The 72,089-nt window shown below is 44.3% G+C and overlaps 2 protein-coding genes and 1 long non-coding RNA gene across 3 annotated transcripts; 2 read left to right on the top strand and 1 right to left on the bottom strand.

Moving 5' to 3' along the window:
- Positions 1 to 28,433: 28,433 nt before the first annotated feature.
- On the top strand, positions 28,434 to 29,372 carry LOC136475197 (uncharacterized). The gene has a single exon (XM_066472748.1). The coding sequence runs from the start codon at positions 28,434 to 28,436 to the stop codon at positions 29,370 to 29,372; it is 939 nt and encodes a 312-aa protein (XP_066328845.1).
- Positions 29,373 to 33,275: 3,903 nt separating this feature from the next.
- On the bottom strand, positions 33,276 to 34,281 carry LOC136473530 (BTB/POZ and MATH domain-containing protein 3-like). Its single transcript, XM_066471169.1, has one exon. The coding sequence runs from the start codon at positions 34,198 to 34,200 to the stop codon at positions 33,523 to 33,525; it is 678 nt and encodes a 225-aa protein (XP_066327266.1). The 5' UTR covers positions 34,201 to 34,281; the 3' UTR covers positions 33,276 to 33,522.
- A 26,268-nt stretch (positions 34,282 to 60,549) lies between these two features.
- Positions 60,550 to 63,125, top strand: LOC136473529 (uncharacterized). The gene is made up of 3 exons (XR_010762654.1): positions 60,550 to 60,935; positions 61,247 to 61,340; positions 61,724 to 63,125. It is a non-coding gene; the product is annotated as an uncharacterized lncRNA (long non-coding RNA).
- The last annotated feature ends 8,964 nt before the right edge of the window (positions 63,126 to 72,089 follow it).

Below are 72,089 nucleotides of genomic sequence, written 5' to 3'. Positions count from 1 at the left end.
TTGAAGGAAAAAGTGCACTCACTGAGTGTAGCCCCCGAGCCTCTTGCTATTTAGAATAAAAAGTTGGAGGGTCTTGAATCTGAGTTGTTCAAAAGAACTGAAAACCTCTCCTATTGTAGCCCCCGAGCATATATCTGTATTCTTTTGTTCAGAAAGAAAACTCGGATGCAGGGTCTTGGCATATTCTCTGGTAGTCTGCTGTTGTCAGATGTAGTTGTATGGTGGTGGTTGAGTGTAAATGTTGTTTGTTCATGAGTTGTATAGTGTTGGTATATCCTTTCGAATATGCTTGTCCTTGAGTACTATTCCTTCACGCCTGAGTCCTCTTTCATTAAATTCTATCTTTTCACTATGTCCTTTGTTAGGTTTGTTCCGCTGGTGCTCCTGGTCCATGTGCACCGCTCCTTCAGTCTATAAATACCCTCCTAGAGTGCTGTTTTGATTCATTGTGCATTTTGTTGCTTGTTCTAAAGTCTCTGTAGTCATGAATATGGTAGTTTGTGAAGTAGAGCAGCCCCCGGGCGTATTTTGTAGTTCTTATGTGTCTTGCCGTAGCTGGAGGGAGTCTTGTGATAGGGATTAGAGGTAGGCTAATCCCGCAGTAGCAATGTACCAGGATGTACGTGGCGGTAGTTGGAGGAAGTCTTGTGATGTGGGCTTCGTTCCTTCATCTGGCAGTTCTAGGTTGATCCTCGTCGCCTACCCTGAGACTGTCCGGTGTAGATCAACACCATATCCAGCATCACATCGGTCTTGGGTAGACAGATGCCTGCCGGCCTTCTCAGCTCCATGTTGTCCTGCTGTGCTGCTGATTTCTCCCTTGGATGCACTGCGTCCGTCCTTTGAAGAAAACAGTATAGCCGAGGGCGGTTTGTTCTACCGAGTAGCAATTTGGAACACGTAGTCGTTCTAGAGCCTAGCCGTGTCCGGGTTCCTCTTTGCTACTTTGCTTTTCGTGGTACCGAGTTCGTTGGGTCTTGTAAGATGTGTAATCTTCTATTTTTTGAAACCAGTTATAATGGAAAGAATCTTGTATTCTGAGTTGTAATTCTTTATTTTCCTGATGTCCCGGTTGTTGATGAGATTTCCAAGTTCTTTCTGTAAGGACCGGGTTGTTGCGCTCCTTGTGAGATAACCCTTCTTTGCTTTATTGTTGATGAGTTCTTTTTTGTGGTAATATGATAACTCCGCCATGGTGCTGGATGGATAAGTCTGAAATCTGCCCGTTGAACTGTACCGTTGTGTGGATTTGAGCCGTCCGTCATTTTAGCTGCGTCGGTAAATGGACCGTTGCATCCTCATGCCGTGTTAAAACGGGCCTAGTGGGCCGCGTTTTTACGGGTGTAAAATCTATTTAAATGCCTTTCTCCTCCTTTTCTTTGGTACCCTGCTTTTGCCTTGAAACCCTAGCCTTCGCAACTCTGCCGTCGCCATTGCCGCCATCATCTGAGAGCTGCCATCCGAGCCTTCTCTTTCCCTAGTGCCTTTTTGCTTCCGCTAGTACATGGGTAGGAAGAAAGCCGCGATCAAGTCCCAGGCAGCCTTTGTGGACGAGGAGTCATCACTTTCCATGATCAAGAACCAAGAGTTCATGGCCATGAGGGCTGCCCAGAAGGTTTGGCCGGCTCCGACAACGACTGAAGACCAGCTTCGTGAGCTTGTTGGCAATGGTCTGATCCAGAGCAAGGACATTGCTAAATGGAGGGCTCTGGGCGAGCATCGAGTCCCTACTCTAGGTCCTGGTGAGATTATTCTCTTCGTTTCCTTTATCCGTGCTGGACTTTGCCTCCTGGCTTCTGCTTTTCTTCATCGGTTTCTCGGCTATTTTGGGATTAGCCTAAATCACCTTGCCCCTAATGCTGTCCTTCATCTTTCCGTTTTCATTCATCTTTGTAAAACCTTCCTTGGAATTCCTCCTTCTCTTTCCCTCTTTCGCTACTTTTTCTGCCTGAAGCCACAACCCCGCCGCGATGACACCAATGTTCTTGGTGGCTGTGGGATCCAATTTTGCCAGGGTCTTAAGAGCAAATTTTTTGACTATGACCTGGTTGATTCTGTAAGGGATTGGCGTGCTGACTGGTTCTATGCTGCCAACTTGATTCCTCCTCTTTCTGTTCACTCCAGATCTGGTCCCTTGGTTAATGACCGATGGGAGAAGAACCCTGTGACGACTACTGAGCTCCAGACGATCCAGCCTTTTCTTGAGAGGATTAGCACTCTCAAACAGCAAGGCTTGACCGGCTTTGGTATTATTTCAAGTTTTCTTCATTGCCGAGTTCAACCTTTGAAGGAGCGCAAACATTACAATTTCGAGTACTCTGGGGCTGAGGACCCTTCCCGTATGGTCCCTGCCCTTGAGTTAACCGACAAGGAGGTGCTCGAGCGTCTCCAGAAGATGCTGAAAGGAGTAAGCATTGTTCCACTTGCTATCCTTGAGTACAGCGCTAAGAACCCGCCCCCTGCTGTGAGTTGTTCTTTTCTTTATGCGAGTACTTTTGATTCTCTTTCGTTGTATTCACTTTTGCTTAATCTTCCTTGTCTTGTTGTTTTACTCTTTTATAGGAATTGGGGCGTAATTTCACTGATCCAATTCCCCTTGATGATCTCCCTGCAAATGTGGAGGCTGGGGGTAGTCTTGCTGTGGCTTCCTTGACCAGTAAGTTTCAAACTACCATGATGCTTCCTGGTGTTTCTTCTGCATTTTCTGACGTATATGAAGAGTATGTTCCTCGTCTAGTTCCTTGAGCTCCTCGCACTTTCAGAAAGAGGGGGCGAGCAGATAGCTCTTCTTCTGCTCCATCTGCTGCCAAGAAGTCCCGTCAGACGAGTACTCATCCAGGTACTCTAGTTGTAGCTAGCATGCTCTTAGGTGAACATATTAATACGCTCTGTCCTTTTGTTGTTTGCTTATATCTTTGACCGAGTACTTTTGTCCTTTTTCAGCTGGTGCTATGGTGGCCTTGGTCGAGAGTGAGGAAGAAGAGGGTGATGATGCTGCCCTCGTTACTCGTCGGTGAGTTCTTTTCTTGTTTCTCTGTTGTTGAACCCTTCTTTTTGTTCTGACTTTGGTCTTGTTCTCTTATAGTAAGCGGTCATCAGATTCGAGTTCTTCTGGGGCTCCAGTACCGGCTGCACCACTCCTGTCGTAGGGTGGTTTGAGTTATTATGGGGTTCCAGTACCTGCCGCGCCGCTCCTGTCATAGGGTGGCGGTGATGTTTTTGCCGCTGTGGTTCCCCCTGTGAGGTCTTCTTTTGGCTTTATGAAGAAGAAGATAGCTAGGTGAGTGAATTCTGGTTTTATTTCTTTTCTTCTGTTCTCCTTTTTTCTTATTCTTTTTAACGAGTTTCCTTGTCAACTTTTAGGCCTTCATCTTCCCCGAGCCTCTAGTCGACTTCTTGTCAAACCTCTGGCTGAGTCTCAGGACTCGGAACGCACGATCGCCGAGGTGGCTGTGAGGGGGATAGAGTCTGCTGCTGCTGAATTGCCGGCTCCTGAGGTGACCATGGCCATGGTGGCGGGTTCATCTGAGGGGTTGGTCGTTCTGGCTCCTGAGGTGACCGTGGCCATGGCGGCAGGTTCATCAGAGGTATTGGCCATTGCTTCCTAGGAGATTGCCCTGGTCGTGCCTTCTTCACCTCGGTCCTCTTCTCCCTCTCCTCTTCTTGCTTTCAGTGGTCCGCCTTCGGCTGATGACGTGGTGCAGCAGTTTGATGCCACTCATCGATTGTCGAAGCTAACCGCCGCCTGGGGAAGCTTGTCGACCCTTGCGACTTTTTTTGGGGAAAGGCTCCAGGTAAGTTTTTCTGCAATTCTTTTTTTGGATGTTTGTTTTTCTTCTGTCCTTATGTCTTGTTTTTCTTTCTCTCTTTTTGCTTAGTCTTTTTCTCATGATCATACCGGCTTCTTTTTCTTGTCTGAAAATGAGAAAAAGTTGTCTTTTGAGGTGAGTACCCTAAAGGCAGAGCTTGACATATGTCGGGCCGAGTTGGAGACTGAGCGTCAAACGCATCAGAATGAGGAGAAGGCTCTCCGTGCCCGGGTAGTTGAGGCAGAATAGCAGAGGGATGCAGCTGCCCTGGAGGCCTCGAAAAATGTGGAGGTCATGAAGAAGGAGTGCCATGGTATCGCGAGTTCTTTTTTGCTTCCCTTTGTATTCAAATTTGCTTTTCTGCTGACTTGTCTTTTCTTGCCTGGTCTAGCTCTCTGAGTTGAAAAGCAGAAGCTCTCAGAGGGTATCAAGGAGATGAAGACACTCGTTTGAACTAGCCACAATAAGGCTGAGGAGGTAATTACTCAAGCTAAAGAAGAACTCACGCTTGCTAAATTGATTAGGTGTGGAGCTGACAGAGATCTTGTGCAGGCCCAAAAGACCGTTGAGGACTTAACTGGCAAGTTGGCAATGGCTACTGAAAACTGGAAAGCTTTGTGGAAGTCTTTTCAGACAGTAGTCGACCTTCTTTGGACTTCAGTAGACGATGGTCATTCTTGGGCTCAATTCATTCCCCAAGTGCCGACCCGTTTCTAGGAGTTCGTGAAGAGGTGTGCCCATCTTTGCACCAGGAACGTTCTTGCCCAGGTCCGGGTTCTTTCTTTGAATTTTTCTTTGTCCAAGGTTGCCGATGAAGCCGAGAGCCAAGAGTACCTGGATGCTATTGAGAGGTTGGAGCCTAAGGTCGATGACTTAGCCAGGAAGATTGTAGATAATCTTAACATTGATGTTTCTACTCCTGATGACAATGCCTAATGTAATCAACCTTTGTATTCTAGCTTCTGTAACAAAACACTATACTTGAAAACTGAATGGAGAATCTTTATTTTTTGTTCATGTCTTCTTTGTCTGTATTTCTTTGTCTCGTAAACAACTCAGCTTTGGTAAATCATTGTCTTGACAAACTTTCTTGATCTATCGAGTGCTTTTCTGGCTTTCGTTTGTGCCTTGTAAACAACTCGGTATATGTAGATTGATGTCTTGACAGACTTCCTTGACTTGTCGAGTGCTTATCTGGCTTTCGTTTGTGACTTGTAAACAACTCGGTATAGATCGTTGTCTTGACGAACTTTGTGTTCTTGTTAGTACTGAAAAGACTTAGGACGTCTCTAGCTTCTTCCTTTTGGCTTAACTTGGAGTGTGGTCAGCATCTTGTCCTATCTCTGGTTGCAAAAACATCTTAGGACCGGCAAGCCCCCGAGCACTTCATGGTTGAGTTCTAGAAGCCTCATCTTGTTCTTTTAAGTTTTGTCGAGTAGGAACAAGCGTCGTCCGAGTGCTTTCTTGAGCGAAACCGTGTAGTGCTTCTTGGGATCTTCTGATTGTAGCCCTCGAGCCTCTTGCTATTTGGAATAAGGAGCTGGGAGGTCTTGTCTTGAAATTGCTCTAATTTATGTTCAGGCTTAGTTTCAGTCGTTTTCCTTTTTGGTTTGGGTGTTAGCTTATTAGCTACCCTCATCGGCAAGCTCAAGCATCTTTTCAGCTCTTTGCTCTCTGCCGGTACGCTCAGGCATCTTTTCAGCCATTTTGCTTTTTCTTTCGGGTGTTAGCTTGTTAGCTACCCTCACCGGCGGGCTCAAGCATGTTTTTAGCCCTTTTGCTCTCGGCCGGTATGCTCAGGCATCTTTTTAGCCATTTTGCTTTTTGTTTCGGGTGTTAGGTTGTTAGCGACCCTCATCGGCGGGCTCACACATGTTTTCAGCTCTTTTGCTCTCGGCCGGTATGCTCAGGCGTCTTTTCAGCCATTTTGCTTTTTGTTTTGGGTGTTAGCTTGTTAGCTACCCTCATCAGCGGGCTCAAGCATGTTTTCAGCTCTTTTGCTCTCGGTTGGTATGCTCAGGCGTCTTTTTAGCTAATTTGCTTTTTGTTTCGGGTGTTAGCTTGTTAGCTACCCTCATCGGCGGGCTTAAGCATGTTTTCAGCTCTTTTGCTCTCGACCGGTATGCTCAGGCGTCTTTTCAGCCATTTTGCTTTTCGTTTCAGGTGTTAGCTTGTTAGCTACCCTCATCGGCGGGCTCAAGCATGTTTTCAGCTCTTTTGCTCTCGGCCGGTATGCTCAGGCGTCTTTTCAGCCATTTTGCTTTTTTGTTGCTCATTGGAAACAACTCGGGGAAAGCCATAATAAGACATGTGTTTGTCGGGAAAGAACCATCTTTATTGATCATGAATATCGATAGTTCATAATAGTACATATGTTGTTGATGAGCGCTATCTTTGTTGATCATGAACGTTGATCTCTTGTGGCTTGCATATATATTTTCCCTTGAGTTGTTTTCATGCGTAGAATCTTCGTAGCTGGCTGATGTGCCATGTATTGTTGACTTCTTTTCTGTCTTTAGCTATCAATCTTGTTTGTGCCTGGTCCAGTGACTTTTGTGACGATGAAAGGACCTTCCCATGGACTGAGTAGTTTATGGCGTCCGTCGGTTTTTTGTATTCTTCTTAGTACTAGGTCTCCGACTTGTAATGATCGAGACGGGGTATTCTTGTTGTAGTGGCGTCTTAATCCTTGGAGGTATCTTGCTGATTGAAGGGTAGCGTTTACTCTGACTTCTTCTGTACTGTCGAGCTCTAGTCTTCGGGTTTGTTCTGCTTCTCCTTCATCATATTGCTCTATCCTTGGCGACATCCAGATCAAGTCGGCAGGTAGTATGGCTTCTGATCCATAAACTAGGAAAAAAGGTGAGTATCCGGTGGCTCTGCTTATTTGAGTCCGTAGCCCCCATACGACCTTGGGTAATTCTTCTATCCATTTTGATCCATAGTCTACTAGTTCTTCATACAATCTTGGTTTTAATCCGGCTAGTATGAGTCCGTTAGCCCTTTCGACCTGTCCATTGGCCTCTGGATGTGTGACTGATGCGTAGTCTATTCTAAAGCCACAGTCCTATGCCCAACTTTGGAATTCTGTGGCTGTGAAGGGAGAACCCAAATCTGTGATGATTCAATTGGGCATGCTGAAGCGGTGCATAATGTCTTGGATGAACTCGACTGCTTTGGCTGCGTTGTATTTTGCGAGTGGTTTGTATTCAATCCACTTGGTGAACTTGTCAATTGCTACGAAGATGTACTCAAAACCACCTTTTGCTTTTTTGAGAGGTCCTACTTGATCCAGCCCCCAGCAGGAGAAAGGCCAAGCGGGTGGGATGCAGATGAGGTTGTGAGCTAGCACATGAGCATGTCTTGCGAACATTTGACAACCTTTGCATCTTCTGACGAGTTCTTCTGCGTCTTTCAAAGCGGTTGACCAATAGTAACTAGTGCAGAATGCTTTTCCAACTAGTGTTCTTGAAGCGGCGTGATTTCCACAGCAACCTGAGTGTATTTCATCTAGGATCTCTTTGCCCTCTTCAAATGAGACGCATTTTAGGAGTACTCCTGATGATGCGGCTCTTCTATAGAGCTTGTCTCCTACTAGGATGTAATTCTTGCTTCTGCGAACAACTTGGGCAGCTTCCTCTTTTTCTGCTGGCAACTTATTTTCTTTGATGTAATCAATAAAAACCTGGGTCCATGAAGTGGTGATTACCAAGATCTGGGTGCCTTTGGCTGAGATTTCAGGGGTTATCTCACCAGGTTGTTTGATAGAGGGAGCTGATAACTCCTCTATGAATACACCGGGTGGGACCTTCGCCCTGTCTGATCCAAGCTTGGCGAGGACGTCTGCCGCAATATTAGAATCGCCCAGGACGTGTAGAATTTCTAATCCTTCAAAATGTTTTTTGAGCTTTCGTATTTTAGCACAGTAAGCGCCCATGTTTTCTTTGGTGCAGTCCCAATCTTTGTTGACTTGATTGATTACTACTGCTGAATCGCCGTAAATGAGTAAACGCTTGATTTCGAGGGTAACTGCCACTCGTAGCCCATGGATGAGGGCTTCGTATTTTGCTTCATTGTTTGTAGCTTGCCATAATATCTGAAGGACGTACTTCAGTTGCTTTCCGTCTGGAGAAATTAGGAGCATGCCTGCACCGGCTCCGCCTAGCTTGAGTGATCCATCAAAGTACATCTTCCAATGATCAAGGATGGTACTTGACATAGGTTGTTGAATTTCTATCCATTTGGCAACAAAATCAGCTAGGGCTTAAGATTTAATTGCCTTTCGTGGGGTGAAATCGATATTGAGAGCACCAAGTTCAACTGCCCACTTAGATATGTGCCCTATTGTGTCTCTGTTGTGTAAGATGTCTCTGAGTGGGAAATCTGTCACCACGGTAATCTTGTGGCTTTCAAAATAGTGGGGAAGCTTGCGTGAAGTGATTAGGAGGGCGTAGAGTAGTTTTTGCACATGCGGGTACCGGATTTTTGATTCTGTCAGTACTTCGCTGATGTAGTATACGGGGCATTGTACTTTATATACACGTCCTTCTTTTTCTCTTTCTACGACAATTGTAGTGCTGATCATAGTAGAAGTTGCCGCAATGTACAGCATCATGTCTTTGTATTTCTTCGGTGGTGTGAGAACGGGTGAGAAGGTGAGATATGCCTTGAGCTTCTTGAAAGCTTCGTTGGCTTCTTCTGTCCATTCGAACTTGTCTGTCTTCTTTAGCAATTTGAAGAAAGGTAACCCTTTTTCGCCCGGTCTTGATATGAAACGATTGAGGGCCGCCATGCAGCCTGTTTGTTTTTGCACATCTTTGACACTTCGAGGAGGGCCCATCTCTGTTATGGCTCGAATCTGCTTGGCGCTTGCTTCGATTCCGCGATGACTGACCAAGAATCCGAGTAGTTGTCCTGAAGGAACTCCAAATACACACTTGTTTGGGTTTAATTTCCACCTCCATTTTTTTAGGTTTTCGAAGGTTTGCTTTAAGTCTTCAATGAGTGTATCCGGGTTCTTTGTCTTTACTACTACGTCATCCATGTATGCTTCTATGTTTTTGCCGATCTGATCACCGAGGCATGTTTGGATAGCTCTTTGGTAAGTGGCACCAGCATTCTTGAGTCCAAATGACATGGTATTGTAGCAGTAGGCACCGAATGGGGTGATGAAAGATGTCTTGCTCTAGTCTTGTTCCTTTAATGCAATATGGTGATATCCTGAATAGCAATCAAGGAAGGATAATAGGGCAGATCCTGCTATTGAATCAACTATCTGATCAATGCGTGGTAGACTGAACGGATCTTTTGGGCAGTGTTTGTTGAGATCTGTGTAGTCGACACACATGCGCCACTCGTCCGTATTCTTTTTCTGTACCAGAACTGGGTTTGCTAGCCAATCTGGATGGAGAATTTCTGTGATGAATCCGGCTTCCATTAGTTTTGTAATTTCTTTTTTAATTGCTGCCTTCTTGTCGGGTGAGAATCATCGTAGTTGTTGCTTCACAGGCTTGCAGCCTTCATTGATATCAATTCTGTGCTCAGCCAACTCTCTTGGGACCCCTGGCATGTCGGCCGGCTTCCAAGCGAAGATATCTTTGTTGTCCCAAAGAAAGTTGGTGAGCGCAAGTTCCTATTTTCCCGAGAGGTGGGCGCTGATGGTTGCCGTCTTGGAGGGATCACCGGTTCCCAGGTCGATTTGCTTGACGTCGGCTTCTTTTGGAGGTGCTAGGATGCTGGGTTTTTTAGCCGGTATCACTAGCTCTTCTGGGCTTATTTCTACTGTAACAGTGGCTATTTATTTTCTTCCATCGGTGGCCTATGCTTTTGCTGCAATTTGGATTGCTTGAACATCGTAGTCAAAAGCGTGCTTCAAATCACTCCGAAGAGAAAGGACACCGTTAGGCCCTGACATCTTAAGCAACAGGTATGGATAATGCAGTATCGCCATGAATTTTGCTAGTGCTGGGTGCCCGAGGATTATGTGATATGATGAATCGAAGTCTACAACTTCAAACTTGATGAACTCTGTACGGTAGTTCGAGGGAGTCCCAAAAGTAACCGGTAGAGTGATTTGTCCAAGTGGCATTACTGCCTTGCCGGGTACTATGCCATAAAAAGGCGTGCTTGTTGGTGTAATCATCCCGGTGAGTTGTAGTCCCACCTTCCTTAGAGTTTCTAAAAAAATGATGTTGAGTCTGGCTCCTCCATCGATTAGTACTTTCGTAACAGTCATACCGACAATGGTTGGATCTAGAACCAGTGGGTAATGGCATGCGTTTCCTATGTTGGTCCATTGGTCTTCTCTTGAAAATTGGATTGGATACTCTGACCAATTGAGATATCTTGATGTAGCAGGTTCTGTTGCCATGATGGTTCGTAACGCTAGCTTTTCTTGATGTTTGCTTCTGGAATCTAGAACCCCGACAAAGATTACTGCTATTATCCCCCTGGATTTTTGGAATCCCTTATCTTCGTGGTTGTCTTCTTCTTTTTTTTTTATTGCCTTCTTTGGTATTCTCCTTACTATCTTTCCTCATGTATCGATCTTTGAAGGTGTAGCAATCTCCGATGGTGTGATTTCCTTTGGGGTGCAAGGGGCAACGCATGTTTTCAATGTCGTCATATCTTCTGGGCTTTGAAAACTTCCTTGAGTTGTCATTCACTGCTACGGTGTTGTCTGGTCCATGTTTTCTTTCCTGTTGTCTGTTGTTTTGATGATTTTGCCTATCCGGGTTGTCTCGATTTTTTCTATCTGGGAATCTTTCTCGTGTTTTTTCCTCTGCAGGTAATCATCTTTTCCACTGTTCAGTCTGAATTCTTCATTATTTCTTGGGTTTTCTTTGCAGAAGTCTTAAAATTGCCACCTAGCCATGATTCCGTGAGAGAAAGCTTCGATTACTTCTCGTTGGGTGATGTCATGTACTTGAGCTCGTAGTTCGCCAAATCGTCAATAGTAATTTCTAAGACTTTCACCTCCTTTCTGCTTGAGTCCTTTTAACTCTGCGTGGGTGATTGGGTGTGTAATGATACCTGTGAAATTTTCATAGAAAGCTCTTTGCAAGTCTTCCCAATTTCTGATTGATCCTAGATTCAATTTGTCAAACCACTGAAGGGGCATGGTTTCTAGGGCCATGGGAAAGAACAAGGTCTTGATGTCATCGTCCCCTCCGGCCAATTCAATCGATTGTGAATAAATCCTGAGCCACTGCCTTGGTTCGGTCTTGCCATAATACTTGGAGTGGTTGGACAGCTTGAACTTGTGAGGCAGTCGTATTGAAGCAAGTATATTTGCAAAACAGGGGAATCTATCGTGCGTTCTAGCTTCTGTATATTCTGATTCAGCGCCCCCTTCTTGCCAACTGTTGTCTTGGTGAGAGTAGTTTTGCAGTGGCTGTCCAGAGTAGGTGCTTTGCTTCTAGCCTTTCTTGGTTGTTCGACTCAGGTCGTTTTGACTATGATTTCTTCTACTTTCTCTGTTGTGACTTCCACTTGGTCCAAGTCTCTCGAAAGCGGACTTCCTTTGATTTTGATCTTCCTACTCATGAGATGTTGACCTGTTAGGTAGTCTTGAGCGGGCCCTTCCGTCGTGCGTCCTTAGGATTGTTGATCAGGAGGAAGTCCTCGGAGTTGTTCTTGTTTTTCATTAGGATGTGAAGTCGCCTTGAGTTCTTCTAGTGCTTCTCGGATCTTATCATAGGGTGTATTCGCTGCTCGTCCTTCTTCGACCTCTCGCTCTGATTTTCTTCTATTGTACTCGGCTAGGTCTGACTCATATTTCATCCAAGTTTCCTTTCGCTGCTTAGCACGGCATTGACGTCCTTGTTTCAATTTGTTCTTTCTCTCTCTGGCTTGCCTCTGATTCTCAGTCTCACCATCATGCCCCTAGATAAATGGTGATATGTTGGATTCGGATTCATCTGAAGACCTGACGTTGGGTGCTTCTGGGGGGACCAATGGTGATCGAGGATGGTGAATCATGAATACTTCTCTAGCGTGAGTTATTATGTCCTTAGTTGTTGGTTTTCGTACTGCCAGAGTGTTGATAACTTCAGTAGAGGCTTCAAGGTCACAGATCGAGTCTCCTTCTTGGTAGGGCAGAGCTGTTGTTGTCGTGTTGTCGACTAGTTGAGTACTGCTATCCTCAGGAACAGAACCTAGCCAGTAGACGATGTAGTCTTGAGATGTTATAGTTAAGATGAGAACTTCCTAGGCTCCTTTCAGTGGCATTCTAAGCACCAGATTGGTGGATCCTTCGGGCCGTGTCTGATAAGATGTTGCCATGTTGTGGAGTTCGAATGGAAGAGGACCCGACTTCTTTAAAGTACTCTGAGTGTACTCCTGAGTAGTATTCTTGATAGCTTGAACGTCATGTTTCGGAGCTTTGTCGGAAAAGAACTCGGTTTTTCCGAAAGAACTCGGATAAGACTCCAGTCTCGGAAGCGGAACCTGAGTTTGAATCGGATGCATGAAGTCAGTGAAATCTGAGTTGGATTGGACATCACGAGCTGCACGAATCTTCCGGCAAGCTGATCTAGTCGTTGTCGCCAAAATGGAAAAGTCCTGATGATGATCTGCATCTTCGAGGAGACTGGCCTTGGAGCTTGCCATCGTCGCCTGCCTCGCAGATCCACGAACTGAAGGTGAAGGTTGATCCCTTTGAGAAGATCATGTTGTTGAGGTCCATTGAGCTCTCGGATGCAAAGTCATTGAAAGCCCCTACCAGGTACACCAGCTATCGATGTTTGACCACCGATAGCCTACCACGGGGGTCCCTGGGGCAGTATTGTTTGGGCTTCAGCGTATGCGGAACTCGACTGATAAACGCAAGAGACAGTCGGTTTATCCTGGTTCAGGCCCTCGATCTTTGATCGAGTAATAGCCCTACATCCAGTTGGCGTTAGCCTTTGCGTTGGATTGATCGTGAAGTGTTGTGTTGCGTTATGTTCTGTCTATCATCTCTAGGATCCCTGCCCTCCTTTATATAGTTAGGAGGTCAGAATCCTAGTCGGTTTACAATGAGAGTTCCTAGTAGGATTATAGAATAATACTACTACTAAGATTACAGGGGAAGAATCATAGTTAGACTAGATCTTCTCCCTTCCTTGCGGGGTATCCCGTGGGTCCCGCATCGATAGATACTCTAGTGGATTGCTCGTGGCTTGTGTGATCCTCATCTTGTGTTGGTTGTGCGGCACCCTATTGAGGGTTTGGCGTGTGAAGCCAATTAGCGCGTGAACCTCCAAGTGAGTGAATCGCCACAACGAGGACTAGCTTACCAGCAAGCAAGTGAACCTCGGTAAAAATCTTTGTGTTCATCATTGATTCCGAGGTGATTGGTCTTCATTAGTTATTCATCTTTGTGATTGATTGGTTCCTTCATCTACACTGGCGGTATAACCTTCTTGATCACTCTCTTTACATTACCGCAAACTAGTTAGTCAAGCTCTTTAGTGTAGCTAGTTGTGAGAGCTTACTTGCTTGGTTGGTGTGGCTCTTTAGTTAGCCTTTGAGAGCACACTAACATAAGGTAGTGTCATAGCTATTGTGTGAATAGATACTATCTAAACTAGAATTGTGGTAGGTGGCTTGCATTTTGAGTAGGCTAGCGCAACACTTGCTTCGCCTCATAATTGTCTAACCTTTTTGTTAAGTGTTGTTGTAGAAAATTTTATTAGGCTATTCACCCCCCCCCACTAGCCATTAGGACCTTTCAAGTGGTATCAGAGCCTAGGTCACCATGATTTGAGGCTTAACAACCTTCGGTGTAAAAATGGCTCAAATCAACAACACCAAGAAGCCACCCCAATTTGATGGCACAAATTATCCTTATTGGAAGTCAAAGATGACCACACACATCAAGTCAATCAATAGAAAGGTGTGGAAGGTGGTAGAAACCAAAATTGAGATTGGTGATCCAGGAGAATCCCACCAGCGGCCGAAGAAGTGCTTCTCCAAAACAATGGACATTGCTCTAAGTGCTATTCATGATGCAATTGATGAGAGAATATTTGAGCAAATCAAGAATATTGAGATGGCTCATGAGGCTTGGACGAAGTTGGAAGAGTCATTTGAGGGCACTCAAGCCGTGAAGGGTGCAAAGGCTTACATTTTCAAGGAGAAGTTTGCAAGCTTCAAGATGGAGGATGAGAGTGTGCCGGAGATGTTTCATAGGCTTCAAGTGCTTATCAATGATCTCAAAGCACTTGGAGAAGAGGTGAAGGACAAGGACTTCTCCCATAAGTTCTTGAGATGCTTACCTTCAAGATTTGGCACATTGGTCACTATTCTAGTAAGGAGTGGTTTGGACACCATGACACCAAACCAAGTGTTGGGAGACATCATGACCGATGATACATATAGAGATGAAGATAAGAAGGAAGAAAAGAAGGAGAAGAAAGATGAGAAGAAGAAGAGTGTGGCATTCAAGGCCACATCATCCAAGGGCAAAGCTAAGCAAGAAACATCAAGTGAAGAAGATGAATCTTGGGATGATGATGATGATGAGAAGATGGCCCTCTTTGTGAAGAGATTTGGCAAGTTCATGATGAAGAAGGGCTACCATGCTAGAAGAAAGAAGTCCTCATCCAAGAACAAAGTAGAGTCAAGAAGGTGCTTCAAGTGTGGAAGCAAAGATCATCTTGTTGCTCAATGCCCATACAATAGCGACAATGACGATGACAACAAGAAGAACAAGAAGGACAAGAAGGAAAAGAAAGAGAAGAAGGACAAGATGGCATTCAAGAAGAAGGGTGGTTCATATGTAGTCACTTGGGATAGTGATGCTTCCTCAAGTGATGATGATGATGATAGTGATGATAACAAGACCACCAAGAAGAAGGTTCTTGCAAGCATTGCAATCAATGAGAAGCCTTCTCTCTTCGAATCTTCATCATGCTTCATGGCTAAGGCCACTAAGATACAAACTAGTGATGATGAAAGCGATGAAGAACATGATGATGAAAATGAAAATGAAAATAACCATGATAGTGATAGTGATGATGATGAACCCACCAAAGATGAATTATTTGACATGCTAGAGGATGCTAGAGAACACTTTGACATCAAGAGAAGGGAATGCAAAAGCTTGCGTAAGGAACTAAAAGTCCTTAAGCAAGCCTTTGATGAGCTCAATGCATCTCATGAGAGGCTAGAGGAAGCAAATGAGAAGCTTGGCAAAGCTCACAAAAAGCTTGAAAAGGCTCATTCCTCTTTACTTGATGAGCAAGATAAAAAGAAGCATGTTGAAACTTACAATGTAGGTTTAACTTGTGATACAATTGATGAATCACTATCTTTGCCTATCATTGTTGCTCCTACTAACCCTTCTTGTAGCACTTCCACTTCTACCTCATCTAGTAGTGATGGTCTCACTTATGATACCTCACTAGTGGTTGAGAATGAGAACCTCAAGAAGGAGGTCAATAAGCTCACTCACACCTTGGCTAAGGCTTATGGTGGTGAGGACCGCTTGCTTATGTGCTTGGGTAGCCAAAGAGCTTCTCTCTACAAAGAGGGATTGGGCTATACCCCCAAGAAAGGCAAGGCGGCCTTTGCTCCTCACAAGACTAGTTTTGTGAAGAAAAATGGTCGGTTTTGCACTAGTTGCAAGCAAGTTGGTCATAAAGAGCATGAATGCAAAAGCAAGAGCAAAAATGCTAATGTATCATTGCTTACTAAGGGTACAAATAGGTGTAAAGGCTAAGTTCGTTGGTAAACTATGGATGGGCTCAAATAAGAAAGCCATTTGGGTACCAAAGAGCTTAGTGACTAACCTTCAAGGACCCAAGCAAGTTTGGCTACCTAAAAAGAATTGATCTTCTTTTGTAGGTAAATTACAAAGCCGGAGGAAGGCATTGGGTTCTTGATAGTGGGTGCACTCAACACATGATCGGTGATGCAAGAATGTTCAACTCAATCAACACCAATGGCAATGATGGTTATGATAGTATCACATTTGGTGACAATGTCAAAGGCAAGGTCAAAGGGCTTGGTAAGATTGCAATATCCAATGACATGAGCATATCCAATGTATTGCTAGTAGAGAGCTTGAACTTCAATTTGCTATCCATGGCTCAATTGTGTGATCTTGGATTCAAATGCATATTTGGGGTAGATGATGTAGAAATCATAAGTGTAGATGGCTCTAACTTGATCTTCAAAAGCTTTAGATATGAGAATCTATACTTGGTTGATTTCAATGCTAGTGAAGCTAGATTATCTACATGCTTGTTCACTAAGTCTAGCATGGGTTGGTTATGGCATAGAAGGCTTGGTCATGTTGGAATGAAACAATTAAATAGATTGGTTAAGCATGACTTGGTTAGAGGCTTGAAAGATGTTGTGTTTAAGAAGGATAAACTTTGTAGCTCTTGTCAAGTCGGCAAACAAGTTAGAAACACTCATCCTAAGAAAAGCATGATGAGCACTAGTAAAGCATTTGAGTTATTGCACATGGATTTGTTTGGGCCAACATAATACACTAGTATCGGTGGAAACAAATATAGATTTCTGATAGTGGATGACTACACTAGATACACATGGGTATTCTTTCTAGTGGACAAAAGTGATGTATTTGCAACATTCAAATCATTTGTCAAAGGCATTCACAATGAGTTTGAAACAACCATCAAGAGAGTTAGAAGTGACAATGGTAGTGAGTTCAAGAACACTAGAATTGATGAGTTATGTGATGAATTTGGAATTAGACATCAATTCTCGGCCAAGTACACTCCTCAATCAAATGGCCTTGTTGAGAGGAAAAATAGAACACTCATTGATATGGCAAGGTCTATGCTTAGTGAGTACAATGTGAGTCAATCCTTTTGGGCCAAAGCTATCAACATGGCTTGCTATTGTAGCAACCGCCTCTATTGTCACCGATTGAAAGAGAAGACACCATATGAGCTCTTGAATGGTAGAAAGCCCAATATTGCATATTTTGGGTCTTTGGTTGCAAATGTTATATCTTAAAGAAAGGCACTAGATTGGGCAAGTTTGACAAGAAATATGATGAAGGATTCCTACTTGGTTATTCCACTACAAGCAAAGCATATAGAGTTTGAAATTTGGATAGTGGTACTCTTGAGGAAGTTCATGATGTTGAATTTGATGAAACCAAGGGTTCACAAGTAGAGAATGAGAACTTGGAAGATGTTAGAGGCATTCAACTTTCAAATGCCATGAAGAACATGGATATTGGTGAATTGAGGCCTAGGCAAGTGAATGATGATGAAGATGATCATGTGCAAGTGCTCTCCAACTCAAATGTGCAAGATGATACAAATCAAGCTAGTACAAGTGGTTCTCATGATAATGAACAAGATCAAGTGGCTAGTACATCATCTCAACTCAATGATCAAGCAAGTGCAAGCAATCAAGTTCCAGTCCTCCAACCAACCAATATAGCAAGAGATCATCCATTGGATACTATAATTGGAGATATTTTAAAAGGTGTGCAAACTAGATCAAGATTAGCTTCATTTTGTGAGCATTTCTCATTTGTGTCATCCATTAAACCAAAGAAGATAGATGAAGCATTGAAGGATGTTGATTGGGTGAATGCTATGCATGAAGAGTTAAATAACTTCACAAGAAATCAAGTATGGGAATTAGTAGAGAGACCAAAGGGACACAATGTGATTAGAACCAAATGGGTCTTTAGAAACAAGGAAGATCAAGATGGGATAGTAGTAAGGAATAAAGCAAGATTAGTAGCACAAGGCTATACACAAGTTGAAGGTCTTGACTTTGGAGAAACATATGCCCGGTTGCTAGATTGGAAGCTATTAGAATCTTGCTAGCCTATGCTTATGCCCACAACATCAAGCTCTATCAAATGGATGTCAAGAGTGCATTTCTCAATGGTTACATCAATGAAGAAGTATATGTTGAGCAATCTCCCGGTTTTGAAGATGACAAGAAGCCCGACCATGTGTACGAAGTTGAAGAAGGCATTGTATGGCTTGAAGCAAGCACCTAGAGCATGGTATGAGAGATTGAGGGACTTCCTACTCTCTAAAGGGTTCACAATGGGCAAGGTTGACACCACTCTTTTCATCAAGAAGATTGGAAAAGACTTGTTTGTGTTACAAATCTATGTTGATGACATCATATTTGGATCAACCAATCAAGATTTTTGTGATGAGTTTAGAAAAATGATGGCTAATGAGTTTGAGATGTCCATGATTGGAGAGTTGAGTTACTTCCTTGGTCTTCAAATCAAGCAAATGAAGAATGGTACTTTTGTAAGTCAAGGCAAGTATATCAAGGACATGATCAAGAAGTTTGACATGAGTGATAGCAAAGTCATTAGCACACCAATGGGAACAAATGGTAACTTGGATAGTGATGCAAGTGGCAACATGGTGGATCAAAAATTGTATCAGTCTATGATTGGAAGCCTACTTTATGTGACCGCATCAAGGTCGGATGTCATGTTTAGTATATGCATGTGTGCAAGATTTCAAGCCTCACCAAGAGAAAGTCATTTGAAGGCTACAAAGAGGATATTGAGGTACTTGAAGCATACACCAAATGTTGGTTTGTGGTATCCCAAAGGAGCAAAGTTTGAGCTAGTTGGTTACTCCGACTCAAATTATGCGGGATGCAAGGTTGAAAGGAAGAGCACCTCGGGCACATGTCAATTGTTGGGAAGATCACTTGTTTCATGGTCATCAAAGAAGCAAAATAGTGTTGTATTATCAACCGCCGAAGCCGAATACATATCCACCGGTAGTTGTTGTCCACAAGTACTTTGGATGAAGGCCACTTTGAGTGATTTTGGAATCAAGTTCAAGAAAGTGCCATTGCTATGTGACAATGAGAGTGCAATCAAGTTGACCAACAATCCAGTTCAACATGCAAGAACAAAGGACATTGATGTCCGCCACCATTTCATAAGAGATCACCAACAAAAAGGGAACATTTGCATTGAGAGTGTAGGCACTGAAGATCAACTTACCAATATATTCACCAAGCCATTGAATGAGAAAAGGTTTTGCAAGCTAAGGAATGAGTTGAACATATTGGATTTCTCAAATATGTGTTGATGCACCCCCCACTTATATGACATGCCTCTCCTTCGAGCAATCTAAGGTAAAAGTTGATTGGCATGACATACATCCTTGCTAAGGACATGTTTAGTGCATCTAGTCATCTCTCCATTTTATTAGGCTCATTCATGAAAATCAAATGAAATTGATGTTTATATGGTATCACTATTGCTTCTATGCTTAACTTAATCTAGTGATAGCATATCACATGTTTATGGGCTTATAAACCTAGTGTTTAATCTAGAAAATGAACTCTAAGTGTTTAACTCAACATGGTACAAGATAACCCTTATTTGGAGGTGTGAAGAAGCTTGTCCTTGGATCAAACCGAGTTAAATATCTTTGGTAAATGATCTAGATTGGATCAAATTTAGGAAAATAATCCTCACCCCATTGATTGACATTGATAATCTCTACCTATCTATGTTTTTAAACCTTTGTGGTCATTGATGACAAAGGGGGAGAAATAGTGTATAAAGATAAGTGAAAAGACAACACAAAGGGGAGAGAAATAAAGATACAAGTGATAGGGGGAGAATTTAAGAATTTGACATAGGGGGAGAGATATGACAAAGGGAAGGAATTAATTAAAATTTTGAGCACATAAGTAGAGGGAGCAAGCTTATAAACTTGTATAGTGCATTTCATATGTTTGCTTGCATGGCATAAGTTCTAAATTTTAAAATATCCATGCTTGTGTGGTGTATGCTAGTTGTAAGATTGAATGATGAAATAAAATCATTAGATAACTTTCATTTCCAAGTAAGTGTTTACAAGTAGTATCTTTTCGAAGTATGTTTTCAAGTGGTATAAAGCTAACCATGGTGCTAAGGATGGTATAATGGTGCACTCCGATTGGTATCACGCTTCAAAGGTCCATCTTTTATACCTTAGCATCATTTGGTAGACATTGTCTCCTATATTTTCTATCTAAGCATATGTGCAAGCTACAATCCAAACTTTTAGCACATATGTAGGGGGAGCAATTGCTACCATTTGGGGTTCATGAAACTTGTCCATATTCTTTTACACATGGTAAATATGCTTGGACAAGCAACATGGACTCAATTGAATTTCAATTCATATCTTTGTGAAAGGGTTGTCATCAATTACCAAAAAGGGGGAGATTGAAAGCTCTAGTTTAGTTTTGGTGAATTGATGAAACCCTAAGTGCTAACCTAGTTTATCAAGTGATCATGAGATAGGTAGCACATTCCAAGTGGTGAAGCAAATGAAGATCATAACATGATGATGATGATGCCATGACGATGATCTAGTGCTTGGACTTGGAAAGAAGAAAGAGAAAAACAAAAAGCTCAAGGCAAAGGTATAAACCATAGGAGCTATTTTGTTTTTGGTGATCAAGACACTTAGAGAGTGTGATCACGTTTAGGTTTCATAGCCGTACTATTAAGAGGGGTGAATCTCGTATCGGAATGTGGTTATCAAAGTGCCACTAGATGCTCTAACTCATTGCATATGCATTTAGGATCTAGTGGAATGCTAACACCCTTGAAAATGTTTATGAAAATATGCTAACACATGTGCATAAGGTGATACACTTGGTGGTTGGCACATTTGAGCAAGGGTGAAGAAGTTATAGGTGAAAAGGAGTTAGTCTCGCTGGTCACAAGGTGACCGGACGCTGGTCTTAGGCAGACCGGCGCGTCCGGTCAATTGTAACAGCAGAGACGCTGGCGTCGATCAAACGACCGGACGCTAGGTCGTTCAGCGACCGGATGCTGGAGGCAGGGTTCGGTCCTATTGCCAGGCAGCACACAGAGGCTAGGGTCTCTGACCGGACGCTGGCAGGGTCCGGTCGAGCATGACCGGACACGTCCGGTGGGCAAAATGCGTTTCTAGAACCTTACTGGAAATGACCGGACACTGGTGGCTCAGCGTCCGGTCAGTTATAGCGTAGCATCTGGTCAACTCAAGTGACCGTTGAGATTGGGACACGTGGCTATCGTCGGGCGACCGGACATTGAGGTCCAGCATCTGGTCAACTTGACCGGAGCGTCCGGTCAGCCCGTGTTGTGCCCAGTGATGGGGTACAATGGCTCTATTTCGTGGGGACTTCTATTTAAGCCCCATAGCCGGCTCAAGCTCATACACTTGGCCATTTGCATTGACATAGCAACCTTGTGAGCTTAGACAAAGCCCTCCCACTCATCTTCATCATTGATTAATCATCTTTGTGAGATTGGGAGAGAATCCAAGTACATTGCTTGAGTGTTTGCATCTAGAGGCACTTGGTGTTCGTGTTTCGCTGTGGAATTCGCTTGTTACTCTTGGTGGTTGCCGCCACCTAGATGGCTTGGAGCAGCGAGGATCGTCGAGTGGAGGTTGGTGATTGTCTCCGGCTCCGATCGTGGTGATTGTGAGGGGTTCTTGACCTTTCCCTGGCAGAGAGCCAAAAGGTACTCTAGTGGATTGCTCGTGGCTTATGTGATCCTCATCTTGTGTTGGTTGTGCGGCACCCTATTGAGGGTTTGGCGTGTGAAGCCAATTAGCGCGCGAACCTCCAAGTGAGTGAATCGCCACAACGAGGACTAGCTTGCCGGCAAGCAAGTGAACCTCAGTAAAAATCTTTGTGTTCATTATTGATTCCGAGGTGATTGGTATTTATTGTTATTTGTCTTTGTAATTGATTGGTTCCTTCATCAACACAGCGGTATAACCTTCTTGATCACTCTCTTTATATTACCGCAAACTAGTTGTCAAGCTCTTTAGTATAGCTAGTTGTGAGAGCTTGCTTGCTTGGTTGGTGTGGCTCTTTAGTTAGCCTTTGAGAGCACACTAACATAAGGTAGTGTCATAGCTATTGTGTGAATAGATACTATCTAAACTAGAATTGTGGTAGGTGGCTTGTATTTTGAGTAGGCTAGCGCAACACTTGCTTCGCCTCATAATTGTCCAACCTTTTTGTTAAGTGTTGTTGTAGAAAATTTTATTAGGCTATTCAACCCCCCCTAGCCATTAGGACCTTTCACAGGTACAGTCAGTTTTGGGACCTCTTCACTTTGGCAAGAAGCCGCTGCTCCTAGTCCCTGGTCCTAAGGATGTCGTCCTTGATCAGTACCTCGCTGCCGTGCTCATCCAGCTGGTCAATGCTGATGATGCTTGAACACAACTGCGGGATGTAATATACATCCGTTAGCGTGCGGTGCTCACCGTTCTGGCACCTAAAGATGATGGTGTCGCGCCCTCAGATTTCCACCCTTGAGCCAACACCAAACTTCACCATGCTAGTCACGTTGCCGTCAAGCTCAGAGAAGGCTTCCTTGGAGCCCGTCATGTGGTTGCTGGCGCCAGAGTCCAGGTACCACCGCTGCTCTTGTTCGTCGCCCACACGTCTGAGGTGGACTTGGGCGCGTGGTTTGTCGAGGTTGACAGCCTTCAGAGCCTTGTCGTGCCCTTCCACCGCCATCACCTCTCCCTTCTCCTTGGCCTCAATGTCATGCAGTGCACAGAACATCACCATCAGGAGAGTGGCCTCATCATCCTCATCAGTCTGCGCTAAATGAGCCTCAGCCTTCATCTCCTGCTTGCGATTTGGGCACTCCTTTATCCAATGGCCTATCTTCCCGCAACGCCGGCAGGAGTTGGGGTCGACCTTCTTCTTCTTCTTCTCCAAAGAAGCCTTGCCGTGGCGCTTGTCGTCGTCACCGTGGCTAGAGGAGACTTCCTTGGACTTCTTCTCCTTCATCCGAGCAGCCCACTCCTCCTCTATCAGCAGCAGCTTGCCACTATCTGTTGTTGTTGTGGCCTACTCCATGCGCTCGTCCACCGCCCGCAGATGGACTGTCACATCCTCAATGGTGAGGGTGAACAATTCCAGCATCGTCTCTATGGAGAAAGCAATATGGATGTACTTCACTGGCACGGAGTGAAGGTACTTGGAGACCGCCTCTTCTTTGTCGATGGTGGCGTCGTGGCTCCTCAGCTTGCTGATGAGCGACTGCAGGCGGAGGGAGAAGTCCTCCACCGACTCACCATCCTTGAACTTGAGGGTGGCGTACTTCTATTTCAGCAGTTGGGTCGTCGCCTTCTTTGCACTGTCGGAGCCGATGTGCATCGCTACAATGGCCTCCCACGCCTCCTTAGCAGAGTTCTTCGCCCACAACGGCTCCCTATACTCCGCTGGCACAGCAGCGAGGATAGCCTTCCGATGCTGATAAGTTGTCTTCTTCGTTGTCGGTGCCCTTGTCAATGGTATTCCAGAGCCAGTCGGTCTCTGAGCTTGACCTTCATGGTCACTGCTCACTCGACATAGCTTGGTGTGAGTCAGCGTCAGCCAACTGGTGCCGCTGACCTCTCGCACCATGCGCATGACGACCTCCTCTCATGGCTGGGCTGCCACAATAGCGCCGCTGCTGTCACCCATCTCCAAACCATCTGTCATCGCCAGCGGTTAGTCCAGCGACGGCGCTTGTATGGCTCTGATACTACTTGTTGGTCCCGAGATCTCCCGCATGGGTGAGCCCACCGGTCACCGGTGTTCTCACTCACTATGGCTAGAGGTAGAAGAAGAGAGGAAGAACAGAGCGTACACACACAGAACACAAAGCACCAGCGTTGGCCGGAGTTCTGCAGAGGAGAGGGCAAAACTGAACTTGCTCTCTTTTACTGAGTTATTGTGGGAAGCTATATATACAACTCTACCCATCTAATCCTAGTACATAGACATGTCAGGCTGTCATGCTGCTACAGTGACTAGATGTGACAGCAGGGCTGACTTTGGCGCATGTCCCTACTATGGCTACAGTGCGGTAGGGGAGCCTTTCGGCGCCTATCCCCTGCCGCGGCTACGGTGCAGCAGCAAGGGAGCCCTTTCGGCGCCTACCCCTACCGCACGTATAGGGGAGCAGCAGATTACTTTACAGGTGGTATTCTTAATGATCATGGTCTGTTCTAGTATGAACATGTTGGTTAGATGGTAATTTGGATAGGGCTAACTGTAGTCTTTTGTGGCCTAATTGTATAAGTGAAATGACCCAACTATAGTCTTTTGTGGCCTAGCTAAGTAGCTATAATCTTTTGTGTCCTATTGTACAAATGAACGTGGCATGTATTTGTGCTTTGAACCTAGAACTTCCAAACTGGAAAATGCTAAGTTCTAATGATTATAGTATAGATGTCACTTGAATTATTTATTTGCGCTCTTGAGAGTGAACTGCTGCTGGAAAATTTTGCTGCGATTCTTACTGTTGTTTGAGGCCCTGTTCGTTTGTCTTATAATCTGTATTTTTCAGCTTGTTTTTTTAGCCGGAACAGTGTTTTTCTCTCGTGACAAATCAGGCCGGAACAGTATTTTGGCTTGTTTTTGCAGCGAAGCGAACGGGGCCTGAGCTGCAGCTGTTGTGGATTGGTTGCAGTAGTTTTGGTACCTTGTGCTGTTGTGCAGCTGCTGCTACAGCTACAGCACTGCCTGTACCACGGCCGATCAGGCTGAGAAGCTTTTGTTTGGGAATGCTGGGAGTCATTGGATTTTGGTTAGAGGATGGAGATTGAAGTAAAGTTACGTTGGACTGAGGCCCTGTTTGACCGGGCTCCCGCGTGCTTCGGCTCCTACACTGTAGCGACACTAGAGCCGGAGCCACGGGAGCAAAAAAAAAAACGAGCTTCTTCGGCTCCGGTGGTGTCAGTGAGAGAGGAAAGGAGGAGAGAGAGAAATGACTTTGGTGATTAGTGTAGCTACAGTGATTCGACAGCAGGAGCTGGAGCTGCTCAGAGCCCGGCCCAAACGGGACCTGAATCTGCCTCCAGTAGTGTGGCCGTGTGGGGACCCACCTAGGGGGTCTAGGCATGGGTCATGATGACTGCTGAGTGGCCAAATGAGAGAGAAACTGACAGAGTACAGTGAGAAGCAAAGAAAATGCTATTTTCAGATAATGCAAGCTACTCTCATGGAAGGAAGACGAGAGAGCCATTCAGCCACCGTACAAACTTTGAGCCGTTTGGCGCCACTTGCTAGAACACAGCAGCGTGCTATCTGACATTTTAGATTACTGTAGCATAAGAAAAAAATGGCTCTGGCTTCTGTTAAAAATAAACTATAAACCAGATAAGCCAAAGGAGCTAGAGTTTTAGGCTCTGACTGGCTTCACTATAGTACAGAAGCAAGAGTAGAAGATGCCCTTAGATGGGATCCAGCAAATGATTTCACATCATATATTTTATCAGCCTCAATGTATAGATTTAGATCTAGCTCCAAAAATAGGACCCACAGGGATAAAATGATTAACCTTTATTTCAGCTCGTTGCTTTCGTTTGTCTTTTTTTTCCTTCTATTCTACGGAACCTGGTTCTATTCTTCGGACTGGATCTTCATAGGAGCACCGCTACAGTGTATGGATCCTAGCTCTATAGAAGCATTTAATGCATAAGACCAGCTTCGAACTGCCCACTGTAAGCGCTCTAAGCAGCCACACCTACCGCAGTTCGTCTCGTTCGCTTAGCTTATAAACCGTACTTTTTTTAGTTAATGAATAGAATTTTTCTCTCACAACAAATCAGTCAATAGTACTTTCAGCTATGGCTTATCAGACAAGCGAATATGGACAATTGTTGTAGAAGTGCAGCATTCGAGACGATTAGGGCTCAATCTTAAATTATAAGACATGCTGTATTTTCTAGATACATTGATTTTATCTAAAGATGAAAGTGATGTTCTCGATTGCCAAGACTTTGAGAAGATGGAGACCAATGTACAATCAAGAGCTGGACTTGATGGTAGAGGAAGTGATACTCAAGCTAGAGGTAGTATCAAGCTAGAGGCAAGGACGAACCAGCCGCTGAGGATTGGATGGGACACGTACGAAGGTATGTTCAGGCTCAGGATAGTCGGTTGTTCAGCCTTTGGCCCACGACTATACCTGCGTGGCGATACAAGCAAGTGAGCTAGAGAGTAATCGGAGTAATGCTGCTACTATCAATCTGCTTAAATGTTGCTGTAGTTGGCTGTTAGGCCAGTTTATCCTTACGTTTTGGATTCTGACGAGCGCCCCTAAAATGTTGTGAGCTTAAACTTTTGAACGCTTTATGATCAATACAAAGCGGGGGCAACCTTTTCTCTAGTTGATTTTACCATAAATCTAGAAATGGTATATATTTAAGTGCATAACAAAAACTATATACCTAGAAAAAACCAAAGCGACTTATAATTTGTAATGGATGGAGTATTTTAATTGTTCATTTTCAAAAAAAAAACTCATGTGATAGTGATGTATAAACATCATGTTCGAAGTATCTTTTATAGTCCTATATTTTCATATATTATTATTATTAGCAAATATGCCCGTACGTTACAACATGAAGAGAAAAAACTATTAAACTTTTAATAGAAAATATTACATTTATATATTTTTTATCCTTTTCTAGAAAAAAATAGTAGTTATAAGTTATTCTTTGATCACTATGGCATCCTTGCACGCATTTGGTACGGCTCTGTGCCAAGTGCTTGTTGTCGGAGTTAGAGCCAGAGTGGAAGGCCTTCAAGCAAAACCAACGTTTTGCGCTTTGACTCTTGCAACCAAAACAGTTTTGGCTCCATGTACAGGGAAAGTAGAAGCGTTTCTATCCTACGATCTTGTTTGATGTGGCTTCGCATACCTGGTGCTAGAGCCGCTAATATTGTCAATAATATAATAATATTCTATAAATTAATATTGGCAATAATATGATGATGTCCTATCAAGTCTATATTGAATTAAACTGCAACCTTGATAGATCTTTTTCCCTCATTGTAAGGTACAAAAATATTTACTCGTAAATATATCATCATTTTTTCATGTGTTGGTAGAGTTAGATATCAAGTTACTTCTTTTTAGGATACATAAAAATATGTAATATTAATATCTGATTAAAATAGGCAATGAGTTAGTTGTTGTCAAAGACCTCGATTTCAACGTGGCATCTATAAAAATATGTAACTGTAATATCTGATTAAAATCGGCAAGGAGTTAGTTGTTGTCACGACCTCTCTCGATTAAATTTTCACATAGCAACCCTCGTTGAGGATTGCATTAGTGTATATGTACAACTTGAAGATACATTTATTTTCATTAAGTTGACAAACTACTCAAGATTTCAGTTCATAGTTTGATTAATTAGGCCATCAACCCATCCAGGTTCTAATGATAGTAAGTTTTATTTCTAGTTAAAATTATATCAATAATTTAGTGATGAAAATATTTGTTTATGAGGGATAGGGATAAAGAATGATCAAAGTTTAAAGATCTATAATATTGTATTTATTTTTTATTTTTATATATAATAAAACAGGAGATACTCTAGAAAAGAAAAAAAACAAAAGGAAAATCACGCAATGAGAGAGCTAGATATGCAAGTCAAAGTCACGGGAACAAAACTGTGTTTTTTTTACAAAACAGAAAGAAAAGTTGGACACGGGAAAAGAAAAGACAACAGAAAAAACAGAACCGCAAAACAGAAACGCACACACGGGGATGGTCGGGAAACAGAAATAGAGACGAAAAAGGCCGAACTGAAAAATATATAGATAGGCAGAAAAAATATACATGTAAAAATAAGCGCAGGTGAAATAAAAAACATATTAATCGTGATTTAATAGTAGGATAAAAAGATATAGATACATCATTTTCTATTTCGATTTGGATTCCTATTAAGGTTCAAGATCGAAGAGATCATTCGTTCAAAAAAATAAGATTGACGAGATCTTTTTAGATCAGGAATCATAGCTATTCATGTTACCTCAAGAAAACTCTACATATGTCATATATAAATCTGGAGGGTTGCTATCAACCTGAAGGGCTGCACACAAAGAAACAGATACAATTTTTACATTCAGGAGTTAGTGGAGGGACGGATCAAAAAATGGATGGAGAATATTAGGTGTATATATATATATATATATATTAATATTAGGTATATAGATATAGATAACAATAAATATTATTTGGTCGTGCTTGTACGTAGAGAGGAACGCCGAATTGGAATTGAACTGGCCGATCCGGACTACAAACTTTCCAAACGTGCAGCTACATTTTTGGACGCCGAATTGGAATTGGACTGGCCCCTCCGGCCTACAAACTTTCCAAAACGTGCAGTTACATTTTTGGATGCCTCTGACAGCAAGCTAGTTATTTTAAGACGGCGGCCACCAAACCGCAATCCAACAGTGTCATCATTGACTGGCAACGCTTAATTAAGAAAAGATCCCAGCTAGTGTCCCATGCAATAATCCTGCCTCCTATGTGGAGAGAGTTACTAATTTTCTAATTCATCACATGATCTCCTAGCTTTGACGTTTACGCAATTAAAGCATCTGCTTCTTGCTTCTACTTATGAAGAGATTACGCCGGCCGGCATCAAGATGCCGGATGAAATGAAAGAAAAAAAATGGGAGCTGCTGCTTCCTCTTTATTAGATTCGAATTTCGTGGTCTTGTCGCTCCTGCATGCATGCTGATCGATGCCAAAGTTCCAATTCGGTTTGATATGAAACCGTGTGGTTGTCGTGGTTGCTCCAAGATCGAGCGCGCCGTCGTCGCCGGTGCCAGGAACCGACCTAGGGTTGTTGCCAAGAAGCAATGCAGGCTAGCGTTGCGGTTGCGGAGGCGCTCGATGCCGGGAAGCTCACGGCGCCGCCCGTCGCCGGCGTGGCCGACTTCGCGGTGGCCGGCCTCGCCGTTGCCATCGCGGCGCTCGCCGTCGCAGCGTCGTTCGTGCTCGTCTCCTTCGACGCGCACGCGCACGCGGGGCAGGGCCGGCTGCACCGCATCCTCGACCTCGGGCCATCTCTGTGCGGGCCACGCCTGCTGCTCGCCTTTTTCGTGGGGCTCCTGGCCGCCGCCGAGTTGCTCCGCCTCCCGTTCTTCCGCGGCGCAGCCATGCTGCCGCCGCGCCGCCGCGTCATGCCGTGCCTCGCGTACCCGCTCGTGGCCCACGGCATCGCGGAGCCAGGGCTGCTCGCCAGCCTGCTCCTGCTGCTGCGCGCGTCCGTCGGCGGCGCGCTGCTGCCGGCGGCCGCGCTCGCCGTGCCGCTCGCCTGCCTGCCGTTCCTTACCGCACACGTGGTCGTCCTCGCCACGCCGGCCACCGTCGCGGCCTACCCAGGCCAGCTCGCGCACGCCGCGGACGGCGCCGGGCACTGCGCGTACCCGGCGTACGCCGCCACGCTGCTCCTCGCCCTCGTGGCGGTGTACCTGCCGCTGCTCGCCACCGCGTGCTGGGACGTGGCCGCCGTCGCCATCAACAGGCGGCTGCGCGCGAGGGCGTACGCGCTCTCCGTGCTCATCCTCGTGCCGCTGCCGCTGCAGGTGCTGGCGCTCGCCCTGACCTCGGTGTGGGACATGCACCAGTACACGTCGCCCACCGTCGGCCTCGTTGGGTTCGTCGCCGTGGCGGTGGCCGCCGAGGCAACGCTTGTCATCCTCGTGATGCTGCCGGTTCACGATGCGCTTGTCCTTGTCCAGCAGCTGCCGGCAGCAACCGCCGGCCAGGAGGCGCCTGATGACCTCGGAAGATGAACTGTACATTTTTGTAAATTACCGTGCTTTGTAAATTACCCCTACATGTAAGTATATATTAGTATAGATCTACTGTACATTTTTGTAGTCTGCAATAATAAGTACTCAAATTGAAAGTAGTAGCATTTTCTGCATGGCTGCCTACCTGCTTGGTGCCCAGGTGTGAACTAGAGAATAGTTTTTTTTTCTTTAATGCTGCTTATTTTGTGTGAGATTAAATGGAATGGCAAATATTTGCGACATTGAAAACGCCATGGCGTCGGCATTATTGAGCTGCTGATGAAAGTGTTGGGTTTCTTACTTCCAGGCATTTCTCTAACATTGGAAAATATCTGAATCATATTCATCTCACACATGACACTACTACACAAATGATTTTACAAGATGGTATAATTTTATTAACGGAGGCGGTCACAAAATTCAACCGCCTCGGTTAATACCTACGATTAACGGAGGCGGGCACTTTTTATTTACCGAGGGTGCCTACCTTCAAAAATAGATTTACGGAGGTGGTCATCTTAAGGCAACCGCCTCCAAAAATAGTCTATTTTTTAGGCGGTCGTCTTAAGATACCCGTCTCTGTAAATCTATTTTTGGAGGCGGGCACGCTATAAGGCCCGCCTCTAAAAAGGCCGAGGCCCAATAGCCCAGCGAGGCCCGATTTCCATCTTTAAGTATAAATAGATAGACTTTAGGGTTTCTTCACTCCTCCCTCTTTCTGTCTCACCGCCTCCCTCCCAACGAGCCGGCGCTGCGGCCTCGCCAGACTGAGCCGTGCCTCCCTCTCCCTCTCCACTCCGCCCTCCCACTCCAGCCTCCCTGTCCCTCTCTCGTGGCGCATGGGGGGCGGGTTGGCGGCGACACGCCTCTCATCCCTCCCTCGTCACACAACCGACAGATACGGCTAGGGCGCGGCCACCCGCTCGCGTGCGCCCAGCAACGGCGGCGACAGCGTGGTGGCCCGAGGCGGCCACCAGCTCGCACACCCCGCAACGGCTCCTCTAGATCCGGCGGGCGTGGATCCTTCAAAACGGCGGCGTAGATCCGGCCTCGATCCACTCTTCTACACAGGTAACTGATGGATCCGTTCTTCTCTCCCTCGCTCTCTATCTCTCCTCGCTCCTCTCTCCCTCACTCTCTTTCTCCTAGGGCTGAGGATCCAGTGGCAGCGTGGAGGTGCATGCTCGTGATCCGGCATGGAGGAGGTTGTCCGTGCCTAGATCTGGCGAGGAGGAGGTCGGATGTGCCTAGATCCGACGATGGCGGCGGTTTGGATTATAGTTGGCCATGCAGCACGAGCCCGTCGGCCCGGCCCAAGGCCCGTTTTTTTGGCCTAGCCCAAGCACGGCCCGGCACGGAGGCTAGCGGGCCTGGGCTGGCCTGACCCGGAGGAGCAGGCCGTGCTTGGGCCTTACCCCAGGCACGTGGGCCGGCACGGCACGGCCTGCTACAGTCGAGCTGGCCCGCTAGCGGCCCGACCAGTCGGCCTGCTAAGAGCACTAGGCCACCAGTCAGCCCGCGCAGCGCAGCCCCTCCCCAGTCCCCATGCGGATGTGGCCACGCCCCGAACCCTATCCTCGCCAGTCGCCTCCCCACACGGCCGCCTCCTCCTCGGCTCCTCGCCTCCCCACGCGGCCACCTCCTCCTCGCCTCCCCACCTCCTCTCTCCCTTCCTCGGTGGCCCTCCCTCTCCCTCCAACCACGCCGGTGACCCTCCTCGCTCCCACCATGGCGGCGCCCCTCCTCCCTCTCCCTCCAACCACGGCGGCGCGGCTCGACCAGGGCGGTGAGCGCAGCCCCGTCTCCCTCCAACCACAACGGCGGTGCGGCCAGGAGCAGGCGACGCATCCACCGAACTCGCAGCCCCGACGAGATCCGGATCCGACGGCTTCACAAGAACCGACGCGAGGAGGAGGATGACGACGAGATCCACGCACAAGGAGGCGTATGGCGCTCCCCGGCGGCGGATCCAGGGTGGTGGCGTCCCCGGCGGCGGATCGAGGGCGGGCGCGCTCACCGGTGGCGGATCTAGGGTTCAAGCGCGCGCAGCCGTCTTCTTCCCGCGCGCGGCGTCCCCGCGCGGCCCCACCTCTAGGGCGAGTGCGCCGGGGGGCGACGGCCGCCTCCCGTCGCGCCCTGCCTCCTGCTCTCCCCTTCCCTCTCTCGTGGGCCTCGGGCTAGCACGGCCCGTGAAAATTGTCGTGCCTCGCGGGCCGGCCCAGCACGAAAATCGGGCCATAGGGTCGTGCCTGGGCCGGAATCAAGGCCCGTGGGCCGATGAGGCATGGCCCGGGAGGCACGGCGTGTCGTGCTGGCCCGTTGGCTATCGGGCCATGCTGGCACGGGCCCATGCCGTGTCGGGCCGGGCAGGCCCGTTGGCCATCTATAGTCTGGATCCACGGCGGAGGTCGGCGGGGCCAGATCCAGCTACTAGGCTGGGAACGGGCTCGTCGACAGGCTCGGGAACGGGCTCGCCGGTGGGCTCGTGGATATTTTTTGTTTTTTTATTGATTAACCGAGGCGGGCAAAGCAATCGCCTCCGTAGTTCCTCTATTAACGGTGACCTTTGTTTGGAGGCAGTGTCAATGCCCGCCTCTATTAATCTATTTTGCCCGCCTCCAATAAACTTTTGTGTACTAGTGTGATTTACACACATCACTAGTTCCATATGCTTTATCTGTTCCTTAAGACTGGAGAAGCCAGGAGTCGCTGGCGGGAGCCTCCCCCATGAGGAACAACCAAGTTGGAGTTGGAGTCCCGGTTAACCTTAGCTTGATAGGCTATCTCTAACGGGAGATTCATTGCGGAACCCAAATCCAAAATGAGTCTCCAACACAATACCTATAGCCTTCAACAAAGTATCTATATGAAAGACCCATTTTTTTGTATCGGGAGAGACATAACCTAAATCTGAGTATCCTCTCTCCTGGAGACCCATTTACAGAAAGGGTTGTCTTTTGGGTCTTATTGTTGGAGAAGACCAAAAATAGGTATTAATCCCTTTACCTGTAGCGCTACCCAAAGGACGAATGGGCTTTGTATTTTGGGTCGCGGTTGTTGGAGACAGTCTTAGAGTATCTCCAAGAGGTATCCTAAATTTTTCTCCCAAAAAGTTCATGTTTTCCAACTCCTAAAAATGTATTCGGAGAAAAAATGGTCATCTCCAAATAGTTTCCAATAATTCACTCCTAAAATATAAAAGACAATTTTAAATGAGGAATCATATACTATTTTTAAATTATTTTAACTAATTTTATATATTCTTTCTCTCTTGTACATTTGCATTTGGACCATTTCATACTCTTTATTCTTTTTCCGCCCTTTCACCTATAATTGGCCAACGAATACGCGTGTATCCGCGCGACTGCGACTCCGCACAAAGTTACGCGCGACGGGAGAGGATTTCCCAAGTGCCTAAATTTTAGGGGGAAGGATTAGGAGTTATTGGAGATGGATTTTTTCTCGTCTCGCCAAAAACCAATGATTGGAAAGAAAAATAGGGGTACTCTTGGAGATGCTCTTACTGTTATATAAAGTGTGGTTTTGTGAGAAACATAAATCCATCCTAAACATTTTTGTGCAACCACACCATGGGGCAGTTTGGAAACTAAGAATTTCTGTGAAGATTTTAGAACTACAAATGGGCGCACTTGCGGTAACTGCTGCACGCCATGCATGCTGACCATGCTCAAAGACTGGGAGGCTGTTGTGCATGATCTTGAATTAGACTATGTCATGGGTGGACTGGGGAGTCTGATCTTAGAACTCTATATACAAAAATTCAATCAATGATCATGGTATATATACCGCGAATTTTCTTAGTATATTATTAGTGACCATGGTATATATACTGCGAATTTTCACATTATATTTTTGGTGGGATTATCAATTCACAGCGACACATCATTCAACACTTCTGTTTATTCACTAGTAATAATCATGGGGAAATTCTAATGCATACATAAATAAACTAGCACACTGATCGATCTGAATAAAACTGGGGAACACTTGTCTATTGGAATACTCGAATCGAAATGGATCTGAATAAAGCTGGGGAACACATGTCTATTGAGATACTCGAAATGGTGGTTGTCGAAACACAATAATAAAAATACGATCGGATTCAGACGAGGAACTTATGATCATATCTTCAGACGTGGAAACAGCCCAAGAACAGCTTGAGGAGCGCCTCCCTGAACTTGAAGGAGAAGGATGCGTTCCTGAGGTGATAGCTCTTGCACGCGTCGTCCTTGCAGTCGCAGGCCACGCCCAACCTCTGCAGGTCGTGCGCCTGCGCGGCCTGCTCCTTGACGTCGACGGGGCTGTCGAGGACGGCCATGTCGCAGCGGATGGCGAGGCAGTCGTCCCTGAGGAACCTCGACAGCTCCAGGTCCCTGCGCTTCATGAACTGGGAGTAGCCCAGGGCCTTGTTGCTGTTGCTGTTGCTGAAGGTGGCGGTGAGGGCCCCGCTCTGCGGCTGGTCCCCGGCGGCGGCCGGCCACCCGCCGCGGTGACACACCAGGGAGAAGTTGAACTCGACCAGGACCTTGTCGTCGCGCTTGCCGTTGCCACCGGTGTCGTCGTCGTCGTCGAGCTTGAGGAAGAGGGAGGCGTGGCCCGCGTTCTCCCTGTTGTCCCCGTCGGGGTAGAAGCGGATCCTCCAGGTGCGGTCCGCCGCCTCGAACCTGCAAGAGTCGATGCACTTGCCGGTGCCGTACATGGCCTTGATCCGCTTGTAGCCCTCGATCTTGAACATATGGCACTTGGTGGCGGCGGCAGTGGCCACGGCGGTGGACACGGTCACCTCCGCTGCTGTCGTCGTCGACATAGCTAGCTGCCTACTCGCCGGACGAACTAACGATCGATCGGAAGAGAGGTGCGACTGCGGTGGATGGGATCGATGATTGGGTCGATCAGATGGGAATTTAGATACGGTTTATATAGAGAGAGATACACGTTTAATCTGAGAGTAAGGGTGTGACGGTTGCTGCATGCATGCATGCCATCGCGCGAAACGGACGCGTTGTTACGCTCGTTTGGATCGGATCGGGACTATCAACTTCTCAGATATGCATGGTGACCGGGCTTTGGGATCATCACGATAGTAAAATGCATCTTGTCGATCATGCATTCACCTAGTCATTAGGCTATCTTTAAGGACAACACCCAAAATATAAAACATATTTGTCCTTTGGGTAGCGCTATACGCAAAAGGTTCAATACCTATTCGGCATCTTCTTCGACAACAAGACCCAAAAAAGAATCATTTCTGCAAATTTATTTCCAGGAGTGAGGATGCCCATATTTGGGTTGTTCCTTTCAGTCAATCCAAAATAGGTCTCCCGTATAGGTACTCTGTTGGAGGCTGATTTTAGATCTCTTGCTACCCATTTTAGGTTTTGGTGCCCATATGAGTTCCTTGTTGGAGACAATCTTAGGAGTTTCCTTTTGCCATTAAGCAACTATATAATCTTGCTAGAATGCTTTTAGTAAGTCTTATTCAATACCCAGCCTGTTCGCTGGTTGGTTTCTGGGTTGATAGGCCTGGCTGGTGCTGGTTTGTTGTGAGAGAAAAACATTGTATCATGGTTAATAAGCCCTGACTAAAACCAACAAACGAATAGGCCGACCGTCTCTGCTTAAAAAAAAGCACAACTCACTTTTTAAAAATAAACAATTATCAAATTTAACAAAATATATAAAAACACTAACATTTTAACAAATAAGTATCACTAGCAAAAATGTCCGTGCGTTGCAACCAAACGTACACCTTATTATGCGGTTAAGTGAACAACTTATGGCTCAAAGATTTATATGATAGTCGCGTCATCTGTTCCAAATACATATTAAAATCAGACTCTATATCATTGGGTCTCGAAGATATATGTAATGTTCACATCATCTGCTAGAATTGGATTTTGAAATTTGAAATTAAATTTAAAATTTCAAATAACCTCGGATGTTAACAATAGTCTATACCAAAGTTCTAGTTCTCAATATATACAATCTATAACATTGTAGTTGACAGGCTTTTGTTATTAAGAGTCCCAAATATATGTTTTATAAGTTTTTAGATTTTAAAATTAGAAATTCAGAATTTTCTAATGACCTTGAAAGTTCATATAATTAATAAAAAATGTTGTAGTGGTCATTCCGATCTACAATTTTGCAGGTTATATTTTTTTATTTGAAATGGTCTCAAATATTTATTTTAAGTTCTGATATTCAAATTTTTTAAATTTTCAAACAATCTCTTAGAGACACATTATACTAAAGTTGTTGCAATGTTTGACAAGCGACGGAAGCGAGCTGTGGTGGAAGAAATATGTGTGGTGGAAGGAATACGTGTGAGTGGATGACTAGACATATAGGATGTGTTTGCTTACCTGTCTTAGGCCCTGTTTGTTTCCGCTTCTCCCAGACACGCTTGGATTATAATCTAAGCGAAGATTTTCTCGCTTCTCGCTTTTCGCTTCTCGTAGTTTAAATATCTGAAGCGGCTTACCACATAAGCGAGAATCGGTGAAAATAAGCAAAGCGTTTGGCAGAATTCTCGCTTATTTCCACCAATAAGCCGCTTATAAGCGGAAACAAACAGGGCCTTAGGCTAGCCAGGCTTAAAATATAAGCCAGGCCAGCTCAAGCATGGCTCCAGCGACCCAACCTGGTATTGTTTGGTTCACTTGTATAAGCTAAGGCCTTGTTTAGATTGAGGTTAGGAATTAGTATTTGGCACTGTAGCATTTTCGTTTGTATTTGACAATTATTATCCAATCTTGGCCTAACTAAGCTCAAAAGATTCGTCTCGTAATTTACAATCAAACTGTGTAATTAATTATTTTTTTATCTACATTTAATACTCTATGCATGTGTCTAAAGATTTGATGTGATAAAGAAAGAGTGAAAAAACTTGCAATCTAAACCAGGCCTAAGCCTGTATAGGAAAGTTTTTGTTTGGTTGCCTGGCTGTAGGCTTGTATAGCCAATCTCGACAAGAGGACGCCGGACCTGCCACACCGAAGCAGAGCAGGAATACCACCAGAGCTAAAGTTGACGCCCTTATTTTCTTCTAGCCGAAGCTCGGAGGCTGGTCGCACCGGAGCAGGATTCCACCGGAGCTGAAGTTCACGCTCGGAGGCCAGACGACGCGGAGGTGGGGGCGCGGCAGTGTGCGGACAAGGCGGCGCAGAGGAGCGTGCCGCCGGGTGTGGGGCCGGTGGCGCGGCCCTGCGCACGGCCGGGAGCGTGCTGGGCAGCGCGTCGGCTCACACGGCCAGACAACACGGAGCTGGGGATCTCGGAGATGGGGGGCGCGGCGGTGCGTGCGGCGAGCATGGGGGCGTGAGCGGAGAAGGCGGCGCAGAGGAGCGCGCCGTCGGGTGTGGGGCAGGCGGCGCGGCCCTGCGCACGGGCGGGCGCGTGCTGGGCGGCGCGTCGGCTCGCACGGACAGACAGCACGGAGCTGGGGATCTCGGAGATGGGGGCGCGGTGGTGCGTTCGCGTGGCCGGGCTTGGGGGCGCGGCGGTGCGGATGCTTCTCTTCTCACGGTGCGGCGATGGCGACTCGCGCAGCCGGTCACAGCGACTCGCCCCTCGTGACTGCTAAGCCTAGCCAGGCTTGCTGGAAACGCTCACCCTGCTCGTTTCTGGTAAGCCAGGCTAATAAGGCCCTCTATTTGGCTTGCTGAGCCTGGTTACGGGCCTTTACAGGCAACCAATCAAGCCTAAGCTGTATTACTAGAGCCTGGTTAAGGGGTAAGCCAGACAACCAAACACATTTATAGGTTATTGATGGTGCGGTTGCTACATACGATCGCAAAAAGGACACCGGTTAGAATATTTTCACTGGATCGGAACGTCTATAATCTGGTAACGACCTAACAACCTAATAGTAAAATCTCATTCTCTGTATAAAAAAAATCTCATTTTCTCATCCAAGCATGCATCTAGGCATCAGGAAGAGTACAGTCCATGAGCAGTAACACATTCGCTTGGAGGAATTATAGAGGAATTTGGATGGTTTGGAGGAATGCTGGAGGAATTTGTTTTAGAAAAATACTGTTCCGGATGAAAAAAAAAAGCGGATCAAGCCGGGTTTAAGGGTACGCGAACGGGGCAATGCCAATTAGACTACCCTCAATATGGGCAGAGATCGATGTTGAAAAGAGGAATGAGAAGGTCAGAACATCGATTTGTATATTGTGGGTAGTAATGCCTGAAGAAAAAATACTGGCATCGATGGATTTCACTTCTTGAAGCTCAACTGAGCATAGAGGAGAGTAAAAGGAAATACACGTGTCATTTTGTTTTTCAGTAGACCCACGTCTTAGATAGCCACAGTGGTGTACATCGGTTCCTAGAATAGACTCATCTTTTAGCATCGATCCTGAAAACTGTAGTCTCTAAGCATCGATTATACCCATGCAGCAGGGAGCCCGAGTGACTGCACAAAGTTGTTTGGTCAATAACATTAAATACATTCTATCTAAAAAAATTGATGTTCAGGATTCAAAAAATGTCTAAAAAAACTTGATTAGCTCTTGGACAATAGACTGGCTCATATTACCTTGAGATTGTGGTTTGCATGCCTCCATAAATTCTTTTTAATGAGAGAATTATTCTTTAGTTAGCATGGTTTAACTTCAATAAATAAGAGTACATAGGTAATTTTCATAAAGCACTAATATGTCCTTACCTCCATAAGTTTTTTTTTTTAGACAAATGAGGTAAGTTTACAATATACGAGGAAGGAGTTTCCGGACAAGTTTCTTTGGCCATGAACAACGGATGCGAGTTCTCGTAGGAATATTGAAATGCTGAAAGTCTTATTAAATATAAATACTGACTCCATCTAAAAAAGAATGCACAACTCACATTCCAAAAAAATCAACCATTCTTAACTTTGACATAATCTATAAAATATTACTAACATTTTATGATAAAAAATAAATATAATTAGATTACCATGCATTAGTTTTCATAGTAAACCTATTCGGAGATATAGATGTTGAAACAAATTTTCATGAACTTAGTTAGATTTGAAACTGGTTGACCTTTTGAAAAGTAAGATGTTCTGTCATTATTAAGATTGGGATGGAGGAAATAATACTACACCTAGTTTGATAAAAATGATATTTTGGCTTCTGGACTAAACGAGTAAACGATGCAGGCATTTTTAGTCACCGCCTTAGTAAATGGTTAGACCCGTCTCAAGTAAATGCTTGTCTTTGTTAATCATTTGTAGATGTGGGGACATCCTAATGACACTGTCTTTATTAATCGATTATTTATAGGGGTGGTTTCCTTAGGATGTCCAACTTTGTAAATCGATTAGCAGAGCCAAACTTCTTCAGATGCTTGCCTCTAGAAATCAATTCACTGAAGCAATCTAAGAGACCCATTTCTAGAAATAGTTACGTCAAAAGTAGTTCATAAATGTTTTCATATGAAGTCAAATGAAGATAAACTTCATATAAAAAATTATAGATCTGATGCGATATATAACTTTGTAGTGGATAAGTTTTTTTTTTATTCAAAATAGTTTAGAGTCCCAAAGTTTTATTTTAAATTTCTCAGATTTAAAATTTAAAATTTTAAAAAATTCAAATAACATCGTATGCTTACATAATCTAAGCCAAAGTTGTAGTTTTCAATACAATCTACAATGTCGTTGTAGTTGACAATAAGTTTTTTATTTAAAGTTTTCTATGGTTCCAAATATGTGTTCTAAATTCATATACTTTGAAATTTAAAATTCAGAATTTTCAAATTCCCTTAAACATTCACATGGTTAATATATATCAAAGTTATAGTGGTCGAACCAATCTACAAGTTCGTAGTTGATAAGTTTTTTATTTAAATTGGCTTAGTGGCCCAAATAGATGTTTTAAGTTCTCGTACTTTGATGCTCAAATTTTTCAAAATTTCAAGCAGGCATATCCCAAACGAAGATACAGGTCGTATACAAAAGTTGTAGTGTCTTAAAGATTTAAAACTATGTACTTGAAACTTTTTTATTTAAGATTATTTAGTGACCAAAATGTTCAATATAAACATGAAAGCGAGCCGTGGCGGATAGATCGATGACCGGACATACTGGTGAATTTAGCCAGGATTTATATATGCATGTGATCGCAACAGACGTTGGGTTACGCTCAATATCTTCACTGGATCAGAACGCCTGTAATCCGGTAATGACCTAGGGCCTAGGCTGGTCTTTGATATCACGTCCACATCTTCTCGTGCATGCACCTAATCATCAGGGAAGAGCATAGGAGCAGCAGCATATTATTGACAATAAAAAAAATTGCTAATAAGGAAAATATTTGACGTCAAGGTGACTTCACTAATAAGTCCCAAATTTTTGTTTTCATCTCCCATATTTTCAAATTTAAAATTTAAAAATTCTAAACAACTTTGGATGTTGATGAAGTTTATATCAAAATTCTAGTTCTCAATACAATCTACAACTTTGTAGTTGATAAGTTTTAAATTTGAAGTTGTTTAAAGTCCCAAATATGTATTTTAAGGTCTTAGATTTCGAAATTAAAAATTTACAATTTACAAACAGCGTTCAATGTTCTTGGAAGCATTTTACGGCGTTGAACGCCAGTAAAAGGTGCATGTTGAACATTTGAACTTTTTTAATAAATTAGCAAACGTGTCGTTCATATCACGAATAGTGACACGAAACGTTTCAGCTCAGATGAAGATGGGGCCCGCTCCTCTGGCGTCCTCACCTCATATTTGGCTTGCTGAGGTTGGGCGTCTGGCGTCAGCACACCCTCTGATTCGGCTGAGGAGGTCACGCAGGCTTGGTGCCAAATATGATCGTTTCATACGAGCAGCATCCGATTGTACGATTAAATTGTACTATCGAAATACTATTAGTTTTTTTATTTGTAATAAGTTTAATTTAATATTTGTATAGTATAAAATGCATTTGTACCAATGATAAATATCTATTTTGTATAAGAAAATAGATGAATGAGACACTCGATTTTTTTAACTGATATTTGGAAGCATGAATAGAATCACAGGATTAAACTGACCGTAAGCAGAACAAAATACTGTCATTTGATGACAAGTAAGCCGAAAGATACACAGGTACTGTGATAAATCTATTTACATGGCATCGTTCTTATTCGCTTCTTCTTCCTTTCTGCCCTCCCCACCCCCCCCCCCCTTTTTTTTGAAAATGATGTTCCCCATTCTTTTTTCTCGAGCCTCAAAGACAGGGTGCGCCAGCACCGTCCTATTGGGTTGGTAGCATATTGGTGTCAAGGTAGCAGATCATGAATAGCGAACGCTATTGTGGTCCCAAAGGCATGGGCCCATGCCGTCCGAACATCGCTCGCCCGTGCCTGCGTCTCGCGCACCCACGGGGAGCCCCCGCTGCCGAAATGTCACCTAGCACCGTGCGCTCGGTGGGGACCGTTCACGCCCCCTCCCGCTTCATCCCATATGAAACAACCGATCTACTTTTAAAACATCCAGATGCAACACTTGCAACATACAAAAAAAAGACAGATAAAACAATTGAAACATGCGTCTAAAACACTTGCAAAAACCCTTACGCAGTATCCAAATAAAACAGTTGCAACGCATGTGTGAAACATATGCAACATCAAATCAACACACTTGCAACATACGTCTAAAAAACAGATGAAACATTGGGGACAGACGCTTGCAACATATGCAACATCATGATCTAGTTTTACATCCGTATGAAACAATTGCAACATATTTCTAAAACATCTGAAACATTTGAAATGTGCGCTTGCAACATGCATCGTATCCTGGTGCGGCATTTTCCGTCGTCTGTATCGGGGCGCCGCAGCCGTAGCAGGAAGCGAGGCTGGAGGGCGCTTTCGCGCCAGGGCCCGGTGCTTCTCCTTACGCTGGCAGCGGCTGTTGGCATCATCGGGCGGGGCAGGACAGGCAGAGCATGAGCAGCGGGACGGGCGGCGGAGCAACGGCAAAGCAGTGCGGAGCAGGTGCAAGAGCAGCGACGACGAAGCAGGAGTAGGAGCAGGTGGGGGCGAGCGACAGGAGCAATGTAAGGGACGCGGGGCGCGGAGCAAAGCAGGATGGGGCCGGGTGCGGCGCCGCTACACCAGAGAAGGCCGTAGCGAGCGGACCACGCGATGGAGGCTCCCACGGCGGTAGTATGCGTGCGGCACGATGGAGGAGCTCGCGGTGGTCGCATGCGTGCAACAGTGGGGGATGGATCACATGCGTGCGGCGGTGAAAAAAAAGGAAATGTCGCTGGCCTTTTTTTTTTTTTTTGGGAGAAACCGTGCTGATGGTGGAGCGGAGTAGGCCTATTAAACCTGATCGCTGCACAGGTCTAGGAACAGGGCGTCCGGACGGATGTGCCGTCCTCGTCAAAGCATTATCGGCTTATGGCATCATCAAACATATATTCGGCAGTGCACCATCTTTGCCATCGATGGCAGCTTCTAATCCATGTCCAGGAGCGCTGACAGCTCGTCACATCTCAAAATCGCATAGAAACATATTTGTGTCGTGATTCTAATGATCCTTCTGTACGTATCCTGATCCCACTATGATCTGCCCATAAACGATTCCTAGGCCGACTCGTATTGTCCGGGGCAGGCAGGATCGTAGGATTGTGAGTACGCTATCTCTGTCTTGCCCGTGGAGGTCTCCAAGCGTTAAATGTTTTGACGAAGAATCAGAGTATTCTCGCAATAAAAAAAGCCAGTTGATCGGTTTGATTGTGACTGATGGAATTTGTTTGTGGGTCAAAACCAATCCTGCAATACCCTATATAAGATATGAACAAAGATAAACAAGGATAAGCCTGCTAAAGCAGAGGCACATAGTTATGATTTCATCAAGAAGTATTTATTTGATCAATTCTCTTTTAGCTTGTGCCCCTCCCCGGCAACGGCAACAGAAATGCTTGTTGACATTTCTTAACATCACTTTTACTACTATGTCATCCCTAGCAATGATGCCAGAAATGTTTGTTGGTAATTATTAATGACACTTGTAAATTCAAGAAAGATTATATGTTGAAGTAATCCACAAGCGCACAGATAATATACCATTGTAGCATTTCACCCGAGAGTATACCAGGTATCGTTATTTATATTTTACCATAGGGAGGAGCGGTGGCTAGAGATATTGACAAACATGAATTCTTATGATAAGATCATTAACTACACATTTGCTTTAACAAGGGAAAGCCAAATGATATATAAATGATAAGTGCATGGCATCGATAATAATCCAGAGATAGAAATAGTTACTCATAAATGTAGTATGGCTAGGCAGGAGATTAGTTAAGAGAAAAGATTCATAAGTCATTTCTTATTTACTAAGTCTTTCGTATACCCTACTATATATACTTTCATCTATAGCATAACTAACTCTGTATCTAAGCATAAAGAACATTACTAAGGAAGATCAAGAACAGAGCTTGATTTCCTTCGTAACCATGTCCTACATGTCCTACAAATGGGGAGTGAACTACAAAGGACTCAATGAGAGTGTCACACTCGTGATCTACCACATGGCCCAGAACGTAGGGTGCATCCACAGGTAAATAATATTTAAGCACCACGCTTACATAATGTTGACCACATAACTCACTTGAGTACTGAGCTACGCGCTTTGCGAACTTATGCATAAATTCATTATCAATCATGACTATATCAAGCATACTACTAGAGCAAACTAGGAACATAATAAATAGAAACATAGTATTGAAATAGCGCAAAGTCATGAATAATAGAGAGATACAATGGCTATACCAGTCTCCAGATGATGAATCCAGAATCCTGAGCGATAGCGCAACTCTACTTGAATCTTGCTAGCTAGCCTATACTAGAACTTGAAGAATTGGAGATCTATTCTATTATCTCTCTAGAAACCCTAATTTCTGATCATTCTTGACTTATGCCACTTATGCCATAAGGGGGCTGATATATATAGGGGGTAGCATCAATTTTGGACCCTCGAATCAAACCGACTTAAAAGAACAATGTAGATGCCAACCCTAAGGCGGTGGAGAAATGGCATAGGAAGATGAGGCTGACTGGTGGCCCCCCTGGGCCGATCGGGCTACAAGTGGGGCTGGCTGGCCCCACCTGTCTGTCTCCCATGGTCTGCTTCGATGGATGCCTTCTGATCCTTCTAGAGTTGTTTTCGTCGTGGATAATTATGATTAATTCTACCAATTGGGTCCACCTTGATGGTTTTCTAGATAAACCCTGCTGAAACACGGATTCATCAAAACTCGTGGAATTTGTCAGTTTACACCCCTAGACCTATGTTGGTGATCATTTTCATGCATTTCTACATGTTTTATTGATGGTTTATGATGGTTGATAACTACCGTCAACACCAGATGACCTCAGTTACAGATGGACATTGTGTGAGCAGGACACCGACCCAGCAGCGTCGTAGACTAGAGGTTCCTAAGATAAAGGCTGAGCAGGACGAGGCCATCTGGGCCGCTACAGAGGCTAAACTTAAGAAGCTAGAGGCTCAACAGGACGACTCCTCTAACAGCTCAAACGAGGACTATCGGCCGATTCCACTCCTCGGGCACATGACAGAGAGGCCAGTGGCTCTAGTTTAGCACCACCTCAGCCAACAGATCTAGCTTTGCTGGCTATATTTGATAGGATGCAGCGGGAGTAGCAGAGCCAGGCAGAGGCATAGTCAGTCGCCAATGCTTAGATGTAGCTACGATAGGATCAGCTCCAGCAGCAGTAGCAGTTACTTGGTTTCATGGAGCACATCGTTCAGTTCACTGGTGCTCCTGCATACCGGTCTTCAGTGCAGCCGCTTGGCCTAGCAGTGACTACTCCTCTAGTGACTCCAGCATTACAGTCCAATGGACTTCATAGTTAGACTCAGCAGCTGCCAACATAATTCTCCTCACCCTCCGTTTAGGTCTCTCAGTGGTTCGCTTCTCTAGGGATAGGGTAGGCTTAGGACTTTACTCCGATGGTCACAGTTTTCACTCCTACTCAGTCAAAGGCCATACTAGTGACAGACACTCCAGTTTCATGGAGTTTGGGTGCCACCTTCAGTGAGCTTATAGGGCAGCCCACACCTCTAGAGTTGAAAGCGTCTCTACCTACCTCAATAGCTCCAGTCATAGAGATGATTCCTTCATCAGAGCCGCAACCACAGCCCGTGATTCAGCCACCTCTGATTGTCACTACTACACTTGAGGCCCCAGCAACAATGGCAGACGTGGCTCCTACAGAGATAACTTCTAAGCCACAGGGTCTAGCCATCACTTTAGTTTATGAGTCTCAGTCGGCCGACCCAGTTACCGAGTAGACCCTGACCGCTTCACCTACACTTCTAGTTACTGAGGGTCAGTGTGAGTCTGCTCCAGAGGGTCTGATAGCTCAGAGTTTAGAGTCAAATGATGACGTGACCTAGTTTTAGCTTACCCCGCGTGTCTCTGCACCCGACTTGTTTGCTCCTATCCCACCGACTGACCCTTAGGTTTTGTTGCTTAACGCCAAAGGGGGAGAGGGAGCGAGTATGTTAGACTTAGGGAGAGTGTGTGAGATGGACTTGTCTTTTTGTGTGTGACACTTCATGCATTCACGTATACTTTTATGCATTGTATTATATGTGTGTTTGCATATTGTGATGGATCATGTGAGATGTGTGCTCTCTACTTTGATATATATATGTCATGTTGTTGACATTTCTTAGCATCACTCTTAACTAAGTTGTCATCCCTAGCATGATGCCACAAATGCATTGTTGGTAATTATGAGAACACTTGTAAACTATATATATAAGGTATCCGCAAGCGCACAGATAATTTACCATTGTAGCATTTCATCTGGGAGTATATCGAGTATTGTTATTTATATTTTATCCATAGGGAGGAGCTATGGGGTTGTGTTGGCATAGAGATATTGACAAATATGTATACTTATGATAAAACCACTCTCATGCTATGGCAGGGGGTAAGTCAAGTGATAAATAAATGATAAGTATAAGGTAATAATGGTATTCCAGAGATAGAAATAGATACTCAAAAAATGTAGTAAGGCTAAGCAGGAGATTCGTTAAGAGCAAAAGATTCCTAATTCATTACTTATCTACTAAATCTTTTGTACACCCAAGTATATACACTCTCATCTATAGTATAACTAACTTTGGATCTATGCATAAGGAACATTACTAAGGAAGATTAAGAACAGAAGGAGTGGACTACAAAGGACTCAACGGGAGTGGACTACAAAGGACTCAACGGGAGTGTCACATCCACGATCTATCACATGACACAGAGTGCAAAAGACATCTGCAGGCAAACAATATCTAAGCACGATGCTTACATAATGTTGACCACTTAACTCTCTCGAGAACTGAGCTAAGAGCTTTGTGAACATATGCATATATTCATCATCAATCATAACTATATCAAGCATATTACTAGAGCAAACTAGGAACATAATAAATAGCAATATAATATTGAAGTAGCACAAAGTCATAAATAAAGAGATACAATGGCTATACCAGTCTCTAGATGGCAGATCCGGAATCCTGAGCGATAGCCCAAACTCTACTTGAACCTTACTAGCTAGCCTATACTAGAAACTTGAAGAATTGGAGCACTATTCTCTTCTCTTTCGAAACCCTAATTTCTGGTCTACTCTTGACTTATGGTAGCGTGCTCTAGAGGGGGGCAGGTGCTGGTTATATAGGCCGGAGCATCCAACATGAACCCTTGGATCAAACCAACTTAAAGGATGGCGTAGATGCATCCTAGGAGGCGGTGGAGAACCGACGTATGAAGGAGGCTGATAGGTGGGTCCCCTAGGGTTCGGGTGGCCTGTAGGTGGGGCCAGCTGGCCCCACCTAGTAGTGGCTTGGCCCCCTGCTTTGGTGTGGAGTCCTCTCGAGTCTTGTGGAACCTTCTGATGTCCGTTTCACCATGGATAAGCATGATTTTATTTGATGATTTGATCCTCCTTGACGGTTTTCTAAAATAACCCTGCTGAAAACACAGATTCACCAAAACTCATGGAAATTGTCAGTTAAAACCCCTATGTCTATGTTGGTGATCCTATTTATGCATTTATTCATGTTATGTTGATGGTTTATGTTGGATGGTAACTACCATCAACACATGTCATTTGGTTATGCTCATGCTCATTTGTGTTGCTTCCGCGTTCCACTCCGTTTTAAATGAGCTTTATGTTGTGTACTCTTGCTTCATTCATATTTATTAGAGTACATGTTGTGGACGTAGTATGCGTGGACTTGTTCTAGCCCTTGTGATCTTATTGCCACAAGTTCATGCAGACCAAGCGGTTGAAAACCTCAAATCTCTCTTATACACATACTCGAGGTGGTGTTGTCATCAATCACCAAAAAGGGTGAGATTGAAAGCATCTAGGCCCCTAGTTGGGTTTCGGTGATTAATGATGACATAAGATTACTGTGACTAACGTGTGTTTTACAGAGGCAAATTGAGTTAGGTCATGGTAATGATGATTGATTGGGCAATTGTGGTTTTTATGCCCCTATCGATGGAAATCATTTCAGTTTTTAAAGGATGTACGAGCTGTTGCTACACATGGATGGTGACACAGGAGACTCTATGGCTGCACCTACTGCTGCTGGTCCTTCTTCCTTGCATGTGCTGACTAGTACAGAAATGATTTTTGAACTGGCTTCCATTTCTAATAGAGGCGGACGACAAAAGGAACCACTTGTAAGTATGATGAGGAGTGTGGTAGAACTTCCTAAGAAATCGGGCCCACGTGCACCTATCATTGTCTTAACATACCTCGGATAGCATACTCGAGTTCCCAATAACTCAATAGGTCTGTCGGGTGTCCTCGAGAAACCTGAATCATCCACGATTCTCTTTTCAAATAGGATCCCAATCACAGACATTGCAGATTACAATAGTTTATTCAAATATATACATCAGAGTAAAAGATAGCGAAAGTCTTAATATAACATAGTTTACAAACCAGTTGTTTTCGAACTTACAATACCATAAGTGTCATACAACCATAGTAGCGGGATAATATTACATTAACTTTATTTATCAAACAAACTAGTGCCTTGTCCAAAGGCCATTCATCACTCCTCATCGTCATTGACTTCAAACACAGACATGCAGCAGGGACCAAAACAAGCCTGCGCATGCGACTCACCTGCAACAAGGGTTAACAAACCCTGAGTACAAAAGTACTCAACAAGACTAACCCGACGTAAAGGGGTGTAAGACTTTTAGAGATGCAGGGTTTGGGACAAGGTAAGGATGTAGCAAAATTCAAAGTACTCTGCCAAAAGCTTACTATTCTTATCCTATTTTCAAGTTTTACCCCTAAGTCCTTTTAGTTCATTATCTCAAACTAAATGTACATTTCCCATATTCCATTCCTTCTCATTCCATTCTTTTCTCATATTTTAGTAATTCACCAGTCCTGCATTGCTTCTATAATGAATCAAGTCTCCATATCCGCGGAGCACCGGCAATTCGAATTGATTCAAGTTCCAGCTGGGGATTCCTTATCACACGACATATGTAGAACTTAATCTTGCATATATCAACCTCGCTACCAGATCCTCCTATACTAAGCCGTCTCCACGCCACCCGAGAGTACAACACACCTTAAATCCGGCCACATTCCAGCCACGAGGGTACACGCTACTCCCACCATCTCTCCACTCCTAGTGCGTGGGCATTCGTCTTAGTATCGGATTAGCTGAAGTAGGCTTACCGGAGTATGTGACCAGTACTACAAAGTGTCTCATTCAGAAGATCCACAATGAGTGGCCTTTAAGCGACATAGCCGGCAACATTACCCAACATTCAAGATAAGTCACCCGACTAGTCTCTAGTTCATTCTACTTTCTTTCTTTCTTTGGCCAGTATGCCATCTTTGATTGTATCAAAACTTTTACTTTGAAAGCCTATCATAAAGCATACTAAGCATTCTACGCCTTTGTAAATGAAAACATCTTCAAGGATGGTAAACAATTATCAAGGTAGGCAATGCATCAAATAGGTAACATTTGAATTAATCAACTTAAAGCAATAAATAACATAGGTGATAAACTTTTCAAAGTAACAAGGTAATGGTTTAATGCATAAACCGAGGCTTGCCTTCGTTGATGATCTCAGGTTCCGGATCAGTATCATGATTATCGAATCCCGTGACAACCGGGGATTCTTCCAGAACTTGCTCAACTAGAATCGTCTCACTCTCGGGTTCTACACGAAATGATAACATATGCTTTAACATGATGATAATGTAAACATGATGCTTTCATGGTGCATGAAATATAACAACACCTTGAATACAACTTTCCTTCATGGTACAGTTACAAGCCAAACTACCAAACCATATTCGTAACGGATGTGACCACACCAGCACCGACCACTTCGGCGAGCTCTCCGACCACTTCGGTGAACTCTTCGACCACTATGGCGAATTCTCCGACCACTACAGTGAACTCTTTGACCACTTCGGTGAACTTTTCGACCACTACGGTGAACTCTCCGACCACTTTGGTGAACTCTCCGACCACTACGGTGAATTCTCCGACCACTATGGTGAATTCTCTGACCAAACTGATCTTGAACCCTACTAGTCACCAAACATGGCCAAAACAAGACCAAACACTAATCAAACACTTAGGGTTTGCTTTTATTTATTTTTGAATTAATTTGGAAATAAGCCCAAAAATGAACTTGTTCCAAATGACCTCAAAATTTTATGTAAGCTTCCTTATGTCAAATTAGTGTACCAAAACAAATTTCATAATTTTTGGAATTATACAGTGGCCTACATAAATCATGGAAATAACATTTATCAATTAATTGACTGAATATTTGAACATTAAAAATTTATTCAAATTTCAAGTTTCAAAATTTTAAAGCATACTAGAGCATGTACAGAGGCAACACACAAAATTTCAGAATTTTTGGAGCTATGATAATTTTTCTACAAATTTCCAAAGATCTAGCACTATTCAAAATCAGAAAATAACAAAACTCACTATTCTCTCTCTTGCTCTCACTGACAGCCGGCCCCCACCTGTCATCCCCAACCTCGGGCATTGACTGTGGCTGCGACGGCGCTGACTGGCGCAAACTCGCCGTCGGTGAGTCTAACAGCGACGGCCAAAGCACTGACATGCTCACAAGAGCTAGGCGCATCGATCAGTGGCACTTTGGAGGTCGATTACGACACGGAACAAAGCTAACGCCGACCATGGCGGACGTGGTGGCACGGCAGTGTTACGCCGGCGAAACAAGACCGGTAACGATGAAACAGAGAGTACAGGAAGCATCAGTGGCTCACCCCGATCGCGTTGAAGCAACAGGCGAGACCGGAGAAGCTACGATGACGCGTTTCGACGGTGACCGGGATCACGGCGGAGCGGACCTCGTCGACGACAGTGTTCCAGCGACTGCAGTGGGCAAAACAAGCAGGCAAGGGTGGAATAAGCACTACAGCATCGAGACGAAGCCATAGAGTCAACAAGCAAGGACAATGGCTCACCAGATGAGGCTAGCCACGGTGAATCGGAGTTTCTGTTGAGATCGCCGACCACGAGGAAGATGAACGTGTACAGTGAGCTCTCGACGAAATCAAGCAGTAGCAATAGCTCGGTCAGATGCGCAAGGAGCAGGCGAAACTGGAACACGGCTTTTCTGGGGCTAACTTGCGCTGAGGGGACGAGAGAAGCTCGCCGGAGTTGAGACGGAGGCGTCGGGAAAATAGAGTGAAGGAAGAGAAATGAACGGCGTCATCTGGTTCTTATAGCTCGGCCAGGAGCGCGCGGACTCGACACGCAGCGTGCTCCCTGCACCAGTGCAAAGCCAAGGGTGGTCGCAGGCGCGCCTGGAAGGCCGGAGAAAGGACGCCGGCGATGAGGCGGTGACGCCCTGTAGTTATCTGAATTTTTGAAATAATTACAGATTTGCCACTGCATCTATTTCTCAAATTACTCCCAAATTTTCTAAAGAAGTTGAAAATCTCCAAAAATTAAAGTTGCTCAACTTTTCAAACTCTACAACTTTGCTTCAAGGAACATTTTCAAATTCTGCATACATTTTGAAATTTGAATTTGGGGTGCATTTAAGCATTTGAATCATTTCAAAATTACTCCAAATTTTATATGTAAACTTGAAAAACTTTGAATACCAAAGTTGATCCACATAAAATAATCTCCAACTTTGCTTTTTGCCTCAACCCCAAATTCCACATGGATTTTGAATTAGTCAAAAGGGGCAAAAAGGACTTTTGTGATTTGAATTTGAATTCAAATTTGATTTATCTTCCTTTTACTTAAATTTTGATTTTTGACCAGTAACATGGCCCATTAGGGTTATTTGAGTCAAATGACACATGACCTCACATGATCACATGAATTTTAACCCTTGTAGTCATGATCTTTATTTAGGGTTTTGAATCACATCACATGAAATAACAGCATTATGAAATAAACCTTATTTAGTGAATGCATTCAAAATTTTCTACTTTATGAATGCTTTGCATTGCATATGATGACATGTCAAATTTTAGTGCTAGGTCAAAACACCAGAGGTGTTACAACCCTTCCCCCTTAAAGTAATCTCGTCTCAAGATTTAAAACTTAAGGCTAAGTAATGGAAAAGGAAATGTGTCAAGCTAACACTTCACAACTTTATTCAAAAGGCTAGTGAGGGGGTTTTCCATTCTATTGACAAACGAAACAAGTTACAATATAGACAAGGTATTGCAACTAGATAGAAGCGAAGAAGTCAGGAAAGTGCATATGTTCTACAATTAGGCAATGACAATGACTCTTGCGACTCAGGGCATCGACAACCACATTAGCCTTGCCCGGATGATAGTGCACTTCTAAATCATAATCTTTAATAAGTTCCAACCATCTTCTTTGCCTCATATTCAATTCTGACTGGGTGAAGATGTATTTCAAACTTTTGTGATCCGTATAGATATGACATATATTGCCCAATAAATAATGTCGCCAAATCTTGAGTGAATGAACAACAGCAGCTAATTCAAGGTCATGGGTGGGATAATGTTCTTCATGCTTCTTGAGTTGTCTGGAAGCATACGCTATGGCTCTGCCTTCTTGCATAAGAACACAGCCAATACCAATTCCAGATGCATCACAATAGATATCAAATGGCCTCTCGATATCAGGTTGTGCTAATACTGGTGCAGTTGTCAGCAACTTCTTCAATGTCTAAAAGGCCTCTTCACATTTTGTTGACCATACAAACTTAGTTTGATTTTTCAGCAATCCCGTAATTGGCTTCGCAATTCTGGAGAAGTCAGGGATAAACCGACGGTAATACCCTGCCAACCCTAGGAAACTACGAACTTGATGAATAGTTGTAGGTGCTTTCCAATTAAGGACTTCTTCTACCTTGCTCGGATCAACAGCTATACCTTCAGCAGATAGCACATGACCCAGAAATTGTACTTCCTCCAACCAAAATGCACATTTGCTGAATTTGGCATATAGTTGGTGATCTCTTAATCTTTGTAGAACAATATAGAGATGTTCCGCATGTTCCTCTTTGCTCTTAGAGTAGATAAGAATGTCATCAATAAACACCATGACAAACTTATCCAACTCGGGCATGAAAACTGAGTTCATCAGGTACATGAAATGAGCCGGGGCATTGGTTAGCCCAAAAGACATGACTAGATACTCATATAGACCATATCGGGTAGTAAACGCTGTCTTCGGCACATCTTCACGTCTGATCTTAATCTGGTGGTAGCCTGATCTCAAGTCTATCTTTGAGAACACCTTAGCTCCCACAAGTTGGTCAAAAAGCAAATCAATTCAGGGTAAGGGGTATTTGTTCTTTATGGTGACTTCATTTAATGGCCGATAGTCAACACATAACCTTAAGGTTTGGTCCTTCTTCACGAAGATAACAGGGCATCCCCAAGGTGATGAACTGGGTTGAATGAAACCCTTGTCTAACAACTCTTGTAGTTGCATTTTTAATTCTGCTAGTTCTTTGGGTGGCATCCTATATGCTCTTCTGGACACTGGTGATGTCCCTAGTTTCAGATCAATTCTGAACTCTACGTCTCGGTCTAGTGGCAGACCGTCGGGAAAGACATCCGTAAACACACATACCACTAAAATTTTCTCAGCTCCTTCAACAATAGTTGCACAGACTGTTTCCACTGTACTCTTAGGAAAGGGAAGTTGGATGAGAAGTTGGGTTTTGCTGCCAGGTGCATTTACCCTTATGGTTCTACGCAGGACATCTATGATAGCCCCGTGTTGAGTTAACCAGTTCATACCAAGGATCACATCTATATCCTGATCCTTTAATATCAGCATATTGGTAGGGAACTCATAACCTCCCAAATCAATAGGTACATGCTGAACTACCTTCCTTGTACAGATTCGTCCCCCGGGCTACTGTATATGATAGGGCTCTTTTGTTTCCCCAATAGCTATCCCATGCTTCACAACAAATGTACGATTGATGAATGTATGGGATGCACCAGAATCAAATAAGGTAATTGCAGGATGCTTAGCAATGGAAAACATACCCATCATTACTGGTTCTCCTTCTGGAATAGATTCCACTTGAGTATAGAAGACCCTTCCAGTTTTCTTCTCAGCCTGACCCTTCTAATTGTTCTGAGCATTGCCCTTGTACTGATTCTGAGCTTGAGTAATAGGGGCTTTGGGTGCATCAGGATTGTTCTTCCTAGGATATGGACATTCTCGGGAAAAATGTCCAGGTTTACCACAATTATAGCATGGAAAATTGTGATTCTAGGGAGTAGCATTGCGGTTTGCATTATTTGTATTATTTTGCTGCTGCGGTGCTTGATGAGTATAAGGCGTATTAGTTGCAGGGCGAATGAAGATTTGCTGCCTGCTTTGGCCTTATTGTGGGCGGAATGGCGTACGGCCATGATTCTGAGGATGGTATACTATCTTCTGACGCTTGCCACTTGATGATCCGGAAGTAGATATTTTCTTTTTCTTCGCCTCCTTTTGTCGGTGGTAATTCTCCTCTAAAGCGATAGCAATGTTGATTGTCTCATGGTAAGTTGCGTTACCACAAGTTGCCATCATGGTTTGAAGTTTAGTGTTCAGGCCTCTAAGAAAATGATTCTTCTTCTTCCTGTCAGTATTCACATACTCTATAGCATACTGCAACAGGTGATTGAAGCGCCCAACATAATGCATCACTGTGTGCTCCCCTTGCTTAAGAGCCAAGAACTCTTCTAACTTCATGGTCATCACACCGTCCAGAATATAGTGTGCCCTGAAGGCATCCTTGAACTCCCTCCAGTTGATTTGGTGACCAGCGGGCTGTACTGCTACCAAATTTGCCCACCAGGCACCAGCAGCTCCTCGGAGTTGCTGTGCCGCAAACCTTGGTTTCTGAATCTCAGTACAGTGAATCAGCTCAAACTTTTGCTCTATTGTCCTAAGCCAATCGTCAGCTTCTAAAGGTTCTTCTGCCTTAGAGAACATCGGCGGACGGGTGTCAGTAAAATCAACATAGGTTGACTCATCATTTCCATTATTACGATGACCACGATTAGGGTATGGTGCCTGTTGGTTCTACACCAATTCCCTTAACAGCCTAGCATTCTCTACCGTTGCGTTGACGAGTGCGGCTATGGCATCTGCCATAGTCGAAGGCATTGGTGGAGGATTTGGGCACTCATCATCGTCATGCGAGCCACTAGCACCAGTTCGGGTGATAGGACGAGGCATCTGTTAGAGAAACACGTTTACTTACATTATTCTTTATTGAAAGCATTTAAACGGTTTCTTGCTACAAAGGGTTACTTATTTAAATTACATGTCTTGTATCCCACAAGACAACCCTAGTTTACTAGGAAAGCAGTAAAGGAACTATTACTACTCCCAGCTCTCAGTCTTCGGCATCCATACCCATATCAGACGAAACCTCATCTTTATCTGAGAAGTACACTAACTCCTCAGGATCCTCCTCTTCTTCATTCTCGACTTCTCCTGGATCTACAATCATTTCTTCATCTGTAACTTCACCATCCCCATGAGGAGGATGAAGTTGAGCGTACAACAGGTGGACATTCTCATGAAAAATGGCATTGTCCATCTCTAGGTCTTCTACGTAGAACTCCAACTCATGGACGCGTTCATTGGCCACATCCTCTCGTGTCCAGGCTTCATTCTGTAGCTCCATGGTCATGGTGATGCCCCTTTGCATTTCCGCCAGCTCTTCTTGATCTTTGGCATGAGCCCGACGAAGAGTGTTGAGCTCCTTGGTAAGGTTCTTGATGTTGGCGGGGTTGCTTAAAGATCCTTCATCTCCTAGGTTCTTGGCACTTCCTTCACCAAGCTCCTGGTTTCGCGGTGCCAACTGGTGACGAGGGACTCCATGAGGTCCCGTGGACTTGCGTGCGGTTACCTTGGTCTTTGCCATAGCCTGTAGAATTTAGGGTAGGACTATAAGAATAGCTTGAGGATAATGGAGGTTAGCAAGATTGGGATTGACCTTACTTACCCAACCACTATTAAGGGGAATTATTATGCAAGGTGCTCAAGCATGATGCATGAATCGATCTTACGAATCTAAGTACAAAAGATTTATATAATCATAAGTACTAGATTTTTAATCAATAGGACAAACCTAATCATATTATCCGCCACAAACTTTCAAATAAGATAGGATTGAGTATAGATCAAAGGTAAGAAGAAAGAAATTTGAACTTTAAAATATCAAGTTTACTTTCTTTGATCCAAATCAATTTGAAGGTTTTCCAAAGTAACCTACAATGATCTTAGATGGGAACTGCTCTGATACCAGCTGTGGCAGAACCTCCTAAGAAATCGGGCCCACGTGCACCTATCGTTGTCTTAACAGACCTCGGATAGCGTACTCGAGTTCCCAATAACTCAATAGGTCTGTCGGGTGTCCTTGGGAAACCCAAATCATCCACGATTCTCTTTTCAAACAGGATCCCAATCACAGACATTGCAGATTACAACAGTTTATTCAAATATATACATCAGAGTAAAAGATAGCGAAAGTCTTAATATAACATAGTTTACAAACCAGTTGTTTTTGAACTTACAATACCATAAGTGTCATACAACCATAGTAGCGGGATAATATTACATTAACTTTATTTATCAAACAAACTAGTGCCTTGTCCAAAGGCCACTCATCACTCCTCATCGTCATTGACTTCAAACACAGACATGCAGCAGGGACCAAAACAAGCCTGCGCATGTGACTCACCTGCAACAAGGGTTAACAAACCCTAAGTACAAAAGTACTCAACAAGACTAACCCGACGTAAAGGGGTGTAAGACTTTTAGAGATGCAGGGTTTGGGACAAGATAAGGATGTAGCAAAATTCAAAGTACTCTGCCAAAAGCTTACTATTCTTATCCTATTTTCAAGTTTTACCCCTAAGTCCTTTTAGTTCATTATCTCAAACTAAATGTACATTTCCCATATTCCATTCCTTCTCATTCCATTCTTTTCTCATATTTTAGTAATTCACCAGTCCTGCATTGCTTCTATAATGAATCGAGTCTCCATATCCGTGGAGCGCCGGCAATTCGAATTGATTCAAGTTCCAGCTGGGGATTCCTTATCACACGACATATGTAGAACTTAATCTTGCATATATCAACCTCGCTACCGGATCCTCCTATACTAAGCCGTCTCCACGCCACCCAAGAGTATAGCACACCTCAAATCTGGCCACATTCCAGCCACGAGGGTACACGCTACTCTCGCCATCTCTCCACTCCCAGTGCGTGGGCATTCGTCTTAGTATGGGATTAGCCGAAGTAGGCTTATCGGAGTATGTGACCAGTACTACAAAGTGTCTCGTTCAGAAGATCCACAATGAGTGGCCTTTAAGCGACATAGCCGGCAACATTACTCAACATTCAAGATAAGTCACCTGACTAGTCTCTAGTTCATTCTACTTTCTTTCTTTCTTTGGCCAGTATGCCATATTTGATTGTATCGAAACTTTTACTTTGAAAGCCTATCATAAAGCATACTAAGCATTCTACGCCTTTGTAAATGAAAACATCTTCAAGGATGGTAAACAATTATCAAGGTAGGCAATGCATCAAATAGGTAACATTTGAATTAATCAACTTAATGCAATAAATAACATAGGTGATAAACTTTTCAAAGTAACAAGGCAATGGTTTAATGCATAAACTGAGGCTTGCCTTCGTTGACGATCTCAGGTTCCGGATTAGTATCACAATTATCGAATCCCGTGACAACCGGGGATTCTTCCATAACTTGCTCAACTAGAATCGTCTCACTCTCGGGTTCTACACAAAATGATAACATATGCTTTAACATGATGATAATATAAACATGATGCTTTCATGGTGCATGAAATATAACAACACCTTGAATACAATTTTCCTTCATGGTACAGTTACAAGCGAAACTAACCAAACCATATTCGTAACGGATGTGACCACACCAGCACCGACCACTTCGGCGAGCTCTCCGACCACTTTGGTGAACTCTCCGACCACTATGGCGAATTCTCCGACCACTACGGTGAACTCTCCGACCACTTCGGTGAACTTTCCGACCACTACGGTGAACTCTCCGACCACTTCGGTGAACTCTCCGACCACTACGGTGAATTCTCCGACCACTACGGTGAATTCTCCGACCAAACTGATCTTGAACCCTTCTGGTCACCAAACATGGCCAAAACAAGACCAAACACTAATCAAACACTTAGGGTTTGCTTTTATTTATTTTTGAATTAATTTGGAAATAAGCCCAAAAATGAACTTCTTCCAAATGACCTCAAAATTTTATATAAGCTTTCTTATGTCAAATTAGTGTATCAAAACAAATTTCATAATTTTTGGAATTATACAGTGGCCTACATAAATCATGGAAATATCATTTATCAATTAATTGACTGAATATTTGAACATTAAAAATTTATTCAAATTTCAAGTTTCAAATTTTTAAAGCATACTAGAGCATGTACAGAGGCTACACACAAAATTTCAGAATTTTTGGAGCTATGATAATTTTTCTACAAATTTCCAAAGATCTAGCACTATTCAAAATCAGAAAATAACAAAACTCACTATTCTCTCTCTTGCTCTCACTGACAGCCGGCCCCCACCTGTCATCCCCAACCTCAGGCATTGACTGTGGCTGCGACGGCGCTGACCAGCGCAAACTCGCCGTCGGTGAGACTAACAGCGACGGCCAAAGCACTGACATGCTCACAAGAGCTAGGCGCATCGATCAGTGGCACTTTGGAGGTCGATTACGACACGGAACAAAGCTAACGCCGACCATGGCGGACGCGGTGGCACGGCAGTGTTACGTCGGCGAAACAAGATCGATAACAATGAAACAGAGAGTACAGGAAGCATCAGTGGCTCACCCCGATCGCGTTGAAGCAACAGGCGAGACCGGAGAAGCTACGGTGACGCGTTTCGACGGTGATCGGGATCACGGCGGAGCGGACCTCATCGATGACAGCATTTCGGCGACTGCAGTGGGCAAAACAAGCAGGCAAGGGTGGAATAAGCACTACAGCATCAAGACGAAGCCATAGAGTCAACAAGCAAGGACAACGGCTCACCGGATGAGGCTGGCCACGGTGAATCGGAGTTTCTATTGAGATCGCCGGCCGCGAGGAAGATGAACGTGTACAGCGAGCTCTCGGTGAAATCAGGTAGTAGCAACAGCTCGGTCAGATGCGCAAGGAGCAGGCGAAACTGGAACATGGCTTTTCTGGGGCTAACTTGCGCTGAGGGGACGAGAGAAGCTCGCCAGAGTTGAGACGGCGGCGTCGGGAAAACAGAGTGAAGGAAGAGAAATGAACGGCGTCATCTGGTTCTTATAGCTCGGCGAGGAGCACGCGGACTCAACACGCAGCGTGCTCCCTGCGCCAGCGCAAAGCCAAGGGCGGTCATAGGCGCGCCTGGAAGGCCAGAGAAAGGACGCCGGCGGTGAGGCGGTGACGCCCTGCAGTTATCTGAATTTTTGAAATAATTACAGATTTGCCACTGCGTCTATTTCTCAAATTACTCCCAAATTTTCTAAAGAAGTTGAAAATCTCCAAAAATGAAAGTTGCTCAACTTTTCAAACTCTACAACTTTGCTTCAAGGAACATTTTCAAATTCTGCCTACATTTTGAAATTTGAATTTGGGGTGTATTTAAGCATTTGAATCATTTCAAAATTACTCCAAATTTTATATGTAAACTTGAAAAACTTTGAATACCAAAGTTGATCCACATGAAATAATCTCCAACTTTGCTTTTTGCCTCAACCCCAAATTCTACATGGATTTTGAATTAGTCAAAAGGGGCAAAAAGGACTTTTGTGATTTGAATTTGAATTCAAATTTGATTTGTCTTCCTTTTACTTAAATTTTGATTTTTGACCAGTAACATGGCCCATTAGGGTTATTTGAGTCAAATGACACATGACCTCACATGATCACATGAATTTTGACCCTTGTAGTCATGATCTTTATTTAGGGTTTTGAATCACATCACATGAAATAATAGCATTATGAAATAAACCTTATTTAGTGAATGCATTCAAAATTTTCTACTTTATGAATGCTTTGCAATGCATATGATGACATGTCAAATTTTAGTGCTAGGTCAAAACAAAAAAGTATTGATAACCTTTAACTAAGCAAGATATATATTCAAAGTAAACATAGCCATGTAGATAAGAATATGATAAATTGATAATAAGTCTTACAAGATGTAGAAGTGAAGATACAAGGCTTTGCCAAGCCTCCAAGACTAGATCTGGACCTTGAGCAGGAGCTCAACTCGACCCTCAGTTCTGACCTACTAATCTACTACATTGGAGAGTCTAGACCTAATCCTCCTAGTGTATCTTAATCTCTGAATGAGAGATACGAATTAGGGTTTTCAAGATGGCTCTAGGGAGGGGGTAGGGGCTGCTATATATAGGCCGGGGTAGAGTAGGGGGCAAGGAATCGAGGTGGAGTAGGGGGCAAGGAATCGAGGTGGAGTAGGGGGCAAGGAATTGCCACATCATCAATCCACGTCAACTCCCTCGACCACCGTTGGATAAACCGACCTAAAATCGCCTTAAAATCAACGGTGTAGATTGTAGGAAGGAGTATGAAGCGGTGGAGGGCGAGCGGGCTCCGTAGCAGGCCGGCCGGCCCACTTTCATGGCCGTTTGGCCCAAGCTTCGGTGTGGTGTCTTCTAGAACCTTCTAGAGTTGTTTTTTGCAGTTTTCGCGGGTTGAATAACTTGTCGTCGGTTTGGTTATTTGGAGTGTATGACAGTAGTCTCGGAAGCTATTTTCTAGATAAATCCTCCCGCATACAAATATTTACCAAAACTCATAGAATTCGTTAGTTTAAACCCCTATACATATGTTTGGTGATGGAATTAAGTACATATATAGGATATGTTGACAGTTTATAATTGGTGTTAACGACCGTCAACACCAAGATTAAGGACCTCATTAGTGCATAGGGAGTAGCAAGTGTGCATCCACCTTTCTCATTAAGTTTGTCTTGGTCAAGTAAGAGTTTGTCCTTGTTATTCTTGGTGATCTCAATCACCTAGACGGCTCGGTGGTGATTGGATGCTTGGTGATCATCCGACGGAGCTTGTGGATGACCCAAGTCATGGTGTGAGCAGTTGTGGGCGATTCACCACGACAGAGTGTCGAAGAATCAGGCCGTAGAGAGCACTTGATCCTAGCGCGGGTCAAGGGGGAGCTACACCACACCACAACCAAAAATAGTGTCGGAGGTGGGTCGCTAAAACTACCAAAATATCAATGGACGGTCGGTCGCTAAAAACTTTATAACATACGGTGTGTCACTTTTTCTCATTTCTCCAACCGAACGTCGGCTGCTATTTTTATTTTACTTTCGGTCGTTAAAGTCCAATATTTATATCAACCATCCATCGCTATATATATATATATATATATATATATATATATATATATATATATATATATATATATATATATATAAGGCTTGCGCGTGGTCAGCTAAACCATTTCACACCTAAAGAGCCCACTAGTTAGAACCTATAAAACTTTGCCAACCCCAAATTTTCCCTCTCACGCCGCCACAAACCTCGTGCCTCACACCTGACACCTCCAGTGCGGCGCTCTCTGCCCCTCACCACCGTCTGCGCTCCCTGCTCCTCACGTCCGGCGGCGCGATGTTGATCCCCAACCAAATCCCACGGATGGCGGCGGCGGCAGGCACCTTCCCCTCCTGGATCCGATGCCATGCCGCTCCCCTTCATCACCGATGGCGGCTATGGCGGCTCCGTCCACCGGTGGCGGCGTCCTCTCCACTCCCACGTGGGGTGGCGCCACTCGCGGTGGCGGTAGCCTACTTCATTCGGCGTCCTCTCTCCTCACCCCCACTCCCTCCGCACCGACTGCCGGCTGATGGCAACTCCAACTCCCCTTCACCAGCGAAGTTCCTGATCCATGGATCCATGATGATGAGCCGGTGAAACTCCCGTTCCTTGTATGCCTGCCCCCATCGATAAAGGTTGGTCTCCTTCCCAACTCCTTCCGACTCCTAATCTGCCATCTAATTTGATGAAGAAACGAATTGCTTCTTGCAATGCTAGAAGAGAAACGTTGTCTAGGTCTCCAGGACCATCCTTTCCTGAGAATCGTTGTGAGTAGGGACTGGGAGGCTTCATATTCATTTGCCTACTCATGTTCCCGGCAGATCCAGTGTGTTCACAAGTAGTATATTGTATTCTACTTTATTCTTTCAGCAAGTCTGTATGTAGTATTTGGTTTTCTCATTCAATGCTGTTTACTGGTTACTGATAATTGACTTGTCATTGACAGGTCACCGGCATGGTCCCTGCTGAGTATCTTCTGCTGGAGCACTCTTGAATGCTACAAGCACAATGATGAATCCTGATGGCTCCTAGATCTGTCAGTTCGGTGCTGTTCCAAAATTAATAGTTCGTTTATTGACTAACATATGTTACAAGTTATCTCACACCTTTAACTCAGTTCTTCAGAGTAAACCTTTTAACTCAGCTCTCCAAATTCTTCTCAGATCCATTTTGGGCTAGCCGCAAACGCTTTTTAAGTTAGCAGTAGTTCTGGTTGTATAGTAGTATATATTTGAACATAGTAGACTTACCTCTGACATGTTCTCGCATAATGAATACTACTTTGTATTAGTAGTTTTAGTAGTAACCAAATACTTCATAGGAAAACATGGCAATAGTAGTGTTAGTAGTATCAGACATGGCATTAGTAGTATTCAATGTTTACAAGTCTTGGGCTCATTGAAAAAATTCTCATTTTTGCCAGACCATCTTCATGGCTACCTTAAAATAAGTCAGCCAACACCAGGCAAGTGCTACTCCCTTCCTCGATCCCTTCAAATTAAATTTATTGATCTACAAGTTGAATTTACAAGTACTGGATGTGTGGATTGAATAGAGGATAGCTTATCAACTTGTCTTGTTGAATCATTATCTTTGTTGTCTGCTGCCACATGTTAAGGGATTTCAATTTCACCATCTGCATGCCTCTAATGCCAAGTTCTAACATCAGCATGGAAACATTTTTTTCTTGATTGGAAAGACTGAAAGAGAAAAAAGAGGGCTCATCAACACCTTTGCTAAATCATAGAGACCAAGCCCTCCCTTCTCTTGCTGCACAATTTACTTATCCTATTGTATGCGCAACTGTGCTGGTTTTCACTGATCCAAATGACCTTCCAAGGCTGAACCACACACAAAAAGGAGTGATTAAATAGGCTTCAGGAGGGATTGGATGAGGAAAACAAGGGCTAGCAACATTTAGAGTAATGCAGGTCAAAGCACACAGACCGCAGCCACGTATCTAGTAAAGGACATTGGGTTTGCACATATATGCCTGACAGACACTATCAGGTTCTCTGTATAAAGAGCAATGCATGCCACACTATCACATTATTAATTTTGAGACAACAAACATCCCAATGATCTGCTTAAACTAAGCATATTTAATTCAGTTGCATAGAAACGTATGTCCTCTACAATGCCTGCCCTTTTATCACTGTCTGTGCAGCAATGATATGTTTATGAAATCTGCCATTTAGTACTGGCATTGATCTGGGTTTAGTGATCAAATGTAGCATTTAAGTCTATATTCACAGTGTGGATTTCGATTTATGAGTTTGTTGGAAGCTTATGAATCTCATATAAATCTCATTATCCATTTATATATCTGTTGGAAATTGGAATATGGAACTAGGTTCCTGTATTCTTTTTTTTGTATAAGAATGTTCATAGGTTTAGTCCTTTTTCATCACTCATGAGACAACTTGCGAGATGTTCAGAGCCACCAGACATACCTTTGTTGTTATGCTGGTTATATGTTACATAATTTCTTTATTTGCAACAGCAATGCACACTTTACCTTTATCTAAACCTACTACAATGTTGTTTGATAAATGAATGTGAGATGTTATGCAGTTGTTCTTTCACAGTTACTAATGCAGCTCTTGACTGAAATTGGAGGAGATTACTTGTGCTAGCTTCTTTCCTTGCATGGCAGTTGTAGGCTGGAGTCAGTAACGATGCTCATGGTGAGACCTCGCCGTCATGGAGGCCAGCGTCCAAGCGCAGAACTCATGGTACCTAGGTCCACAACATGTTAGGACACTGGGGCGCGGCGACATCAAGCCGCAGGCAACAACACCCCTATGTCATGTGGCTTGCGTGAATCGCTGGTCGTGCTGATAGACTTGCTAATTGGATGAGATGTGCCTCGTGCTGCATTGAGCCTCGAAGAACAGCTCATTGCCTCAAGTGAGTTGAGCCTTCAAATCTCCCATTGTTTCATGATCTCAGTCATTAGTTTCTCAATGTTATATATGTATTTTGACTTGGGAACTCAAACAAAAAAATAGAGAAAAAAATCTACGTTTTATTTGTGCAGAAAATTGCTACTCTTGAATGGCATAGCTATGTTGTTGAGCATTGTACAGATAAATGTATAAAATCAATAGTTAACCATGGTAGTTATTGCTGTAAAACTTTTCAGAACAGTAATGAAGCAGGACAAGAACCCAAGGCAATTCTTGAGTTGGCAGAAACTTAGAACTGCCTGTGTTTTGACTATGAAGGATTCACTCCTTACCATTTGCTTAACTATTATTGGCACCCATGTGAGCCCCTTAATAAATCATACTATGGATAAGAAGGAAGAAAATTTATGATGACTTTGTGAATTTTCATAGGTCACCATGGGTAACCTATGAATTATTTTTAGGTTAACTAGAACTGTATATTTGAACATATTTTCTTTCATATTTGGCTACTAATGTAATATGCTCACAGAGTAGTCAAACATGCTAGACAATTTGATCCTTAATCAAGTGCTTTTGTATTATGAAAGAAAAGTAGTCATTCTAGTATGTGTATCATGAATTCATGATTCGAGCTGTCCAAAAAAAATTGGGGGAAAGTTTGTGCTCGTAGCATGTAACACCCTAAAATTTGAATTTTGGAAATAGAGCTAAAATGATTTAATTTGGAATTTTGTGCTCATGAAATATAGAAGAATAAAATTTTTCATTAAATTAAATTTCATCATAAGGTTTAGCAACATGTTTGAGCATACATGCCCTTGCATTTGATTTATTTGGTTGAGTAGTTTGATTGAAAATTCAAAATGGGTTAAATTGCTTTTGCAAATGAAATTGAAAATGGTTTTGAAGTAAAAGAAAAGAAAATTTGAAAATAAAAGAATTTAAAAAAGATGTAAAAATAATTTTTGGAAAGATTTACTAAAATTCTTCATTTTTACTTGTGTTGAAAAAGTATATTTGGAACCCCATTTGGATTTGGTTTGGTTTCCATTTGAATTTGGGAAAAAGAACAAGATTTGGAAATTGAAAATTTTTCTTTTTCTTCAATCTAGCCCGAAGGCCTTTTCTTTTTGCTAAAGAGCCCCTCTATTTTTGACAAATTAACCACGGTCCAAAATGTTTTTCCCGATTCCGTTTTCTTCTTTGGAAAGCGTAGTTTCGTCGGTTTAGATCCAAAATACGTTTTCACTTATTTACAGATTTGCCACTGATTTTGTTTTAGCCATAACTTTTTCGTTTTAACTCCGATTTGACCCGTTCAAATTGCGTTAGGTTCGTAGTTTCATAACCCACATGTTAATACTACTGTTAGATATATTTGAAAATTTTAAAATTAGTGATTAGATTTAATCTATTATTTTATTAAAGGAAATCTTGTTTAAATCATATATTCTATGTTTTAACTCCGTTCTAGCCCATTCAAGTTGCGTTAGATTCATAGCAACGAGATCTACGCGTTAGTAATAGTGTTTATCATGTCACTGATACTAGAATTTCATGGTTTGAATCATATCTTAAATAACAATTATGTAACGGGATTTTATAAATAAAATATGATTTGTTTCACTTTAGTTTTATAATTTGAATCTAAATTTGACTTAAATTTTGATCCCTATGAAATATCTTATATATGTTTTTATATAATTAAAACCACATGAAGCTAATAGTTTTATGAGTAGATCTTTCGGTAGTTGTATCTTTTCAATCGTAGCTCCGATTAGCGTGCCTTTCGCATCTATGTGTTCGTAGCGAGACATAGATTCATTTTACACACTTTTCATCTTGGTTTTATGTTTGGTATACTGTTCTAATTTAGGTCTATTGTTTGCTTTGTGTATGATTGTATGGATGCTTATGTGGTGCTTTATGATTACGTCCAGTCGGTGAGATATACGTGGTGATCAAGAAGAAGAAGAAGAAGAAGAAGAAGAAGAAGAAGAACGTTGAAGATTAAAGCTAACCGAAGGATCGGTGTTTAAGGCAAGTATAGCATGGGATCTTTCTTATTGTCCTATACACCTTTAATCATTTAATTCATCCTGCATGTGTCTACCTTGACTACCACTAAGGATTTCCTAGTAATTTGTACTTGTACTTTGATGCCTTTGGGTTATTGCATTGGGTAGCTATGCTAGTGCTTAACTACAACCATGATCTTGTAACTTGACTAATGGTATATGCAATAAACACTAAAAGATGCTTTTTAGCAACATGGAATCAGGGGGCTAGAGCATTGGGCTATTTTTATGGTGCTCTAGATTTCTTTCTCTAAGGACTTATCTATAAGTGATCATCTGGGACTTACAGTACAGCTGTGAGGGCTATATGGCTCTGGTTTTAGCTCAGTATGGGGACTTTTTCTAGCTTGTTAGAGGTTACCTTTATGGCGTGAGAGGGGCTCCGGTTTGTATGATCTTGGCCTGCCAAGAGAGTGCACTTTGGTTTCTTTGTATATTGTTAGTCACTCCTTGGATGGGGGTTCATGCTTATTGATGGGGAAACCTTAGCGGTCCTAACTTGTTAGATGAACCTTTGAAATGCTTCATAGTGAACCCTGCCAACCTTCCTTGGTAGTGGGTTAAGAGGCTCGCGACCTCGGTCAAAAGGGTAAATCACGACTCACAGTGAAAGTGTACAACCTCTGTAGAGTGTAAAACTGGTATATTAGTCGTGCTCACGGTCACGAGCGGCATTGGAACCCTTACGGAATAGAAGATGGACACTGATGATACTGATGATAAATATGCTCATTAATGATTACTGTTTATGCTATTCATTACTCATGTTTACCTGATCATGTGTTTATGGGCTTGTGATAAAATTTGATGCTACTCATTTGCTAAAAGATGACTAATTAAAAGCTAAATGCAGTTAAACCAGTGTCAGCCTTTTAGCCTCATGAACCCCATGTTATATTTGTTGAGTATGACATTGTCGATAGAATATCGTCGGCAGTCCTCCGAGGGGTATCCCACGAAGGTAGATTGATCAGCAGGGAAGCGTGAGATCAAGAACAAGAAGGCAACAGAGACACACGAGTTGGACAGGTTAAGGCCATTAGTATGACGTAATACCTTACTCCTATGGTCTGTTGGTTTGTATTAGCTATTGTATGATATGCCATGATTTTAGAGGGGGTCCCTGCCCACCTTATATAGTCTGGGAGGTAGGGTTACAAGTCTGTTAGATCTGAGAGATAACCGGAAAGTAATAACTGATTACAAGAATCTTAGGATTATACATATCCTAACAGATCTCGTAGTATCTTCAGGATATCTTCCCGATGTCTTGCGGAAGGCGCCGAGCAGAGTTATGCCCCGCAAGGCTTCTTCTTGTGGGCTGGGCCACCTGAAGGGTCGAGATGGCGGACTAGAGGGGGGATGAATAGTCTTTTCTAAAATTAATCGCGTCGGCTAACCGATACAAATGCGGAATTAAAACTATCGGTCTAGCCAAGACTATACCCCACTATATATGTTCACTAGCACCTTGCAAAGATAACAATTATGCAACAAAGGTGCCGGGCTAGCTAGAGCTCTCCTAAACAATTCTAGGAGCAAGGTTACACAAACCTATGCCACTAGTACTTTGAGCAACAAGGGAGCTCCTACACATGCTAGTAAGCAAAAGCACAAAGCTAACTAAGCTCACTAGCAATGCTCAATAACAAGGCAACCAATGCCTAATTAGAGAGCGCAAATACTTAGCTACACAAACTAAGCAATGTGACTAACAAGGTTACTAAAACCAAATTAGCCACGCAATGGAGCTACTTCTATGCTACACAAGCAAGAAGGTAATTAGCAAGCTACACAAGCTATCTAATTACAAGAGCAACTACACAAGCTTAATATGTATAAAAGTAATTGCAAGCTTGTGTAACGGGGATGCAAACCAACGGGAAGAATAAGGTTGACACGATGATTTTTCTCCCGAGGTTCACGTGTTTGCCAACACGCTAGTCCCCGTTGTGTCGACCGCTCACTTGGTGGTTCGGCGGCTAATTAGCATCACCCGCTAAGCCCGCACGTCGGGCGCCGCAAGAACCTACCCCTTGAGTGAGGGTAGCTCAATGACATGCTTTACTAGAGTTGCTCTTCGTGGCTCCCGTGGGGCGAGCACAATGCCCCTCACAAGCACTTCTCCGGAGCACCGCACAAGCTTCTTGCGCGCTTCGACGGAGACCACCACCAAGCCGTCTAGGAGGTGGCAACCTCCAAGAGTAACAAGCATCACTGGCTTGCAACTCGATCACCTAGTGCCACTCGATGCAACCTCACGATGCAATCGCACTAGAATCGCTCACTCACACAATCGGATGATCGCTATCAAGTATGTGTGAGATGGAGGGCTCCTAAGCACTCTTAAGCATGGACACAAAGTCCCCCAAGGTGCTCCACACCAGCCATGGCCGAAGGCCACTTCTATTTATAGCCCCAAGGGCTAAACTAGCTGTTACCCCTTCACTGGGCAACGGTCAGGCCGACCGGACGCTCCGGTCGTGTTGACCGGACGCTGGACCTCAGCGTTCGGTCACCCACAGACGGCCACATGTCCCGGTTCCAACGGTCACTTGACTTGACCAGACACAGCAGCTTTCAACTGACCGGACGCTGAACTCCAAGCGTCCGGTCGTTTCTAGTAAGGTACCGACCTCGACCGGACGTGTCCGGTCACACTTGATCGGACGCAGCCAGCGTCCAGTCACACTCCAGCTTCTATGTCATCGTACGTCAGCCTGACCGGACACAGCCTGCCAGTGTCCGGTGCATTCAGACCCAGCGTCCGGTCAGTTGACCGATGCCAGTGTCTTCGCGACCAACTCGTTTTCACTTCTAACTTCTTCACCCTTGCTCAAATGTGCTAACCACCAAGAATTTGCATCCGGCGTAATAGAAAATAGGCATTCCATTTTCCTGAAAGCGCCGAATGTGCCAACACCACCAAGTGTACACCACCATGTGTATGTGTGTTAGCATTTTCACAATCATTTCCCAAAGGATGTTAGCCACTCAACTTGTCACGCCACTCGATCCTAGCGACAATGCAAAGTTAGATCACTCGAGTGGCACTAGATGACCGATATGCAAACAAGTTTGCCCCTCTTGATAGTACGGCCATCTATCCTAAACCCGGTCATAAACTTCTCTACACACCTATGACCGGTGAAATGAAATGCCCTAGGTTATACCTCTGCCTTGTGCATTCCATTCCATCTCCTTCAATGTTGATGCAACACATGCACCAACACGATCAACAATGATATGATCCACTTCATATCATCACATGATCATATTGGTTCATCGATCTTGACTTTACTTGCTCTTCACCGTTGCCATCGTCCATCGGCGCCAAGTCTTGCTCAAGCTTCACCGCCACACGGTCCATCACTCCAAAGCCTTCGACTTGCCCTTCACGCTTGCAACCGGTCCATCAAGCCAAGTCTTGTCTTGATCTTCTCCACCTTGATCACATGACTCAATGTCATGTTTCATGTGCATTTAAGCTCCTTCATCATCATATGTGTGAGCTTTGCAACATCTCTAAGCCATTTTCACCTTCATGGCATATATTGCTCACACACATGTACCTGTGGACTAATCACCTGTGTATCTCACATAAACACAATTAGTCCACCTAAGTTGTCACTCAATTACCAAAACCAACCAAGGACCTTTCACCACCCCTAGGGGCGTAGCCCATGTGGTCGGCTGTGGGTATCCGGGGTCATACACCCCACAGCTAGTCCCCGAGCGCCTTGTACCCATTGTGCAATGTCGTCTTTTGCTCGTCCGAGCAGGTGTGAACAACGCCGGGCAGTCAAGCTCATGGTCCAACCACCATAATGAACTGCCAAGCTATGTGAGCTGTCACCGAGCAGTGTGAACCGTTGCCGAGCAGAGTAACCCATCGCCGAGCAGCATGACCTATCGCCGAGCAGCGTGAACCATCGCCGAGCAGAGTGACCAAAGTACGGCTTGCTATAAGGGTGTAAGGAGCTCAAGTTTAGAATAAAAAATTTCTCTGCAGTGGACCAAGTGTGCCCACTTAAAGTCCGAACAAAATTGTAGGAGTCAATCTTCCTCTATAGTCATGTAGTCTTCGAGAATAACCCCGCACACTCACCATAAGGTGAAGTGTGCCCACTTAGTCCCCGAGCCTAACAGCAGATGATGTAGTCATATGGTGCCAGGGTCAGAAACTTAAAGAATAGTAGAAAACCGGCCGAGCAAGAAACTAGTCCCTAGGCGTGTCCCAGAAAGAGACAAAGCACATTCACCGTGAGGTGAAGTGTGCCCACTTAGTCCCCGAGCCTAGCAGTAGGTGGCGTAGTCACGTGGTGCCAGGGTTAGTAATAGAAAAACAAACAATCAACCAACGGAACAGACCGCTAGTCCCCGAGCTGTAGGCGTAGTTATCGGAGAAATCAAATCATGGAAGAAAAATCGGAGTAACAGCTGTTCAGTATCAGTTACTTAGCCTCAATAAATGGCGGAGATGTCGGTGATATTTTAGCGAGGAGCAACTGAAGGTTGCAACAAACGAGCGACGTGGGCTGAGGTTGCGCAGAAATCCTAGTAACGGCCCATTAAGCCGCATCGGAGAATTCGGAGCGGCGCAGATCGTGGGAACGGTTTCCCAAAAACCCTTGAGTCAAAAAAGTGGGGAAAGTGCTTTATAACAGTACCGTCGCCCCCATTCTTCCACCCTTGCCACTTTGCCATTTCATCTTCCATCTCAGCCACCACACCTCCAGATTTGCAGCCACACATGTTGTCGACGCCATACCACATCTAGATCTGAGTGATGGCACCGAAGAGGTGAGCCATGAACCTAAAAAAAACAAGCCCAAAGAAGGCAGGAAGCGGAGCCAGTCGCGACGAAGAGTGGACGCTGTCGCGAATTGGAGAAGCGGAGCTCGAAAGAATGGTGACGGCGGGCGTGCTTCCTGACTACGTCACCGCCGGATGGCGGCCAGCCAGTGGTGAGCCCTTTCTAATGCCTAACACCGATGAAGTCGTAGTCTTTGAAGATTATTTCTGGCATGGATTGGGGTTCCCTGTTCATCCTTTTCTGCGAGAGTTGTTGGTATTTTGGTCGATTAGTCTATGCAATCTCCACCCCAACACTATACTCCACATCTCGATCTTTATTCACTTTTGTGAGGCGTTTCTTGGGATTCTACCGCACTTCAACCTCTTTAGAGACTTGTTTTGGTTAAAGAAGAAAGGCGGCGGCGGCTCTAAGGTGGTCGGTGGCGTATATCTTTAGCTCCGGGACGAAATGGCCAGCGATTATATCAGTGTACCACTGAACACTTCCCTAAAAGGATGGAATTCCAAGTGGTTCTACATGAAACAGAACCACCCGGCCATCCGCTGCGACGTCCACCATATCCCAGAGAACCAAAGAAGCTAGTCGGAGAGACCAAGAAGTATCGACATGGAGCAAGTGAAGGAGCTCCTTGACTTGATTCAAGGTGTAGAGTTGAGAGGTGAACTTGTGGCAGCAAGCTTCATAGTACGCCGTGTCCAGCCCTGCAAGGAGAGGGCCTACCCTGCTTTTGACTATAAGGGCGATGATGACAGAACCCAAGAGAGACCTGAATGGCTGTGAAGGAAAGAAGTAATAAGCCACGCCCGTGCACTGATGTATGAACCCGCCTCCTTAGGTAATCATCTGTATGAACCCGCCTCCTTAGGTTATCATCATCGTCCAGGGAACTGACTTCAGCACCTCATTTAGCTGGCCGAAAGAAACAAAGGCCTTCAACTGTATGAACCCACCTCCTCAGGTAATCATCGTAACCTACATTGTTCAAATGTCGATTGTTGAGCAGGGAACTGACTTACTTAAGCAAAGACCCATTCGTAGGACATGGCAGTATATTTTTCTGATGTGCGGAGAGCTGAATGGCCGCTGACGGTGGATGTCCAACCAACAGAAAGCCCTGAAGAAAGTTTTGTCGGTATCTCATCAGAATCTAGAAATTCGGATGTTGATCACACGGCGCGTCCCCCCCTCGTTATTGGAGAAATTCTGGGGGATAAGGGCAGCAGCGGATGAGCTGGCCTAGAAGGAGAGGAAAATGGCGACTGCCGCTCCCCGCAAACCGGGCGGTATATCACTAGGTGGCGACCAGACCACTCATCTACGGAGGGTCATGGTAATTGAGTGGTCTGACGACGACGAAGATACAGTTCCCCCTCCCCCGAGCGTGCAAACAACTTCACATAGTATGCGCATGGAGGAGCAACCAAGGGGAATCAATAAAGTCCCCAAGCAGCAGACAACAAAAATCCCCATAGAGCAAGCGACGGGAGTCCCCGAGCAACAGGCGGAGGTAAACCCGGTGTTACAGGTGGAGGAAACACCGGAACAACAGGTGGAGCAGAGGCCGACTGTAGAGGAGGATAGACCTCCACTCGAGAGTATGGGGGTCGACCCCACGGCCGCACCTGGGGGCTCGAACAGGCCTCGCCGATTCAAAAAGCACACCGGCAGACCAAACGGTAAGTATCCTCGCGTTGGTGTTGTTTTGCTATTTGATCATAGCTGTTTGGGCGATCGACCAAATGTTCTGATGCAGCGCAAGGCACATGGAGGATCCAAAATCAACCGGCCAGACTGACGAGCAACCTCGAGCTGACCCCGAGGCAGAGGTAACGGCTGCCGCCCCTATGTCAGGGTCCCCTAGTGCTTGGCAGCCGGTGGAAAAATCAACAACCGCTATGGGTGGAGCTAGAGACGACGAGGGGCCAGCATCAGCAGAGGCCGGCTCGGCGACAATGCCCGAAGCAACGACGGGTAGCGCCG

The sequence above is a fragment of the Miscanthus floridulus genome, chromosome 8 (genome assembly GCF_019320115.1).
Source record: "Miscanthus floridulus cultivar M001 chromosome 8, ASM1932011v1, whole genome shotgun sequence".
Taxonomy (NCBI): domain Eukaryota; kingdom Viridiplantae; phylum Streptophyta; class Magnoliopsida; order Poales; family Poaceae; genus Miscanthus; species Miscanthus floridulus.
Note: the sequence above shows the minus strand (reverse complement) of the source record. Positions and strands in the feature narration are given on the sequence as shown.

Bases quoted from the DNA above. Each gene is read 5' to 3' on its own strand.
- LOC136475197 (XM_066472748.1), top strand. From the start codon at position 28,434: ATGCAGGCTAGCGTTGCGGTTGCGGAGGCGCTCGATGCCGGGAAGCTC.
- LOC136473530 (XM_066471169.1), bottom strand. From the start codon at position 34,200: ATGTCGACGACGACAGCAGCGGAGGTGACCGTGTCCACCGCCGTGGCC.